At 37.1% G+C, this 57,090-nt stretch overlaps 1 protein-coding gene across 2 annotated transcripts; it reads left to right on the top strand.

Annotated features, from left to right (window-relative positions):
- The first annotated feature begins 4,559 nt into the window (after window positions 1-4,559).
- LOC128552230 (zinc finger protein 583-like) lies at window positions 4,560-43,491 on the top strand. Of its 2 annotated transcripts, XM_053533261.1 has the most exons (7): window positions 4,560-6,824; window positions 9,477-9,552; window positions 15,895-16,101; window positions 22,510-22,692; window positions 36,396-36,509; window positions 37,407-37,498; window positions 43,355-43,491. In XM_053533261.1, exons 1-7 carry the CDS (start codon window positions 4,572-4,574, stop codon window positions 43,433-43,435), a joined length of 3,006 nt encoding a protein of 1,001 aa, XP_053389236.1. In that variant the 5' UTR covers window positions 4,560-4,571; the 3' UTR covers window positions 43,436-43,491. The 2 variants fall into 2 exon arrangements, with proteins under 2 accessions (XP_053389236.1, XP_053389235.1); XM_053533260.1 differs by lacking the exon at window positions 43,355-43,491 and having other exon boundaries at window positions 37,407-42,182.
- The last annotated feature ends 13,599 nt before the right edge of the window (window positions 43,492-57,090 follow it).

Genomic DNA, 57,090 nt, shown 5'->3' with positions numbered 1-57,090 from the left:
AATCAAGTAAAATTCTCTTTAGGGATGCTTGTCAGACTTGTGGTCAACATTAAAATAAATTTAGGTGAAATATAGTCATTATCTTCTGCTGAAGGTGGAGGGATATAAATTTGGCATTGTCTGTCTGCTGTTCATCCTTCCATGCATGTGTGATTCTGTCCGTCCAAAAATGAAATTGCTTAAAATAATTCCAAAAGTATTTACCGGTAACTAGAATCACCAAACCTCACATAATTATTAATTAGTGCATGACCTTTGTTCACATAAAATATATATTACCACTCCCCCTTTACCTAGTAAAAGTTTTTCCCCTTAAATAATAGGGAATTTTTACTGTATCTTATTGATATTTTGTCAGTATCACTTCAATAACTTCAGAGTCATTGTCTTCAATTGTTTTACAACCCATAAATTCCCAATTCATTGATATGTACGCTGATATCTCTATAGCTGCTTATGGGAATGAATTGAAACTTCACATACTTATTGACTGTGATAAACTTTCTTACATTGCACAGGTTAAATTCATAAAATTATGCCGCTTTTTCAACCTTGCAATTTTTGGTTAAGGGGACGCATACTTTGAAATTAGAAAAAAGTGGGTGGGGTATTATAAAATTTACCTGCAAGAAAGTACAAGGTTTTGGTAAATGAAATGAATACTGTTTCAACTGTTATAAGTACACAAAGGATTGCTCACTAAAATAAAAATGAGAAAAACTGAAACAAGAAAGTTATTGTTGAATTACATAAGACTTCTTGTGTACATTCAAAGTAAACAATTAAGACTTTTTGGTGCGAAAATAATAGTGCTTCACTTTGTCCAAACATTTATCAATGTCCTACAGATTCTAATTTAAAGAAAGAATGTGAAATAAGTTCACTGTCTTGCTTTTCATTTGGCATATGTGAGCTAAAACACATTATTTAGTTTGTTTACAAAGTAGTGCATAAGAAAAGATATGGTGGTCAAGGAATGCCACATTACAAAACTAAAAGAGTATATTCCCCTTAATACATTAAACATTTATCATTACAGAAGTCTAGTGGCTTACAATAAAGGCCTAGAAATGTAGCCATTATTAATTTTTAACTTGGTATTCATGAATTGCAATGCACTTAAATATCAAAACACATTCAACAAACTTTTGAAAATGTACTGTCTTAAAAATCCCTAAAATAAGGTATGAAATTTGGTTGAGAGGTCCAATCAATGTGTATATGTGCAAAAGCAACATTCTAATCTTGTTCACAAAAGTTACTAACACACAGCAGGAATGTCAATGATCAAAACTGGACGAATATACAATTATCCTCATTTTAATGTCATTTATAATTTGTCCTTGAATTCTCCACCATACTTTTCATAACTCTGTTTGCACGAGTTGCACGAGAATGCTGTCATTCACGTAAAAAAATGGGGTCAAATAAGTTGTAAATGCAATATCATGTAAACGTAGTTAATGGATTATGCAGTTCAAGATAAACTTTATCTCATAACGTAACGAACATGTATAATGTTGTAACAACAATTTTACCTACACTGATTTAAGTAGCAGTCGGTTTATAAGTGACTTTATTGATTCATTTTGTGTTTTGTTATTGTTGTCAAAAGTATAACGGAAGTGCCTCACAGCTGAAGCGGAAACCAGTTTGATGCGCAAAGTAGTCCACTGTAAGTAATATTTTTTGACAAATGTCCACAGAAATTAATAATTTTCTAATATTAAAGACGAATATCTGAATAGGATTCATTATTTGATAACAAATTATAATCATCGACATGTTTTTTTAAAAATCGTACACGTGCTGACACCTAAGTTGTCTCCCGTTGTTTATTAGAGTTACCTTTCGTCCGGCACAGTAATACATTTGCAGTGAATCGCCGAGAAGTCGTGGGAAAATTAAAAACCATGTAAACAAACTAAAATTAACCACCTTTTCAAGATGATTTTCAAGTGATCGACATTATGCATTTAACCCGCCTGACCTGTGTAGCATCTTAGATATCTGTTCTAAGGTATTCATTGTGTAGAATGTCCTGTTATGTCCTTGCAATGTTAATTCCACTCTGATTTTTTTGTTTACATTTTTTGTCAATGAGAAATATGGCGTCCATCCCGATATGAACTGACGTGGCGTTAAATTTTTACATGTTTAAGCAAACCTGGTGTGTTAGAAAGAAAATCTCATCCCTTCAACATTATTTGGAACACTGTTATTGTAAAAAACCTGTTTTTTCCTTATACAAAAGCTTAATATTTTGTGTTGAATGTACTTTCACAAACACCTCTGTTTTCCTATTACATTCATAGTACCACATCCTTATCCACAAAATACTGAATATTACAGGTGTCCATCAGTATTATATCAGTTTAGGAATATGTTTTTTATTTTCCCACTATCGATTTCTTGAATATGCACCCCTTCCGCATTGCTGTATGAACTGTGAATGTAGCAATATGCGTCCCCTTAAGTTCTTGTATGTGAGCTGGTATTTCTGTACCCACTAATGAGAATGGATTAAAACTTCACACACTTGCTCACTTTGATGATATGGCATGCAGTGCACAGGTTCCATAATTCTGTTTTGCCCATTTTTATGCCCCTGAAGGGAGGCATATTTAAGTTTTCAACTGTCCGTTCGTTCGTTCGTTAGTCACAACGTTAACTTTTTGCATGAAAGCACTTTACTCATGAACCACTGCACCCAGGACCTTCAAACTTCACGTGCTGATAGTACTCATTGAGTACACGACCCCTACTGACTTTGGGGTCACTAGGTCAAAGGTCAAGGTCACAGGGGTCAACCTTAACTTTTTGCATGAAGGCACTTGACTCGCGAACCACTTCACCCAGGACCTTCAAACTTCAGATGCTGATAGTACTCATTGATAACACATCCCCTACTGACTTTGGGGTCACCAGGTCAAAGGTCAAGGTCACAGGGGCCAACGTTAACTTTTTGCATGTAGGCGCTTTACTCCCGAATCACTTCACCCAGGACCTTCAAACTTCACATGCTGATAGTACTCATTGAGTACACGACCCCTACTGATTTTAGGGTTACCGGGTCAAAGGTCAAGGTCACAGGGGCCAACATTAACTTTTTGCATGAAGGCTTTTTACTCGCAAACCACTGCACCCAGAACCTTCAAACTTCACATGCTGATAGTACTTTTTGAGTACACGACCCTTACTAACTTTGGGATCACCAGTCAAAGGTCAGGGTCACAGGGGCCAGTGTTAACTTTTTGCATGAAGGCACTTTACTCGCCAACCACTGAACCCAGGACCTTCAAACTTCACATGCTAATAGTACTTATTAAGTACATGACCCCTTTTGACTTCGGGGTCACCAGGTCAAAGGTCAAGGTCACCAGGTCAAATGTCAAGGCGCTGCGGGGGCATTAGTCACTATTAGTGACAGCTCTTGTTCAACTTCTGTATTCATTCGATTGGCAAGATAATTGAATAGTCAAGTGTTTCATCTGAAAACAATTACATTTAAAAAAAAAAAATAGCTGTATAAAAAATCTGTCATATATGCTTCGAAAAGTTTTTGTTTCAGGCCATACAATAAGCAGGAAAAGTGGACAAAAAGACAATATTTTTAACATGACTCAGACTGATTTAAGGCTATATTAGCTCTTCATTCACCCTTACCCTTCTAAATTTCTTTAATGAACTGGTCCATCTTTCAATTTGGACAGTTCCATTAACTGTTAAAAGGGGTGCTTACCAAAAAGATACTGACTTAATGGCAAACAATGCAGATCATGATCTACACTGTTCGCAAAGGTCGTGTCCATGATAAGGGCAAACTGCTGCACCATCAAAACTTAAAAGCCAAAGTGTGACCTAAAATTGTGTCTGTGTAATTTAAAATTTGCAAACATTTCATTTAAAGTAAAATTAATGAATAAGTACTTTGAAGTTTATTTGCAGTTTCATTAAAATGAATATGTTAAAGATTGAACCCCAGCTGAAAGAAAAATCCACACATTTTCATAACAATGTATGATATACTGCAAGATCATTAAGTCATGGGTGAATCATTTTCGTGGTTGAGTAAATCCAAGAAATTAAATACCAACAATCATTCTAGCATAAAACTGCTGTTCTTGTCACTTTAGAGGGCTTTTAAAACACCTCTTTATATATGCACATTCTGTGGCAAAGCATAAATGTATAATGGCCCCAAAACGGATAATTCAAATGGAAATGACGTCAACATGAAATAACAACTCAGACATTCCCACGCATTTCAAGTAAATCTAATGACGTTGAGGGACAGTGTATTCATTGACTAGCTTTTTACACGTTTTATGCTAGAATAGCATTAACGCATGCTCATTTTGTGTTATAACATTGTCAGAATCCCTTGGGATACGTTATCCATAAAATTAAACTTCCCATTTGTTTTATGTTCAGAAATTTGGAAATCCAGAAATTCATATCACCATGAAAAACCTGTTTTTGCCTAAACCATGAAACTTCTTGCCAACAAAATGAAACGAATTCACAGTATCTAATTCTTTATCCTTTTGATTAGGTATAACCAAGCAACAATGGGTAGAAGAAAGAGAAATATGCCAACACCTCAGCATGCGAAAAAGGAGAAGCTGGAGCTATTGCCATTTATATGTGGACTGTGCCCATCGAAGTTTACACATATTGATAAATTTTGCCAGCATTTTCTGGCACACAATGATATAGTTACTGATGAATATTTTCACCTTTGTGATCTTGGGTCATATAATCATTTGGAGTCAGGCTACTGTCCATTTGAATGTGATGCTTGTAAACACGTTTTTCCAACAATATGCCAACTTCATAATCATTTCTGCAATATTGCAGAAGTCGGAAGTTATCGTATAGATTTAAAGAATCGCACAGGAATTCCAGATTCACGGCAGTGCAGGACTTCAACTGCTGTAAAACATACATTGGGAAAAAAACATCTTGGTAAATGTGTTGTTGTATTGGAAGACTGTGTCAACATGCTTGATAATTTTAAAGTGATTGAAACACTGCCTACAGATGGAGATTTAAGCAGAAAATGTCTAGAAAATTCTAGATTTGAAATTAAAAATGATGTAAGAAAAGAAAATGTAGAAAGAAAAGGTAAAAACAAAACTCGTTTAAAAAGGCCAACAAGGTCATCTAAGAGGCGAATGCAAGAAACAAGTAATGAGTTTGATGAAGATGATAAAAATAACCAGGATTATTCAGAAACATGCAAGAAGCCCATCGAGCAGACACTTGACAGTATTGAGTTGGTTAAAGATGAGCAAAACTTTACTGAACATGTATCACATACCGGTAGTGATGGTGCTAGTGACAATGACTTTGAAACTGAGATTGATGTGAAAGGTGTTCTAGGTGGAGATGAAGCAGCAGATGAGGGTTCAGAAGTAAAAGATGCGCTAGATGATCAGAAACTTGTAATTAGTGATACAGTTGATACTAAACTAGAAATTGTACATATTTCAGAAGTCTCTAAAGATGAAATAGAAGCAAGGGGATATAAACAGGTGAAACAGAAGAAGAAAAAGCTTCAAGAATGGAGAGTAAACCCAAATTATGTAAGGAAGAGACAGATAGGAGTTGGCCGTTTTAGTAAATGTGAAATATGTTTGTGTAGAGTACTGAAAGAAAACTTTCAAAAACATCTTTTATCTCACATGATCAGTGGTGGGAATAAGGAAAATGCAGCTGAAGTTAGCAAACAAAGTGAAATGGGTATGTGTGATGAAAATAGTTTACATAATTCAGTAAGAACACACAAAAGAAGAAAAGCAGCAAAGTTAAGTTTCAAAGAATATAGAGATAGTGATATTGAATTAGAGGACAATGAAGAGACAGAAGTATCTCAAGAATTTTGGTCTTCTTCAGAAGAAGAGACTGTTGATGAAGAATGTCATTGTGATGAGGAAGAGTCTTTTTTACAGGCGGACCAAAAGGCTGAAGAAGATGCAGAAAATGATTGTCATGAGAATAGTAGAAAAAGTCTTTCCTACACAGCTGATTCAAAGAGGAAAACACCAGAGCTAGCCGATGTGTTTAAAAACATTTCTAAGGCTGCAAGAAATGGTCAAAGAGTTATTGAATTTAGACATATGGATCTTACATTCAAGTTGACACCTCAGAAGCTTTCGCTGTTCTGTAGCTGGTGTGGAGATAGAGTGGAGGGAAGTGAATACTTAGATCACATTGGAAAGTGTGATCCAGAATCTGCAGCAGCTTTCAATGAGGATTTTTTCAAACAGTTCAGGGAAGTCATTCTAAGAAGTAAAGAAGTGAAATTTAAGAAGAAATCAACAAATATTAGAACAAAGGATAAATGCATTCATTCTCAAAGTGGTACCTCTGCTAAGCAACCAAACAAATCAAGAATCGGAAGTAACAATGCTGCAGGTGCCAAAGATATAGATTACGACTGGGACAAAGAGCCTGAAAGAAAGAAGAGAATTAGAAAGTTTAGAATTAGATATCAGCAGTGTCATATATGTGGAATATGGATGAGGTATTATAGTTTAGAAAAACATATAAAATTACACAGCACAGAGGCAGGCAAAAAAAAATACAGCCCAGAAAATTTAATGAAGTGTAAAACATGCAAAAGAATATGCCATATTAGTACATTTGCTATACATAAATGCTTTGTGCCTGGGATGCCTAATTACAGAGAAGAGATGGAAGAAATGGAAGACACTAAGGAAGACAATGAATCTGAGAAAGAAAAAAAACCAAAGAAACAGTTAACAGACAAAGCTATATGCACCAACTGTGGAGAGCTGATTTCAAGAGCTAGAATTAAGGTACATTTTCATACATCTTATATGTCTGAAGTACATGTACAAAATTGCATGCTGTCATCATTTTTATGCTTATATGAGTATTACTGCTATGTTATTTTATTTTCTGCATGTAAGTGTATGAATGATTTTCAGAACAGAAAAAATTATGTCTTTAGACCCATAATGCATTGACTTTTTGGAGGGTTATCTCAGAGTAAAACATATTCTACAACCCCTATCCAAAAAGCAGTAGAATTTACCACAGAAAGTCTATTCTGCATTGAATCTAACAAGATCTAACTAGCCGATGACCCCTATGGTGTATATGATTGTGATGGTTGATAAACATAAATGTGTTGGTGTTTAATTTATTAAGAGGAAAGTGGAAAGAAGATTTTACCAGAAAATTCATCCCTTCGAAGGGAAAGGCAATTGCTTTTCTAGCACTTGTGCTGTCTAGGTCTTTTTAAATCTTCTTCCTCTTCTTCTTGGTGTTCACTTGTTGAATAATTTAAGGGAGTGAATGAATTTTCAGTATGGCCTTAAAAATTATGAAAACTTGAATATTTGGTCAAATTGACAGCCATTTTTCTTTCCATGGCAATTTCAAACAAAATGGCAGATTTACTATATATTTAAGTATTATTTGGACTGTATTTTCGTAATTTCTCTATTTTTCCATACAAGAAAGAATTATTCTTTCCATTGTAATCTCAAGAAATAGTAGAAGATAATCTATAAGAAAGATTATTTGAGCCGTGCCATGAGAAAACCAACATAATGGCCTTGCGACCAGCATGGATCCAGACCAGCCTGCGCATCCGCACAGTCTGGTCAGGATCTATGCTGTTCGCTTTCAAAGCCTATTGCAGTTGGAGAAAACATCAGCGAACAGCATGGATCCTGACCAGACTGCGCGTATGCGCAGGCTGGTCTGGATCCATGCTGGTCACAAACCCACTATGTTGGTTTTCTCATGGCACGGCTCATTTAATGAATAAATAATTCAACAGTGTGTAAATGGCTGCCCCTGTGCCTGTAGGTCAAGGTCAAAAATGGAGCTCATGTTTCATGCACAGAGCATTACTTAATAACTATACAAGGTATTGTCTTCGAACTTCGCATATAAATAGATGAGATAGTGTGCAGAGATAACAGTGATGAGATAATGTGCAGAGTGCATGAATCAGGTCATTAAGTCAAAGTTCAAGGTCACAAACTGAGCTCAAAGGTCAAATCTGTCTTGTCACATTATTGTTTGGAGCATAACTTAATAGCCATTCAAGGTATTAACTTTAATCTGGGTGATGGGAGGATGTGCAGAGCACATGAACTTGGTCGGTAGGTCAAAGATCAAGGTCACAAATTGAGTTCAAAGTCAAAATCAATGTGTCCTTTTCATTTTGTGTCTCCAGATCACAACTTTAAAACTGTTCAAGATATTTAAACATTTAAACTTGTTGGACTATAGGTTGGTGGTAATGAGATGATATGCAGAGTGCAGGAAGATGCATTACTCAACCCCACCCATCACTGCCCCCACCACCCCCACCCCCACAAAAAAAAATAATCTTTAGCTATTTATGCCTTAGTACAGTATAAATGTCTGCCTGGAAGCTTTTTTTAACGAAAAACTATAACTATATGATGCTTGATATTGAACATAGATGTACATGTACAATTTATATTTAGTACAGTTACATACATTTGATTAGGATTTTCTAAATTTGAAGTAAAGATCTGAAGACAAAATACTTTATTTAAAATTGGCAGTTGGATATCCTTTATTTCAGATAAGCCTGCTCGCAGGGTCACGAGTTTGATCCTCGGGTGAAGAGTATTTTCTCCGTGATGATTTGATAAAAGACATGTGCTCCACCACTGATTCATGTGGGGAAGTTGGCAGTTTCTTGTGGAGAACAGGTTTGTACTGTTACAGAATCCAGGAACACTGGTTAGGTAAACTGCCCCCCCCCCCCCCCCTTACATAACTGAAATACTGTTGAAAAACAGCGTTAAACCCAAAACAAAACAAACAAGGAATCTGTAAAACCAAATGATGTTCCCAGATGCATGTGCTTGTCCCAATATGGGAAATAACCTATTAGAAACAAAAAAAAATGGAAATAGTCAAAAGAAGAAAATTGAATAAAGGGAGGTAATTAAAATACTAGGTAAGGTAGAGTTATGTTTCTTTGACACTGCACTTCCCGTCAATGGCCTCTATCATTTTGTGAAGTTTCAATGAAACGACATTAATACTTTTCAAGTAATGCTCCGGATAAGCCTTATTTTGTATAATAAAGGGAGATAATTCTACTAGGTAAGATAGAGTTATGATTCTTTGACACTGCACTTTGTCTAAATGGCCTCTATGATTATTTGAAATTTCAATCAAATGCCATTAATACTTTTCAAGTTATACTCCAGACAAAAGTTTGACAGACAGACGGAAGGACGGACAAAGCAGCAACTATATGCTTGGGGAGCATAAAAATTAATTAAAGGTTTGTCAGTAAAATTAAATTCACAATGAAACATAAAACTACTGTTGTGTTATACACCAATGATATTATTTGTATTTTAATGACATTTTTTAATATTGAAAATACAGTCTTCATTCTAACTCGTGTTGCTCACGTAATGCATAACTATGCATTTTGTTATTTTCAGACACATATGGCCCTGAAGCATTCAGACGAGACACCATTTGAATGTGAAGAGTGTGGTGAAAAATTCAAAATTAAAGGTACAACAAAATGATTCAGTTAGCGCACTTATCATGCTGGACATGACTGATTCTGCCTTTGCGACCAGTGCAGATCATGATCAGCCTGCATATCCATGTAGTGTGATCAAGAACTGCACTGTTTGCCATTCAGTCAGTATCATTTTGGTAAGCACCCCTCTTAACAGCTAATGGTACTGTCCAAATCGAAGATGGACAAGTTCATTATAGAAATTTAGCAGGGTAAGGGTTAGCTTAAAATATATATACTATGAAGTCATTTTTAGCTCGACTATTCATAGAATAGTAGAGCTATTGGACTCGCCCATGCGTCGGCGTCTGCGTCGGCGTCTGCGTCCTGATTTGGTTAAGTTTTTGTATGTAAGCTGGTATCTCAGCAACCACTTGTGGGAATGGATTGAAACTTCACACACTTATTCACTGTGATAAACTGACTTACAATGCACAGGTTCCATAACTCTATTTTGCTTTTTTACAAAATTATGCCCCTTTTTTGACTTAGAAATTTTTGGTTAAGGTTTTGTATGTAAGCTGGTATCTCAGTAACCATTTGTGGGAATGGATTGAAACTTCACACACTTATTAACTGTGATAAACTGACTTACATTGCACAGGTTCCATAACTCTATTTTGCTTTTTTACAAAATTATGCCCCTTTTTCGACTTAGAATTTTTTAGTTAAGGTTTTGTATGTAAGCTGGTATCTCAGTATCCACTAATGGGAAAGGATTGAAACTTCACACACTTGTTCACTGTCATGATATGACATGCAGTGCAAAGGGTCAATAACTCAACTTCGCATTTTACAAAATTATGCCCCTTTTTCAACTTAGGAGTTTTTGGTTAAATTCTTATATGTAAGCTGGTATCTCAGTACCCACTTACGGGAATGGATTGAAACTTCATACACTTGTCCACTGTCATGAGCTGATAAGCACTATGCAGGTTCCATAACCCTATTTTGCTTTTTTTTACTAAATTATGCCCCTTTTTCAACTTTCTTACTCATTCAATCGACAAGGCTGTTGAATAGTCGAGCTTTGCTGTCCTCCGACAGCTCTTGTTAGTCTACTGGTGAAATGGTGGTTTTCCTGTCAGTCAGTCTGTCAGTCACAGAAAATGGGTTCTTTTCATAACTTAAAAAGTACAAGGTTTGGTTTTTTTCATGAGATTTGGTGCATGGATAGATGGCTGTATGGAGATTATGCATGTCGTTCATTTTTTTTGCTATTGCAATTGTAAAAACTAGAAATTTTATCATGAAACTTTGTATACGAGTAGATAGTGGTATGGAGAATCTGAATGTCCTTTAATGTCCGTTATTGTTTCCTTAGAACAGTACTGCGAAAGTCATTATTAGACAAAAATCACTTTAATCACTGCCAAGATCTTTGCCTTTAAGTGAAAGATTTTTCATCAAAATCCTTTTAAGTAGATTTATTTTGCTGGACACAATTGATTCTTCCTTTGCGACCAGTGTAGATCATGATCTGCAATGTTCACCATTCAGAGAGTATCTTAATGGCAAGCTCCCCTTTTAACAGTTAATGGTACTGTCCAAATCGAATGATGGACAAGTTCATTATAGAAATTTAGCAGAATAAGGGTTAAGAAGATTTATTTTGACAGTTATTCTAAGGACCAGAATTTAACAAGACTATAGTAGTTAGGTCACAACATGGAATCAAGGCCACATTTATAGACAATATATGAGCCGCGCCATGAGAAAACCAACATAGTGGGTTTGCGACCAGCATGGATCCAGACCAGCCTGCGCATCCGCGCAGTCTGGTTAGGATCCATGCTGTTCACAAACAGTTTCTCCAATTCCAATAGGCTTTAAAAGCGAACAGCATGGATCCATGCATCCGTGCAGTCTGGTCTGGATCCATGCTGGTCTCAAACCCACTATGTTGGTTTTCTCATGGCACGGCTCATATGTAAAAGCCTACAAAATATTGCGTAGCAATAATCCATACTTAAGGTGGGTCGATACCTTATTCATCAAATATGACATTCCTTCCGATTTTGATGAAACTTGGTCCAACTTAAGCGCTATGGTTCCTTTTTTGTTTTTCAGTCGTCTTGGCAACAATAAATAATCAGTGATGACGTCACGAACGTTGCAACGTAGGGCGCCAAAATACCCAAAATCCGCTGTAATAGTTCTTCTAAAATATCTAATCAAGATTTAAAATAAGCGAAATTTCACAATATGATACTTTATCTAATTCACATATGGACTAGTGTGTTTTTAAGTGGTATCGCACCACATTATTACGGACATTTATAATTTTATTGAGCAACCCATTTCCTTCTGATATAAGATTTTGACAAAAAATCGGCAAATATACGCAAAAATGACATCTTTAAAAAACTACAGGCCCATTAAAAGTCTGATTTTCAGCACAAGCGATCAATTTGCAAATGAAATTTCAAATAAAAAAGGGAACTTTACGTTTTCAGATTTTCACAATATTGTGTTGAAGACAAACTGTCCTTCCGAGTTTTTGACGTAAAACTCAACGTTTTATCGACTTTGCTTATTGTTTGTGCTTTGTACGTTTGCATTATATCTTAGGTCCATTTCAACTGCATTCATGAGCCAACAACTTTGATAAATTGTTATGCATCAGTCTTTCTAATATTGACGCACTACCAGCTATCTGGGTTTCACGCAAGGACATTTTCCTTCCTTTTTAACTACAAGTCGCTACTTCACTGATCGCGATACACGGAAGGTAATTTTGACATCACCGATCTAAGAAATATGATCTTTCCTTTTATTTATGTTCATTTAATATTTGTTTTTTTGTCTCGTTCCCGCTGAATTTGCAGTCAGCGCCCTTAATCCCGCCCTTTATTCACACGTGTATTTTGTCTGGCACGTTGCGCTTATGAGTATCTTAGTAATAGCTGTTTCGCATACGCACCAAAAACTGAACCGGGGAAAAAGAAATAGAATGTAGCTAAATGACATCGAGGCAGGCCGAAACGAAAACATGCGTAAATTGAGTATTATTTTCTTGCATTTGCATGTAAATCACTTTTCCCTAATATTACTCGAATTTTTACATGCTGCACGACTACTTAAAACAGGCGTACAGATTCACTGTATAATTCCACACAAAATCATATGTTGATAAATCAATGCTACCGATTTCATTATCCAATGCCGACGGAATTGTTATATCGTCATAATCCATATTAAGGACATATCTACCTCGGGTATTTTGATATATTTGTGAAGCACTAGCCGATTTGAAAACCTTTTTTCCACAGCAAAATGTGTAAATCTCTAAGAAAACCAACAGTATAATATTCCCAGCAGTCATTCTCATTTACAATTATGTGTAGTCACTATGTTGCATACAACTATATTTGTTACAGAGTTATGCAAATGTTTTCTCTTCTAATACGTGGCTTAATATGTATTTGAACTATATTTTTTTCAGTTAAATCGCTTATGCATCACTACAAAGTTAAACTGTAAAAGATCGCGAACATCGGTTGCTTTAAAATACCTGCATGCTTATCTGATTTGCAATATGAACTTATCTTCTGTTAGTTTCCAGTCATATTACGCCCCACTCCCCCACCCAGATTAATGTAAATAATAGACAGACCTATCATAAATAAGTGCATTTTTGCAGTTAGAAATATTAATGACAAAGCCAGCATCGTAAAAAGAAAACTTTTTAAAAAACTATATTACGCTGAAGTAAAACAAAAATGTGACATGCGAAATATTTCACACCTTTTCCTAAATATAACCAGTCTTATATTATTTCCATTATAGGTTAAACAGTATGTAGACAAAAATCACAAGATACTTTCACGTTTAGCCATTTAAAGGCACCGACCTCCAGATTTTCGCTTGAAGTTCAGTCATGTTTTGACCATTAGATTCTAATGATTAGAACACAATTTTTTTTTCTAATCTGTCTTAAACTACCAAATCAAGAGAGTAGTTTTAAAACCTTAGGAAACATAACAATAATTTTTGATATCTATGTTTTTTCTTTTTTGTTGTCGTAAGATCTAGAGGTCAATGCCTTTAAAAGAAGTTTACTAAAACATGTACAGCGTGAAATCATTAAGAAATTTAAAGTTTCTTGTTTAACGTGGGTAGTCGACGAAAGTCCCCACCTGGGATGTCATATTTACCTTCCCAGCATCCAGTCTAGGCCGATACTGCTGGAAATATTACCAATTTAAGCATATCACCCAACACTGAACACTAGTCGGGATATCAGCCGCGACTGGGAATCAAACCCGGACCGCTGGCATTGTAGTCCAACCTGCTAGCCACTGCGCCACTGATTCTATTATTTGAAGAACATATGACTGAATTTCCATAAATTATGACTGTTCAAATAAATCACAAGTCTTGTCGGCGTCAGGGCATGAAGGCATGATACATGTATGTTTTAATGATACAACATGAGTCTACCGATACATGTACCATATTTCAGTAGAAACTTGCTAGATCACTATATACATTTTCGTACACTGTTCGGAAGATGTAAACACCAAGTTAATTCGGCTTGAATAAGCGTAAATATCGAGTCTTCTTGACAGACAGGGAAGCAGACGTTCCTTCTTTGTATTTTGACGGGAAAACAGCCTGTGCCTTCCAGGATGTTCCTTCGGTAATGACTGAATGCTTATAGAAAATTACGTTTTGGCATTATATTTCTGTGTCAACATTGTGTTGAAGCTTTTATGTTATTGTTAACAAAATGCTCTACAACCAAATAAAAATGCATGCTTAAGAGCTTGAATTTATATCGTGTCTGTTCGTCCGTCACAGACTCTTTTGATTTTTTTTATTCAGGTATTTAATATTATATTTATGGTTTCAAAAATAAGAAAGGATGTTAACGTTTAAACACTAACAGATATGTAATGACAATTGTTTCACTTGTTCAGGTGACTCACTTCTTGAAGTGCTGGCTTGGAAGCTGTAAACGAACATGTTTTACGAGTGAGCTTATAATAAATCAGATGGGTGGGGTTTAGACATTTTTCCATTCTAACAGCAAATTTTCAAAGCGGAATGAAGCAGTTTGATGACTCTTAGACGTTTTTGAGATGTAGAAAGGGAAAACGGTAAATTCCACAGAATGTCTCCATGTTTCGATTTTTGTACATTTAGTAATTGTAGGTGGTGGGAGTTAGTAGAAAATTCATAATTATAGGTAGTGGGGGTAGAGGAAAATCAAAAATCATGGGAAGTGGGGTTGGAGGAAAATAAAAAAGTATGGGTGGTGTTTTTTTCTTCTTTTTTTTTCAAAAAGTGCCTTCCGACCCTCCCATACAATTAATTTTAGAACTGTCCTTATAACAATCACTTACTTTTATCAACTATGCACCATATGATATCAAAGTTTACAATTAATTTACCCTTAGTTAAATATGCTTATTATGTGATCTCCTCGTAGAACGAAGAACAAACACATGTATAGATATCAAATTGCTATGGCGCGCTTTACGTTCATGGCATCTAACGTCAAAAACGTTGAGTTGTACGTCCAAAAATCGGAAGGACAGTTTGTTTTCAACAAAATATTGCGAAAAACTGAAAACATTAAGTTCCCTTTTTTATTAGATATTTCATTTGCAAATTGATCACTTGTGCCGAAATTCAGACTTTTAAAGGGTCTGTAGATTTCTAAAGATGTCATTTTCGCGTATATTTGCCGATTTTTAGTCAAAATTTATATCAGAAGGAACATGGAACTTTGCTTTATCAAATGATAAATGTTTGTTGTAATATGGTGCGATACCACTTCCAAACATGCTAGTCCTAATATAAATTAAATAAAGTGTCAAAATGTAAAGTTTCGTTGATTTTAAATCATAATTAGGCATTTTAGAGGACTCAAAACGGCAATATTTCGACATTTTGGCGCCCTTAGTTGTGACGTTCGTGACGTCATCACTGATAACGCATTGTTGCCAAGACGACGGAAAAATGGTTTAGAACCATAGTGCTACAGTTGGACCAAGTTTCATCAAAATCAGAGGGGATGTCATATTTGACGAATAAGGTATCGACTCACCTTAAATTAAAACTTTAGAAATTTTGTGAAAACTGGCTCCAGTTCTGCAGAATATGATATCTACAGCGCTTCATAAGTTGCAGGTTTCTTGGTTTTAGACGGACCAAAAAAAAAATAAGTATTGGTCAGAGAAATGAAAGAAAAAGGGAAAAAAATGAGTGGGAAATCTTAATATAGGACCACTGCCAGCAAGAAATTGTTGTTAATAACTCATGTTAAATTGAGCTACAAAACAACATTCTGTTGGCATAGTAACAAATTATGACTTATTTTGTAGAATACCTGAAGACACATATCAATGTGCAACATAGAGAGAAAACATTCCACTGTGACCAGTGTCCCTCATCATTTTCTGCTCCTTCTGTTTTACAACGGCACTATTTGACACACACAGGCGAGAAAAATTTTTTGTGTACGAAATGCAGCAAACAGTTTGCTACAAAAGATTTCTTGAAAAGACATGTTATGAGGGTCCATGAAAAAGGTAAATTTGTGATTTTAGATTATTTTAATGGTGCTGTTTAGATTGTATTGCAATAAACATAAATTTTCATGAAGCCCAACAAGATGAATACAAAGCTAGCTGTGATACAATATAGAGGTTGCAAACTGGATCCCTTCTTTAGGTAAGTTTTTTCCTTACAACAGTATGTCAAGAAACAAAGTGTTTGAAGCATATGTGCTGTCAGCCTTTAATCTTTTACTTGCTGGCGGCAAGTGATTTTGCAATTACAACCAATGTAGACCAAAATCAGCAGGCTGATCATGGTCTGCATTGTTTGCTGTTCAGTCTGTAAATTTTCAGTGAACACCTCTTTGAATAATAAGTGGTACTGCCCAGATTGAATGATGGACCAGTCCATTTTAGAAATGTAGCAGTGTAAAGGTTAAGTTGGGTTTATGGAATTGTTAGTAAGCTATATGCTTGGAGCAAGTTTGTAAACAAAATCCATGGACAGTGAGTAGGTTACAGTTGTTGCCATGAAATATCATCAAACCTTGCCAGCTAGATTGTGCACCAAACAAAGTTATAAGAATGGTAAATATGAATGAGTCACCACAAAAATAGAAATATGACCACTTTTAGCTCACCTGAGCACAAAGTGTTGTGATCCAGTCCCCAGAGGTGCATTGTCAAAAATTTTACTGTTTAAACTCTTGCAGTCAATTTTTCTCAAATCTTAACCCTAATCATGCTGGACACAATTGATCCTGCCTTTGCAACCAGAGTAGGTCATGATCATCCTGCAAATCCATGCAGTCTGATCATGATCTGCATGTTTCGCCATCAAGTCAGTATCTTTTAGGTAAGCACCCCTTTAAACAGTCAATGGTACTGCCCAAATTGAAAGATGGACAAGTTCATTATAGAAATTTAGCATGGTAAGGGTTAATGAAACTTGTTGAGAATGTTTCTCTCAGCTCTTGCATGAGAATGAAACTGGGTCTGCTGAGTCTAAAACTAGGTCACTAGTTCAAATCATACATCAAATTGTTAACAACACCGCCTCGATAGCCTAGTGGTAGAGCGTCCGCTTCGAGTGCCGGAGGTCGTGGGTTCGATCCCCGGCCGCGTCATACCAAAGACGTAAAAAAGGGTACTAGTAGCTTCCTCACTTGGCGCTCAGCATTAAGAGGATAGTGCTAGGACTGGTCAGCCCGGTGTCAGTATAATGTGACTGGGTGGGGTATATTCCAGTGAGGCAGCACTATAAAGTTGGGCATTGTGCTCACTGCTACAAGTAGACACCGTCGTTTATATGACTGAAGAATTGTTGAAAAAGACGTTAAACCCAAATACACACACACACACACAAATTGTTAACAAGAGACTATAGTTTCTACCATATCTGAATAAAAACAGTCTATGAAATCTAGGTCAGATTTGAAACTGAGTTACCTTAGATAAAAAGCTAGATCATTGGGTCAAATCATACAAACACATTGTTAACACTCTAGAGGCCATATTTTCTACTTGATCATCATTATATAGTTGTCAGAATGGTTGTTCCTATCAAATTAGAACAAGTTCAAAACCAGATTGCCATGAAGTCCAAAACTAGGTCACTAGTTTAAATCATAGAATAACCTTATGAACACTAAACTTTAAAGCCCTCATTTTTTACATGAGCATCATAAAACTTTGTCAGAATATTTGCCTGTATGAAATCTACATGTAGGACAAATTAAAAAATTGATTTATACTGAAGTTCAAAAACAGAGTACCAGACCAATGCAAAGAATGATCTTGTTAAAACTCTAGAGGCCATATTTTGTTCTTGATCATCATGAATGGTTGTCAGAATATTTGTCTCTGTGATATCAAGGTCAAGTTCAAAACTAGTTTAACTTAGGTTTTAAAGTAGGTCATAAGGTTAGCACATAGGAAAGCCTTGTTTTCACTCTAGAGCCAACATTTTCTGCTTGATCATCATATATTGTTGTCAGAATGTTTATAATTTAGGTCAGTTGAGATAATCCACCAGATCTGAATAAGAGCATACAGTGAAACCTGTCAAAACTGGAAACCCCTCCAAATTCAACAAATTCAGCTGTCCTGAAATTTTGCAATCCTATTTCATTAGAAAAATACACCTTTGAACCAGAACCCTTCTATTTTTTTCAACTGAACAATTTTTTCAAGACCAAACCTCTATTTAATTACAACAATTTACCCCAAAAACCAAACTATGAAACAGTTTTAAAAGCAGTCAGAATTTGGCATGCCTTGTATCATGATTACCCAGAATTTACTCGACCCACCCGCTTAGCTCAGTAGGTAGAGCATTGGTTTATCGCGGATCGCAGGGTTGTGAGTTCAATCCTCGGGCAGGGTGTATGTTCTCCGTGACTATTTGATAAACAACATTGTGTCTGAAATCATTAGTCCTCCACCTCTGATGATTCATGTAGGGAAGTTGGCAGTTACTTGCAGAGAACAGGTTTGTACTGGTACAGAATCCAGGAACACTGGTTAGATGACCTGCCTGGCGTTACATGACTGAAATACTGTTGAAAAACCATGTTAAACCCAAAAACAAACAGAATTTACTCTGTTTGCTAGCATATGTCCCTCTAAACTTTAATAATGTTGTTTTATAGAGAAACTAAAAAAGATCAGGACCCAAAATGAATCAGGTTCCAACTATTTATGTAATGTAGCACAAATTCCACTGACAGAACCCCTCTTAACTGAAAATGCCTCCAAACTGAACTTTTACTCTGGCCTACAGGCCGTTCCGTTTAGAGGGGTTCAGCTGTATTAAGTACCACATATACATTTTTAGGGCATATTGCCTCCTCAGAGCAAATGTGGTGGTTGACCTTATACACAGAAAGAACAAAGAAGACCCTCATTTACTGCAATAGGGAAATTGCAATTCTTTTGGATGTTAGTCGCACATTCAATCCCCGGGCAAGGCATATGTTTTCCAGGACAGTTTGATAAAAGAAGTTGTGTCTGAAACCATAGTTTGATAGAAGACATTGTGTCTGAAACCATAGTTTGATAGAAAACATTGTGTCTGAAACCGTAGTTTGATAGAAGACCTTGTGTCTGAAATCATAGTTTGATAGAAAACATTGTGTCTGAAACCCTAGTTTGATAGAAGACCTTGTGTCTGAAATCATAGTTTGATAGAAAACATTGTGTTTGAAATCATAGTTTGATAAATGACATTATGTCTGAAATCATAGTTTGATAGAAGACATTGTGTCTGAAACCATAGTTTGATAGAAGACCTTGTGTCTGAAACCATAGTTTGATAGAAGACATTGTGTCTGAAACCATAGTTTGATAGAAGACCTTGTGTCTGAAATCATAGTTTGATAGAAAACATTGTGTCTGAAATCATAGTTTGATAAAAGACATTATGTCTGAAATCATAGTTTGATAGAAAACATTGTGTCTGAAATCATAGTTTGATAAAAGACAGAAATCATAGTTTGATAAAAGACATTATGTCTGAAATCATAGTTTGATAGAAGACATCGTGTCTGAAACCATAGTTTGATAGAAAACATTGTGTCTGAAATCATAGTTTAATAGAAGACATTGTATCTGAAACCATAGTTTGATAGAAAACATTGTGTTGGAAGTCATTCATCCCCCACCTCTGATTTATATGGCAAAGTTGGTATTTACTTATGGAGAACATGTTAGTACTGGTACTGAACCTAGAAACACTAACTAGGTTAACTGCCGGCTGTTTACAGAAATGAAAATTACAGCAGTTGAAAAACAGCTCTGAACCCAGAACAAATGAACATCTGACCTTTTATTGTGTTTAGGTGACAGTATATCAGTTTACAGTGACAGCTCTTGTATGCGTTATTATGCCCCACTTCGAAGAAGGAGGGGTATATTGTTTTGCAGATGTCGGTCGGTCGGTCTGTCGGTCGGTCGGAATGTAGACCAATCCGTTTCCGGATGATAACTCAAAAACGCTTGGGCCTAGGATCATGAAAGTTGTTAGGGAGGTTGGTCATCACCAGCAGATGACCCCTATTGATTTTGAGGTCTGTATGTCAAAGGTCAAGGTCACATTGACCCTGAATAGTAAAACGGTTTCCGGATGATAACTCAAGAATACTTGGGCCTAGGGTCATGAAAGTTGATAGGGAGGTTGGCAATGACCAGCAGATAACCCCTATTGATTTTGAGGTTGGTATGTTAAAGGTCAAGGTCACAGTGACCCTGAACAGTAGAACGGTTTCCGGATGATAACTCAAGAATGCTTGGGCCTAGGGTCACGAAAGTTCATAGGGAGGTTGGTCATGACCAGCAGATGCCCCTTATTGATTTTGAGGTCAGTATGTCAAAGGTCAAGGTCACAGTGACCAGGAACAGTAAAATGGTTTCCAGGCAATAACTCAAGAACACTTGGGCCTAGTGTCAGGAAAATTGATATTTAGGTTGGCCATGACCAGCAGATGACCCCTATTGATTTTGAGGTCATTAGGTCAGAGGTCAAGGTCACATTGGCCAGGAACAGTTAAAATGGTTTCTGATCTTCTTGTCCAAAACCATAGGGCCTAGGGCTTTGATATTTGGTATGTAGCAAAATCTAGTGGTCCTCTACCAAGATTGTTCAGATTATTTCCCTGGGGTCAAATATGGCCCCACCCCGGGGTCACATGGTTTATATAGACTTATATAGGAAAAAACTTTGAAAAACCTCTTGTCCAAAACCACAGGGCCTAGTGCTTTGATATTTTGTATATGACATCATCTAGTGGTCCTCTACTAAGATTGTTCAAATTTTTCCCCTAGGGTCAAATATGGCTCCGCCCTGGGGTCACATGGTTTACATAGACTTATATAGGGAAAAACTTTGAAAATCTTCTTGTCCAAACCACAAAGACTATGGCTTTGATATTTTGTAATGTATCATCATTTAGTGGTTCTCTACCAAGTTTGTTCAAATTATCCCTCTAGGGTCAAATATGGCCCCGCCCCAGGGGTCCTATGGTTCATATAGGCTTATATAGGGAAAAACTTACATCATTCAAATTTGGACCACATGTATAGTTTTGAGTGGCAAGATGAATCTTGACATGAGTTGACCTTGATCTTGACCTAGTGACCTACTTTCACATTTCTGTAGCTATAGCCTTCAAATTTGGACCACATGCATAGGTTTGTGTACCGAAAAAAACTTTGACCTTGTTATTGACCTAGTGACCTACTTTCACATTTTTGAAGGTACAGGCTTCAAATTTGGACCACATGCATAGTTTTTTGTTCCAAAATAAAATTTGACCTTGATTTTTACCTATTACCTACTTTCACATTTCTCAAGCTACAGCCTTCATATTTGAACCACAAGCATAGTTTTGTGTACTGAAATGAACTTTGATCTTGAAATTGACCTAGTGACCTACTTTCATATTTCTGAAGGTACAGGCTTCAAATTTGGACCACTTGCATAGTTTTGTGTTCCGAAATAAAATTTGACCTTGATTTTGACCTAGTGACCTACTTTCACATTTCTCAAGCTACAGCCTTCAAATTTGAACAAATGCATAGTTTTGTGTACCGAAATGAACTTTGATCTTGAGATTGACATAGTGACCTACTTTCACATTTCTGAAGGTGCAGGCTTCAAATTTGGACCGCATGCATATTTTTGTGTTCTGAATTGAAATTTGACATTTATTTTTAACTATTACCTACTTTCACATTTCTCAGGCTACAGCCTTCAAATTTGAAGCACATGCATAGTTCTGTCTACCGAAATGAACTTTGACCTTGAAATTGATCTAGTGACCTGCTTTCACATTTCTCAAGCCACAGCTTTCAAATTTGGACCACATACACATTGTTTTGTACCAAAATGAAATTTGACATTGAATTTTACCTTGAGCAAGTCTTGAACTTTGGAACATTCAAAAATGGCTCAGTGCATGGCGCCAAGATCACTCTGTAATCTCTTGTTAGGTTAATAGGTTAAAGGTCAAGGTCAGATTAAACCAGAATAGTAGAACTTTTGTTTACGGTGAGCATATAATTTCTGTTCCTTGTGCAATTACTGAATGCATCAAGGGAGGCATTTCGTGTTCGACGAGCTCTTGTTTTTAAATTTAAATTTGGTTTGTATTTTGTTATTACTGTAAAGCATTATTACATGTTTCAAAGAACATAAGTTATCATGAAACAAGATTTGAGCCGTGCCTTGAGAAAACCAACATAGTGGGTTTGCATCCGCGCAGTCTGGTCAGGATCCATGCTGTTCGCTTTCAAAGTCTATTGGAAGTAGAGAAACTGTTAGCGAACAGCATGGATCCTGACCAGACTGCACAAATGCGCAGGCTGGTCTGGATCCATGCTGGTCGCAAACCCATTATGTTGGTTTTATCATGAAACAAGATTTCTTTTTCTCTGTCATTTCAGGTGAACTTCCTTTTCACTGCCAACATTGTACAAGGCGATTCCAAACAGAGGCAAGTTTAGAATATCATGTGAAGTTCTCGCACCTTAAATCTGTAGAGAAAATATGGTTATGCTGTTGGCCTGAATGTACCTACAAATCACACAGCGCCCAGCTGCTGAGACGGCATATGTGTATTCATACAGGTGTGTAAACATGATATGAATATTTGAAAAATATTTTTGTTAAGCCACAAGAGCACAAAGAGCTCCTAGTGAGCTTTTAGGATTGTTTGATGTTTGCCATCTGTCTGTTGTCTCAACGAGTTCCTTAAAGGTCACTGAGCCAATTACAGGAATGTTCCTTGTGTGTGCCCTTTATGATCTCTGCAAAGCTAGGTCATCTATAATAAATTCTGGTTGCAATGGGAACCGAAAGGAGAAACCACTGGCCTGATTTTGAAATTCTTTCACATAAATGTTCCTTGGGTAAACCTCTACCAAATAACCCTTCAGAAAATTCTGTTTTAATGACAAACATTGCATCTAGGGCCGAAGCTAGATTTTCCAGTATGGCTATATGGTTGACCAAATTTTGTCAGTTTTTATACCCCCACAAAAAGTTGGGGGGTATATAGGAGTGAGTTTGTCACTCTGTCGGTTTTCATGGTTTCCGGACAATAACTCATGAAAGGCTTGACAGATTTAAATAAATTTTGGTACACATGTGTAACATTATAAAACACAGGTCAAGTTTGACTTTGCCTACAAACCACCATTTTTAGCTCACCTGTCACAAAGTGACAAGGTGAGCTTTTGTGATCGTGTGGCATCCGTCGTCTGTGCGTCCTTGCGTAAACTTTTGCTTGTGACCACTCTAGAGGTCACATTTTTCATGGGATCTTTCTTAAAGTTGTTCAGAATGTTTATCTTGATGATATCTAGGTCAGGTTCGAAACTGGGTCAACTGCGGTCAAAAACTAGGTCAGTAGATCTAGAAATAGAAAAACCCTTTTGACCTCTCTAGAGGCCATATTTTTCAATGGATTTTAATGAAAGTTAGTCAGTTTGTTCACCTTGATGATATCTAGATCAAGTTCAAAACTGGGTCACGTGCCATCAAAAACTAGGTCGGTAGGTCAAATAATAAAAAAACCTTGTGACCTCTCTAGAGGCCATATTTTTCATGGGATCTGTATGAAAGTTGGTCTGAATGTTCATCTTGATGATATCTAGGCCAAGTTCGAAACTGGGTCACTTGCGTTCCAAAACTAGGTCAGTAGGTCAAGAAAATAACAAACCTTGTCACCTCTCTAGAGGCCATACTTTTCAATGGATCTTCATGAAAGTTTGTCTGAATGTTCACCTTGATGATATCTAGTTCAAGTTCGAAACTGGGTCACATGCGGTCAAAAACTAGGTCAGTAGGTTAAATAATATAAAGCCTTGTGACCTCTCTAGAGGCCATACTTTTCAATGGATCTGTATGAAAGTTTGTCTGATCGTCCATCTTGATGATATCTAGATCAAGTTCGAAACTCGGTCACGTGCGATCAAAAACTAGGTCAGTAGGTCTAAAAATAGACAAACCTTGTGACCTCTCAAGAGGCCATACTTTTCAATGGATTTTAATGAAAGTTAGTCAGTTTGTTCATCTTGATGATATCTAGATCAAGTTCAAAACTGGGTCACGTGCCATCAAAAACTAGGTCGGTAGGTCAAATAATAAAAAAACCTTGTGACCTCTCTAGAGGCCATATTTTTCATGGGATCTGTATGAAAGTTGGTCTGAATGTTCATCTTGATGATATCTAGGCCAAGTTCGAAACTGGGTCACTTGCGTTCCAAAACTAGGTCAGTAGGTCAAGAAAATAAAAAACCTTGTGACCTCTCTAGAGGCCATACTTTTCAGTGGATCTTCATGAAAGTTTGTCTGAATGTTCACCTTGATGATATCTAGTTCAAGTTCGAAACTGGGTCACATGCGGTCAAAAACTAGGTCAGTAGGTTAAATAATATAAAAACTTGTGACCTCTCTAGAGGCCATACTTTTCAATGGATCTGTATGAAAGTTGGTCTGGTCGTCCATCTTGATGATATCTAGATCAAGTTCGAAATTCGGTCACGTGCGATCAAAAACTAGGTCAGTAGGTCTAAAAATAGACAAACCTTGTGACCTCTCAAGAGGCCATACTTTTCAATGAATCTTCATGAAAATTAGTCAGAATGTTCAACTTGATGATATCTAGGTCAAGTTTAAAACTGGGTCACGTGCCATCAAAAACTAGGTCAGTAGGTCAAATAATATAAAAACCTTTTGACCTCTCTAGAGGCTATATTTTTCATGGGATCTGTATGAAAGTTGGTCTGATGGTCCATCTTGATGATATCTAGGTCAAGTTCAAAACTGGGTCAACTGCGGTCAAAAACTAGGTCAGTAGATCTAAAAATAGAAAAACCCTTTTGACCTCTCTAGAGGCCATATTTTTCAATGGATTTTCATGAAAATTGGTTTGAATGTTCACCTTGATGATATCTAGTTAAAATTTGAAAGTGGGTCACGTGCGATCAAAATATAGGTCATTAGGTCAAATAATAAAAAAACCTTGTGCCCTCTCTAGAGGCCAAATTTATCATGAGATTTTCATGAAAATTGGTGAGAATGTTCATCTTGATGATATCTAGATCAAGTTCAAAAGTGAGTCAATGCTTTCAAAAACTAGGTCATTAGGTCAAATAACAGAAAAACATTATGACCTGTCTAGAGGCCATATTTTTCAATGGATCTTCATGAAAATTGATCAGAATTTTTATCTTGATGATATCTAGGTCAAGTTCATAAGTGGGTCACATGAGCTCAAAAACTAGGTCACTGTCAAACAATAGAAAAAACGACGTCATACTCAGTTTAAAACTGGGTCACGTGGGGACAGGTGAGCGATTCAGGACCATCATGGTCCTCTTGTTTGACATAGTTATGGCCTGCCTACAAACCACCATTTTTGTCGAGCCCGCTTGCAGATGCAAAGACGTAGTTGTCCAAATGGCTGTTCAGTGTATGTGCGTGCGTCCATCCGGATTTGTTTGTCCGGACCATAACTTTGACATGCATGGAGCAATCTTGTTTATATTTGGTATGAATGTTAACCTCAGTGAGACGGAGTGTCATGCGCAAACCCAAGGGTCCTGTCTCAAAGGTCAAGGTCACACAGGTCAAAGGTCAAATTCAAAAATGACTGTCCGGAGCATTTCTTCTTCATGCACGGAGGGATTTTGATGTAACTTGGCACAATTATTCACCATCATGAGACGGAGTGTCATGGGCAAGAACCAGATCCCTAGGTCTAAGTTCAAGGTCACACTTAGAGGTCCAAAGTCAGATACAAGAATGACTTTGTCTGGAGCATTTCTTTATTATGCATAGAGGGATTTAAATGTAACTTGGCACAATTGTTCGTCATCATGAGACGGAGTGTCTTGCGCAAGATCCTAGAATTACTTCCCTTTGTTGTTACTATAAATAGCTTATATTCGTAACTTTTTTATTACTGATCATACGGAAAAGTCAAGACCACTTTCCTGTAGTACAACATGCATGTTACATCCAATTTTCAGGTGAATTTTGACCTATCTCTACTGGTGAGGATTTTTGTGTGGACTTTTTTTTTAGCTCACCTGTCACATAGTGACAAGGTGAGCTTTTGTGATCACCCTTCGTCCGTCGTCCGTCGTGTGTGCGTCCGTCCGTGCGTCCGTCAACAATTTCTTGTCTGCACGATAGTGGTTTCATTTATGATTTTATTTTAACCAAACTTACACACAACTTGTATCACCATAAGATCTCGGTTCCTTTCTTGAACTGGCTAGATCCCATTATGGGTTCCAGAGTTATGGCCCCTGAAAGGGCCAAAATCAGCTATTTTGACCTTGTCTGCACAATAGCAGCTTTATTTATGATTTGATTTTTACCAAACTGGCACACAACTTGTATCACCATAAGATCTTGGTTCCTTTCTTGAACTGGCCAGATTCCTTTATGGGTTCCAGAGTTATGGCCCCTTAAAGGACCAGAATTAGCTATTTTGCCCTTGTCTGCACAATAGCAGCTTCATTTATGATTTGAATTTAATCAAACTTGCACAAAACTTGTGTTCCTTTATTGAACCGACCAGATCCCCTAATGGGTTCCAGAGTTATGGGCCCTGAAGGGGCCAAAATTAGCTATTTTGACCTTGTCTGCACAATAGCAACTTCATTTATGATTTGATTTTAACCAAACTTGCACACAACTTGTATCACCACAAGATCTTGGTTTCCATCTTAAACTGGACAGATTCCATCATGGGTTCCAGAGTTCTGGCCCCTTAAAGGTCCAAAATTGGCTATTTTGGCTTTTGCAGCCATAAAGAGACTTCATTTATGGTTTTATTTGATACAAACTTCCAAAATATCTTCAACAACAATGAATCTTGGATTCCCTGACAAATCAGATCCATTCGTAGTTTCCAGAGTTATTTTATATCTGATTACCTCCCCTGATTGTAGTCAAAATGGATTTATATCAGTAAGTACTTACAGGACTTATTTGAAATTTCATTATTGTCATTAGTTGGACCGAGGCAATCAGGGTATATAACTATGGACTGATTTTATGTCAAATTACCTCCCTTTATTTTTGAATTTAAAATGGGTATATCTCCGTAACTAATGAAGATACTGATTTATGTTAACAGATTTATTTGGCAGATCCTTCTTTTGTTATCTTACAATAATTTTCTTTTGAATTACTTCCCTTTTACGTTACTATAAATAGCCTATTTTTAGTAACTTTTTTATTATTGGCCGTAGGGAAGAACTGAGACCACTTTTCTGTGGTACAACATGGATGGTACCTCCAATTTTTAGGTGTTTTTTGACATATCTGTACCTTGTAAGAATTTTGTTTTTCTTTTTGGTTAAATTTCTTTCCTTTGTTGTTCCTGTCCTTTGGACTTAGATATTTTTTCTGAGGACCTTCTTGTCCTCAAGTGCAATGATAACAGGTGAGCGATATAGGGCCATCATGGCCCTCTTGTTTTTTTCAAGATTTACTTCCCTTAGTTGTTACTTAAATAACTTATTTTGTAACTTTTTGTAATCGCTTTTTTATTTGGCATAAATGTTTGCCTCAATGAGACGGGGAGTGTCATGTGCAACTCCCAGTCCTTCTGACAGCTAGCAAGCTCGACATGTTGCCCGTGGGCATCTAGTTATGGCCCCTTTCCAACTTAAAATTTGCCAAACTCATGGTTTCCAGACAATAACTCATGAAAGGCTTGACAGATTTAAATAATTTTCGGTACACAGGTGTAACATCATAAAATACAGGTTCGAAATTGGGCCTCTGTGGCCGAGTTGTTAAGGTCGCTGACTTCAAATCACTTGCTCCTCATCGATGTGGGTTCGAGCCTCACTCGGGGTGTTGAATTCTTCATGTTAGGAAGCCATCCAGCTGGCTTACGGAAGGTCGGTGGTTCTACCCAGGTGCCCGCTCGTGATGCACAGAGGGAGGGGCACCTAGGGTCTTCCTCCACCATTAAAGCTGGAAAGTCGCCATATGACCTATCAAGTAATTAGGGGTCACTTGACTTTGACCTTGACCAACTGACCTACTTTTTTGTTTTTAGCTCACTCATGGTGAGGTATTGTGATCACGCTGTGTCCATACGTGCTTGCGTCAAGTCGTCCGTCGTCAACATTTGTGTTTTAACGACATCTCCTCTAAAACCACTGAATGGATTTTGATGAAACGTGGCCATGATGTTCCTTGGGTCGTCCTCTACCAAAATTATTCAAACAGTTCCGCTTGGTTGCACTTAGGGGCTGCCAGAGCTAAAAATAGAAAAAACTTCAAACGACATCTCCTCCTAAACCGATAGTCCAATTTAGAAGTAATTTCACACAAATGGTCCTTATGCTACCCTCTACCAAGAATATTCAAATTATACCGATTCGTCAAAAAACATGGCCACCAGAGGGTGTGGTCACTTTTCCCTTGAAACTTTAAAAATCTTGTTTGAAACTGCTTGTCCGATTTTAGAATGATTTTACACAAATGGTCCTTGTGTAACTCTCTACCAAGATTGTCCAAATGTTTTTGATTCGTCAAAAAACATGTCCACCAGAGGGCGTGGTCACTTTTCCCTATATGTATATAGTGGAAACTTTAAAAATCTTCTTGTGTGAAACTGCTGGCCAGATTTTAGAATAATTTTACACAAATGGTCCTTGTGTGACCCTCTACCAAGATTATTCAAATTATACCGATTCGTCAAAAAACATGGCCACCAGAGGGTGTGGTCACTTTTCCCTATACCAGGTATGTATATAGTTGAAACTTTAAAAATCTTCTTGTGTGAAACTGCTAGCCTGATTTAAAAAAAATTGTACACAAATGGTTCTTGTGTGACCCTCTACCAAGATTTTTCAAACTATTTTGATTCGTCAACAAACATGGCCGCCAGAGGGCGTGGTCATTTTTCCCTGTGTATTTAGTGGAAACTTTAAAAATCTTTTTTTATGTGAAACTGCTGGCCCAATTTTAAAATAATGTTGCACAAATGGTTCTTGTGTGACCCTCTACCAAGATTGTTCAAATTTTTCTGATTCGTCAAAAACCATGGCTGCCAGGGGGTGTGGTTACTTTTCTTCTCTGAATCAATAATACAGCACACTTAACAAGTTGCAACATGTCCAGAACACTGCAGCTCGCGTAATCACTAAGACGCCCCGTCGCAATCATATAACACCGGTTCTGAAGGAGCTTCACTGGTTGCCAGTGAAATACAGGGTGCAGTACAAGGTTCTGACCCACACCTTTAAGGCGTTACACAATCAGTCCCCTGCCTATATTAGGGATATGCTAGAAGTGTATAAACCGGTCAGGACCCTAAGATCGCAAGACACGCTGTCACTGGTTATGCCAAAATCTAATACCATGATGTATGGCAATCGCAGCTTTTCGTGCACTGCTCCAAAGCTTTGGAACTCTCTTCCTGTCAAGATCAGGGAAGCTGACACGCTAGCTGCTTTCAAAAGCCTGCTCAAAACCCACTTCTTTGTACAATATTTTGTTAACTGACCGATACATTTATTTTTTTATCTTGTTTTTAGCTCGACTATTCATAGAATAGTGAGCTATTGCACTCGCCCATGCGTCGGCGTCGGCGTCCGCGTCCGCGTCCCGATTTTGGTTAAGGTTTTGTATGTAAGCTGGCATCTCAGTAACCACTTGTGGGAATGGATTGAAACTTCACACACTTATTCACTGTGACAAACTGACTTACATTGCACAGGTTCCATAACTCTATTTTGCTTTTTTACAAAATTATGCCCCTTTTTCGACTTAGAAATTTTTGGTTAAGGTTTTGTATGTAAGCTGGTAACTCAGTAACCACTTGTGGGAATGGATTGAAACTTCACACACTTATTCACTGTGATGAACTGATCTACATTGCACAGGTTCCATAACTCTATTTTGCTTTTTTACAAAATTATGCCCCTTTTTCGACTTAGAAATTTTTGGTTAAGGTTTTGTATGTAAGCTGGTATCTCAGTACTTACTAATGGGAATGGATTGAAACTTCACATACTTGTTCACTATCATGATCTGACATGCACTAAGCAAGTCCCATAACTCTACTCTCTTTTTTTTCAAATTATGCCCCTTTTTCGACTTAGCAGTTTTTGGTTAAATTTTTGTATGTAATCTGATATCTCAGTATCCACTAATTGGAATGGATTGAAACTTCACACACTTGTTCACTGTCATGATCTAACATGCACTGTGAAGGTCCCATAACTCTACTTGGCATTTTTACAAAATTATGCCCCTTTGACTTAGCAGTTTTTTGTTAAGTTTTTGTATGTAAGCTGGTATCTCAGTATCCACAAATTGGAAAGGATTGAAACTTCACACACTTGTTCACTGTCATGATATGACATGCAGTACAGAGGTTCAATACCTCTACTTTGCATTTTACAAAGTTATGCCCCTTTTTCAACTTTTGTATTCATTCAATTGACAAGGCTGTTGAATAGTCGAGCGTTGCTGTCCTCCGACAGCTCTTGTTTTAAATTATACTTGTTTTCATTCATGATTTTTTGTTAATGTGGAATGCATTATCTTTGTATACGTATTTGTTTGTATTTTTGCAATTTATTCTGTAAAGCACTTTTGAACGTGTACAAGTGCATGAAAAGAGTGCTATATAAATGTGGTATAATAATAATAATAGCTAGAGCCTTGATATTTGGCTTGATATATCAGATTTGTAATGTCTACAATATATGTTCAAATTATTGCCCTAGGTTCAAAAGTGTGTGTGACATGTATATAATATAGGCTAACATAGAAGAAACCTAACTCTGTACTTTTCAAAACACCCTTGAAGCCATGTACACAGGTGAGCGCTTTAGGGTCAGTGACCCTCTTGTTTAAGATACAGCCTGGAAATTTGGAGTACATGTACAGTTTTGCACACTGGTCTTATAATTGACTTTCAGTGACCATGAATGTGACCTACTGACCTACTTTTTAGCTCACCAGTCACAAAGTGACAAGGTGAGCTGTTGTGATCGCGCAGCCTCCGGCTTCCGTCCGTCCATATATGCGTCGGTCCATCCGTAAAATTTTGCTTGTAACCACTCTAGAGGTCACATTTCTCATGGGATCTTTATGAAAGTTGGTCAGAATGTTCATCTTGATGATATCTAGGTCAAATTCGAAACTGAGTCACATGCAGTCCAAAACTAGGTCAGTAGGTCTAAAAATAGAAAAACCTTGTGACCTCCCTAGAGGCCATATTTTTCAATGGATCTTCATGAAAATTGGTCAGAATGTTCACCTGGATGATATCTAGGTTAAGTTCGAAACTGGGTCATGTGCGGTCAAAAACTAGGTCAGTAAGTCTAAAAATAGAGAAACCTTGTGACCTCTCTAGAGGCCATATGTTTCATGGGATCTGTATGAAAGTTGATGAGAATGTTCATCTTGATTATATCTAGGTCAAGTTCAAAACTGGGTCTCATGCAGTTAAAAACTAGGTCAGTAGGTCTAAAAATAAAAAAAACCTTGTGACCTCTAGAGGCCATAATTTTCATGAGATCTTCATGAAAGTTGGTGAGAATGTTCACATTGGTGATATCTAGGTCAAGTTCGAAACTGGATCACGTGTGGTTAAAAAACTAGGTCAGCAGGTCTGAAAATAGAGAAATCTTGTCACCTCTTTAGAGGCCATACTTTTCATGAGATCTTCATGAAAATTGATGAGAATGTTCACCTTGATGATATCTAGGTCAAATTTGAAACTAGGTCACATGCCTTTAAAAACTAGTCCTTGTGACCTCCCCATTTTTCAATGGATCTTCATGAAAATTGGTGAGTATGTTCACCTTGATGATATCTAGGTAAAGTTTGAAACTGGGTCACTTGCGTTCAAAAACTAGGCCAGTAGGTCTAAAAATAGAGAAACCTTGTCACCTCTTTAGAGGCCATACTTTTCATGAGATCTTCATGAAAATTGATGAGAATGTTTGCCTTGATGATATCTAGGTCAAGATCGAAACTGGGTCACATGCCTTTAAAAACTAGGTCATTAGGTCAGATAATAGAAAAACCTTGTGACCTCTCTATAGAGGCCATATTTTTAAATGGATCTTCATGAAAAAATGGTCAGAATTTTTATCTTGATGATATCTAGGTCAGGTTCAAAACTGGGTCACATGAGCTCAAAAACTAGGTCACTATGTCAAATAATAGAAAAAATGATGTCATACTCAGTTCAAAACTTGGTCATGTGGGGACAGGTGAGCGATTCAGGACCATCATGGTCCTCTTGTTTAATATTTTAGCATCAGTTTGACATTTGAAACATGTTACTCAGGTGAGCGATCCAGGGGCATCATGACCCTCTTATTCACATAGTTATCAACCATGGCCACGACAAATTTTTTAAGCTTGTGCAGGCACTTTCTTTTAAACTAATGGCCAGATTTTCATGAAATCTCTCCATGGCCACGACTAATTTTTTACGCTTGTCTGGGCGTCTAAACAAAACATTTACATTAATTGTATAATAACTGAAATTGTTGTCTAATTATAACTCTAGGCTCTTTCACAAACACTCGTTTCAGTTTTTTCACCTTCAACTTCAACAACTATTCACAATGTGAATATTTGCACAGTGTGAACATATGCATCATGTGAACATTTGCACAGTGTGAACGTATGCACCATGTGAACATTTGCACAGTGTGCACGTATGCACCATGTGAACATTTGCTCAGAGTGAACGTATGCACCATGTAACATTTGCACAGTGTGAATGTATGCACCGTGTGAACATTTGCACAGTGTGAACATATGCACCATGTGAACATTTGCACAGTGTGAATGTATGCACCGTGTGAACATTTGCACAGTGTGAACATATGCACCATGTGAACATTTGCACAGTGTGAACATATGCATCATGTGAACATTTGCACAGTGTGAACTTATGCACCATGTGAGCATTTGCACAGTGTGAACATATGCACCATGTGAACATTTTCACAGCACAATGTCAACATATGCACCATGTGAACATTTGCACAGTGTCAGCATATGCATCATGTGAACATTTGCACAGTGTGAACATATGCACCATGTGAACATTTGCACAGTGTGAACATATGCATCATGTGAACATTTGCACAGTGTGAACTTATGCACCATGTGAGCATTTGCACAGTGTGAACATATGCACCATGTGAACATTTTCACAGCACAATGTCAACATATGCACCATGTGAACATTTGCACAGTGTCAGCATATGCATCATGTGAACATTTGCACAGTGTGAACATATGCACCATGTGAACATTTGCACAGTGTGCACATATGCATCATGTAGACATTCGCTCAGGGTGAACATATGCACCATGTGAACATTTTCACAGAGTGAACATAAGCACCATGTGTGCATTTGCACAGTGTGAACATAAGCACCATGTGAACATTTGCACAGTGTGAACATATGCACCATGTGAACATTTGCACAATGTAAACATATGCACCATGTGAACATTTGCACATTGTGAACATATGCAGAAACAATATTTGTTTTAGACATGATTGTTGATCAAAGGTCAAGGTTACTATTTGAAGGTCAAGTAAAATTACTTTTTCACAGGTAGGGGACTTCTATATTGCCACTGCAGTTTTGTTCACTTGTTCTTTTTATTTTCTTGAAGTAAATATGTGAATATCTTGTGGAAAATAGGTTTACGACAGAGTGAAAATTTAGAAAATATCAAAATTGATCTGAAGTAGCTGAATTTTATTTGAAACAAGGAACAATTCCTTTTATTGGTATGTAGCCTTAATAATACTTTCTACTATGTTAATTATTATACGCCCAAAGGGACGTATTATGTTATGACGCTGGTGTCCGTCTGTCCGTCCGTCTGTCCGTTAGCAATTTCGTGTCCGCTCTGTAACTCAGAGGAAACTTTACACAAATGTTCACCACACCGAGACGATGTGCAGAGCACATGTTTTGGATGTCTCGCTTCAAGGTCAAGGTCACACATAGGAGTCAAAGGTCATATCAGTCTGTTTCGTGTCCGCTCTGTAACTCTTGAACCCCTTGAAGGATTTCAGAGAAACTTGACGTAAATGTTCACCACACCAAGACGATGTGCAGAGCGCATGTTCCGGATGACTTGCTTCAAGGTCAAGGTCACACTTAGGGGTCAAAAGTCATATCAGTTTGTTTCGTGTCCGCTCTGTAACTCTTGAACTGCTGGAAGGATTTCAAAGTAACTTGGAAGAAATGTTCACCACATTGTAATGATGTGCAGAGCGCATGTTCCAGATGACTCGCTTCAAGGTCAAGGTCACACTTAAGGGTCAAAGGTCATATATGACTGCTTTTTATACGCCCGTTTGAAAAACGGGACGTATTATGGGAACGCCCCTGGCGGGCGGGCGGGCGGGTTGGCGGGCGGGCGGCGTCCACAGACCTTGTCCGGAGCATATCTTCTACATGCATGAAGGGATTTTGATGAAACTTGGCACAGTTGTTCACCATCATGAGACGGAGTGTCATGCGCAAGAACCAGGTCCCTAGGTCTAAGGTCAAGGTCACACTTAGAGGTCAAAGGTCAAATTCAAGAATGACTTTGTCCGGAGCATATCTTCTTCATGCATAGAGGGATTTTGATGAAAGTTGGCACAATTGTTCATCATCATGAGAAGGAGTGTCATGCGCAAGAACCAGGTCCCTAGGTCTAAGGTCAAGGTCACACTTAGAGGTCAAAGGATACAAGAATGAAAACTTTGTCCGGAGCATTTCTTCTTCATGCATAGAGGGATTTTGATATAACTTGGCACAAATGTTCACCACCATGAGGCGGAGTGTCATGCGCAAGAACCAGGTCTCTAGGTCTAAGGTCAAGGTCACACTTAGAGGTCAAAGGATACAAGAATGAAAACCTTGTCCGGAGCATTTCTTCTTCATGCATAGAGGGATTTTGATATAACTTGGCACAAATGTATACCACCACGAGACGTAGTGTCATGCGCAAGAACCAGGTCCCTAGGTCTAAGGTCAAGGTCACACTTAGAGGCCAAAGGTCAGATACAAGAATGACTTTGTCCGAAGCATTTCTTCTTCATGCATGGAGGGATTTTGATGTAACTTGATACAATTATACACCATCATGAGACGAAGTGTCATGCGCAGTTCCCTTCTTTAGAATTACTTCCCTTTGTTGTTACTATAAATAGCTTATATTGTAACTTTTTCATTACTAGTCGTAGGGACAAATCGAGACCACTTTTCTGTAGTACAACATGCATGCTACATCCAATTTTGAGGTGTATTTTGACCAGTCTCTACCTGGTAAAGATTTTTGTGAGGACTTACAATTTTTTTTTTGATTTTTTTTTTTTTTTTTTTTTTTTTTTAAGATTAACTTCCCTTAGTTGTTACATAAATAACTTATATTGTAACTTTTTTATAATTGACCGTAGGGAAAAACCAAGACCACTTTTCTGTGGTACAACATAGATGTTACTTTCCAATTTTAGGTGTATTTTAAGGTATCTCTACCTGGTAAGGAGTTTTTTTGTGGACTTCGAAAACAAAACACTTAGTTATTACTAAACAGCCACAAAATTAAAATTCCATTTGCAAATACAGGTGCTAGAGTAAAGAAATTTGCTGTGACGGGCGTATATTGTGACATTCTTGCACTCTTGTTCTATATTGCTCTGCATTGCAGTGCTCTTGTTTTTATTTGGCAGATCTCTTTTTTTTGTACTTACAAAATATTTTTTTTTTAATTACTTCCCTTTTATGTTACTATAAATAGCTTATATTGAAACTTTTTATTATTGGCCGTAGGGAAAAACCGAGACCACTTTTCTATGGTATAACATGGATAGTACCTCCAATTTTAAGGTGTATTTTTACATACCTGTACCTGATAAGGATTTTTTGTAGACTTTGAATATTTTTTTGTGGATTTAGATTTGTTTTTTGAAGTTTTTCTTTTGTTGTTCCAGTCCTTTGGGGCTACAACAGTCAAGTTGTTAAAATTTTGCTCCCATCCTATGATGTAAGCCTTCGGGTGTATATTGCCCCGCTTTGCGCGCTCTTGTTATTCAAACCTTTCACAATATTAGATAAAACAATTATCAGAAGCAGGATTAAGCAAAAAATTAATGTATTTTATGTTCATAACAAAAAAACGTAGCCACAATATAAACAAAGGTATTATGAGACTTTAATAAAATCACAGTATCTGATTAAGTTTCAGTGCTTAAAGATCTCAATTCTTGATCAGTTTTCTTTGTAAGTTCTACCTGCTGTTTATATTTCAGGTGAAAAGCCATTGGCTTGCAGTCTGTGTGAGGACAGGTTTGTTCAGAAACAAGAAATGAAAGCCCATTTGAAGAAGAAGCATAACTTCATTGTTGTACCCCAAGTTAAGGAATGTAAGCAGTTTCTATTATCTTGAATTAATTCAGGAGAGGAATGATTTTCTGTTTATTCGCAGTGAGTTTTTATTAAGATTGGATGTGAAGTACTGTGAAATCATTTAAGAAATAACTCCTAGCAAAACTGTGTTTTAACATTTATTTATACACGATGGGCGGTTATATGTTGGGCGCAATGCAGAACTGCTGTTATTTCACATTTATTTTTCAGTTATCAAGTAGGGGGTTCAATGGCTGAGTGTTTAGTGTTACTGACTTTCAATCACTTTTCCTATCAGTTACTTGTGGTTCGAAACCTTGCTCGGGGTTTGGATTTGTTTCATGTGAGGTAGCCATGGTTCTACCCAGGTGTCTTCCTGTACCTGCAATAATGACCAGTGGGACTAGGCTTTTCCTCTACCACACAAAGCAGGAAAAGTCGCTTTATGACTTTACATTGTATCAGAGTGGCTTAAAACCCAACTGAATGAATAAATAAGTACTGCAAAATCATTAATTTTCATGGTACACTCTCGTGTATTTTCTGGTTGCATCAATTAACAAAATTTAAATCTAATGAGCAAAAAAAAATGTACCTCAAAATTTGAAATCCTCAAATTCTTAATTCCATGAAATACAGTAAAACTTTGTTAGCCTGAACTTGATGGGACAAGCAAAATTTGTTTGAGCTATCGGTAGTTCGAGCCATTGAAAAATATACATTATATAGATATTATTCTGGGATGGTACCTGGCACTGAGTTCCAACAAAGGGTGGTGTACAAATTATCCGAGTTCCAGCAAACAAATGTAACTGTTTTAGCCAAAACCACAAAATTTCTTGGGCAGAAATGAAGTGATTCCACAGTTTATCATGTAATCAAATAATTTAATTCTTGTTTATTGTTTTCAACAGGGTATCGCCTTTCTGAAACTTACAGGAATTTCACTTACATTGTTAATCCAGAAGCTAAAAAATCAGAGCAGCGGAAGAGCATAAGTTTTCAGGTGTGTAGTGCTTCTGTTAATTCAAATTTATACAAAATACCAGCAGTTTCTTCTCCAGTATTAACAGGTGTTGCTTCTAATAGTGATGTCAAATGTCAGACTGTGTATGATGGGAATGCAGCAGGTTCATTTGAACAAAGTGTTGTAGGAATTGGTGATAAAGAAGAATGTATGTCGGGAAGTAGAAAGAAACCACCTCAGTGAAAACGAACAATGGTGCAGCTGATTTTAATGAAGCCATGAAAGAACAGTATCTGTCAGAAGCAGATGACAGCTACACTTGTTTATAGACTCTGATGTTGGGAGTTTAAGCCAAGGTTATTGATGCCGTTAATGCAGATAGCTTAAAATGTAAATGATAATTAAACGATTGATAAAATGTATAGATAATATGTCATAATCAAATTGTATTTTTAACTCACCAGTGGTGAGCTTTTCGGATCATTGGATAACTGTCATTTGTCAGTCTGTCTGTATGTCAGTCATATGCCTGACGTCCACAAAGAACATCTCCTAAGCTACAATATTTCAATATTTATTAAACTTTACTTCATGGGAATGATTTGTGGGTGATCTCCTTTCAGATTCGTACAAATCTAGGTCATTCATACTGAATTCTGGTTGCCATGGCAACTAGAAAAAATCTTTAAAAAGTCTGCTTCTCAAAAAGTGCTTGCTATATTGTGAAATATTTCCTCAGAAATATTCATTTGGTGACTCTTTACCAAAGTCATTATGTAATGATAAAAAGCATGGCATCCAGTGGGGTTAGTTTTCTCGATATGGCTGTATGGAAAACTTTGAGCATTGTCTTTTCTGAATCTGCTGGTTAGATTCAAAAGAATTTCACACAACTGTTTAACAAGTTCCTTCAAGGTCCCTCTCACCCCTCTCACCCCTATCTCGATGAAATGTCCCTCCACCATACCCCCTATGTTTTTATAGTCTCTTTGTGTCCTGTGTCATCATTCATCTTCCCGCCTCCCACAAAACACACACACACACAAACGTTACCCACCCATATTTATTTATTGGAAACTTTTTTTATCAGAAAACACTGGCACTACTTCAAAATAAATTTCACATATATTTTCCTGGTGTGACCATCTACTTAAATGTTTAAGCAAGCTGTGTAACTCAGGTGAGTGATCGAGGGCCAACATGAGCCGCTTGTTTCAATGCTTATGTTGTTTATGGATATTTTGTTTCATGTTGCTCTAGATTTTGTAAAATGTTTTCTGTAATGTTGGTAGTTAAAAGAGCCTCATTAGCCTAGTGGAAGAGCGCCTGCTTCGAATGCAGGAGGTTGTGTGTTCGATTCCTGGCCGAATACTTAAAAATGGTACTAGTAGCATCCTGGCTTGGCACTCAGCATTAAAAGGATGGTGCTAGGACTGGTCATCCCCGTATCAGTATAAATTGACTGGGTGGGGTATCGTATCACATGTCTACTGTGTGATATTCCAGTGAGGAAGTACTATGAAGTTGGGCATTGTGCTCACTGCTACAAATAGATACCATTGTTTATATGACTGAAAAGTTGTTGAAAAATACATTAAAACACACACACGCATGCATGCACACACAAGTTATATGATATATTTACTAGTAATTTTACCATTTTGGCACATACTTAGCATGAACATTTTTGTATCAAAGTCTTTAAAATTGTTGAAAAAGACATGAAACCACACACAAATAAATTATATGATATATTTACTAGTAATTCTACCATTTTGGCATTAAGATGACCACTATTTATAGCAACACGCTCACAGTTTACTTAATATACTGATGAAAGTTTTAGATAATAAAAGGAGTGAAAATGGGTATTACATAGTTGCAAAAGCACGTGAAAAGTTTTAAATTTTTAAACAGTCAAAATTATTGCCAGAACACCACTTTTGAACTTTGAAGTGATACTGTTTAAAAATTCAAGTGTCAGTACCTTGTAATTGAGTGCAGTTTTTAGCTCAACTATTGGAAGAATAGGTAGAGCTATTGGACTCATCCGTGCATCGGCGTCCCGATTTGGTTAAGTTTTTGTGTATTGGCTGGTATCTCAGTAACCACTTATGGGAATGGATTGAAACTTCGCACACTAATTCACTGTGAACAGACTTACACTGCACATGTTCCACAACTTTACTTTTTTACAAAATGATGCGTCTTTTTTCTACATTTATTTTAAGCTTGACAGGTTAAGCTTTTGTGATCGCATTTTGTCCGTCCGTCCGTTCACAATTTCTTGTGAACACTATAAGAGACCACACTTTGCAGTCAATTTTAATCAAACTTGCACACAACCTGTATATGCATAACATCTCTCTTCCTTTCGAAAACTGGACAGATCCCATCATGGGTTCCAGAGTTAGGCACTTAAAAGGACAAAATTTGCAATTTTGGCTTGTGAACATTATATGAGTCCACATTTTGCAATGGATTTTAATCAAACTTGCATACAACTTGTATTGGCGTAATATCCTTTTGAAAACTGGCCAGATCCTTTAATGGGTTCCAGAGTTATGGCCCCTTAAAGGGCCAAATTTGCTATTTTCGCTTTTGCAGCAATATTTAGACTTCCTTTATGGTTTAATTTGATACAAACTTGCAAAATATCTTTAGCAACAATATATCTTGGATTCCATGATGAATACTTTAGATCCAATAATAGGTTTCAGAGTTACGGCCCCTGATTGACCCCTGAAAGAGCCAAAATTTATTAATTTTTACCTTGTGAACACGATTATAGACGTGGCGTTTTATGATTTTAATCACACTTACACAAAACTTAAGTCACAATAAGATCTGATTTCTTTTTGAAAACCGGCTAGATTCCATCACTGGTTCTAGAGTAACTGCCCCTGAATGGGGCAAAATTTTCTATTTTGGCCCTTTCAGCCATATAGAGGTTTCATTTATGCTTGATTTGATACAAACTTGCAAAGAGATCTCTAAGCCAAGTTGAAACTGGGTCAAAAACTAGGTCACCAGGTCAAATCAAAGGAAGAGCTTGTTAACACCTTAGAGGTCACATTTATGACCCTATCTTCATGAAACTTGGTCAGCATGTTTATCTTGATGATTCCTAGACCACCTTTGAAACAAAGTCATGTGGGGTAAAAAAACTAGGATACCCTGTCAAATCAATGGAAAAGCTTGTTACCACACTTGAGGCCACATTTATTACCCTATCTTCATCAAACTTTGTCAAAATGTTTATCTTGATGATTGATTCCTAGGCCAATTTTAACAGGTGAGCGATATTGGGTCATCATGACCCTCCTGTTTTCAGTTGACAAAGCTGTTTAATAGTTGAGCGTTGCTGTCCTCACACTATGTACCCGGATAATCTTGGCTCTGTCCAGCGACCCTGAGTCTGTGCCAACATGGCAGATGTAAAGCAGATACAACTTTGTTTTCTATATAATTTCGATGTATAAAGGTATGTTTCAGTTGTTATATCTGTCTTAATTCATCAAGTGTATATTTATTACAAAATGTATCATGTTGAATATATTGACCCTTGTGTTTTCAGATGGAATACTGACAAACAAGGCAAAATATACATGAACATTTTTATGAAAAATCTTTAAAAAATACTTATATGCTTTTATTGCCCCAACTTTTTATTGCCCCAACTTTTTTGTTGTTTGTAAGCAAAAATGTACTGCTTTATAAGATCCACTGCATATTGACACAATGCACGTTCAGATGTGCTGACAGCTAGAAAAAGGGGTAAAAACCTAACTTCAAGTTGATAATAACCAAACTCAGTTTACACAAGGAATGGATAAAAACCTAACTTTCTCGAAATCGTACATTTGGTGTAATTCTGACCAGAAGTTACAGAAGAGAACATTTTGAAGTAAAAAACGTTTACAACGGATGCATAATGCTGGACCATCTGGCAATACTAATAGCTCACTCTGCACCTTTGGTTCAGTATTACTAGTAGCTCACTCTGCACCTTTGGTTCAGTATACTAATAGCTCACTCTGCACTGGTGAGCTAAAAATTTAAGTAACTGTCCAATGAAAACCTAAATTCATAAGTATCTGATGACTACTGGCATGAAAAATGTACCTACCTTCCAATGAAAATGTAACAATGGTTTTATTTTGCAGACTATAGAACAGAGGTCAGATACAAGTAGCACTAGAAAGCTCATTTTTCCTTGAAAAGATCAGATACTTGAAGGCCACTTCTTTAACAAGTACATGTACTTATTTCAAATTTTCCATAAAGTGCATCTGTAGTGAAAATAGGAAATTTACTCAGATTCCCCACATATCAGTTAAAAAATATGAAACTTGACTAAGATTGTGAAACCCCTTAACTAATGTATTGTTTTATAAGAAGATTAATAGAATTTTCTTCTTGTTCACAAGCACATACAGTAATTGTGGTCTAAAGTAAAACCCACGAAAAGGAACATTGAAAAGCTAATTAAATTCCTTGAAAAACCGTAAAAAACTGTTTTCTGATGTGTTGTTTTTCCACCACTATAGCCATTAATCTTCGCCGTACTAACAACATACCGGTAATTAAGAAACAGTAGTTTGTCATTTTATAAAATCGTTGTTTGGAATTCAGATGCAGAAGAATTAGTGCAGCCCCAATGATATAATGATGCGCTTCTAAACGACAAACAATGATCGCTGTCTGAGATATATTATTTCGATTCTAACACGTATTTAAGAATTATTTTGTACATCCTTAACGACATCCACCAAATATTTGCCTGTTTCCTACAAGTTTCTTTTCCAGTGCGCTTTCTATGCCGTTTGACGCTATGGCATAATAATTATGACATTAGAAAATGAATTGTTGCATAATGACACACAATTTTCAGCCATCTTTTTTAAATAGGAAATTCCTAACAAGACTTGATTCATTTTCCTATTAAACAAAGAAGGCTGAAAATTGTGTGCTATTATGCAAAAATTTATTATTCAGACATAACAGTGTTTACGTCATATGGCAAACAGCAGAGCGGCGCGCTGGAAAAGAAGCCAGCAGAAAACAGGCAAATATTTGATGAATTTCGTCAAGGATGTACTTAAAATCCATGGTTATGTGTAGGAATTGAAATGATTTATCTCATTTAGTGATTTGCTCTTGAATAAAATCATTGTCGTTCAGATGGGTATTATTCTATCGCTCTCGCTGCGCCCTTGTAATATAATTCCTTCGCATCTGAACTCCACTGATTTTATTCAACGACATAAATCACAAGATGAGATATATTATTTCTTAAACAAATCGGGTCATGTAAGAATCTTTTTTTTTCAACCGGAATTTGCACCAAGTCAGTTAAAAAACAATGCAGAAAAGCACTTTTATATATCTTAAGGGGATACTCATTTGAGCCGTGCCATGAGAAAACCAACATAGTTGCTTTGCGACCAGCATGGATCCAGACCAGCCTGCGCATCCATGCAGTCTGGTCAGGATCCATGCTGTTCACTTTCAAAGCCTATTGCAATCAGAGAAACTGTTAGCGAACAGCATGGATCTTGACCAGACTGCGCGGATGCGCAGGCTGGTCTGGATCCATGCTGGTCGCAAAGCCACTATGTTGGTTTTCCCATGGCACGGCTCATTTGGAATGTCTTGTGAATCAAATTCACTTTTTTGCAAAAATAATTATGTTTAGATTCATACTAATATTTTCTTTAGCCACCAGAAATTAAGGAACCATTCATGCTTTAAGAACGAGTTCTGGTGCCCTTACTACAAACAATAAAATTAAAACAATAAAAAATATTCTGTAACTTCAATGAGCTCAACAAAACACTTTCTAGCGCAACTATTTTTCTGGAGTTAATTGTTACGATGTACATGTACTTCCAGGATACTAGCAATAACCAATATGAAGAAGTGGAAAATGACCATGACAGAATTAAAAAGTTTGCTTTCCAGTGCGAGTTTTAAAAGGCTCTGCTGTTTTATAGTTTACAACTACAATACAATAAAAAAGTGACTATTTACTTACTTTCGTTTCTCTCTGTCCAGGTCCTGTAAGAATTCTAATTGTTTCAATCACCTGGCACTAATTAATGTGAATATGTTGAAATTAGTCATACTAGATCCCTATTTTGACATATATATTGAGGATTCATCTTGTAAGCCCATATGTTGGTAACAAACCTTTGATACATATTGTGTATCAACTGTGATGTGTGCTTCGTTTAGGATCTCTGAGTGAACTGAAAAAGTAGGCAGTTAATTTCGAGTGTATCTACTTGGGTTTTTTATCATTCAATGAAAACTGAAGTTATCTGAAACAATGATTTACATTCCTTTCAGGATACTTAGTATAAAATCAGCTTCACACTTTCTCCTTATTAGGAAGCTGTGGTTGACAAAACAAAATCCCCACCCTCCCTCAAAGTCACCCACTCGAAGAACTGATGTATTTTCCTATGAAGGCATGTTCATTATCTGTCTATCTCTAGTACAGAGAGTAGGAAAGTCACCGTCAAGTGCTTAATGTAACTTTATTTTCCTGACATTTTTAAGGAACAATACTTAGTAAATTGCGTCAAGTCAAGGAAAATATATGCCGCCAAGTTTTCAGTCTCAAGGAATGAATATTCAGTCCGAAACTGTATTTCGGAAATTTTATTCAAGTCATGTTAAAATATGGCCACTAGGTTTTTCTATAGGGATATATACGGTGTACTTAACGTCTGCATAAGACGCGGGCGAGAATGTTGGTCTCGGTCACAAACATTTCCGCGGGCTTCTGCAGACGTTAATATACAAAACAAATGTGTATTGCCGCTATTCATGCATAAAATCATGACATGGGGACTTCGTATGTATTATTTTCATATAATGATGGCCTTACAATCCCAGTACAATTTTTAGTTACCATTCTATTGTTCTTGGAAACGGTAAACATGTTTTAGGTATCCATAACCGGGGCTCACAAATCAATAACACTACCAAATCAATAACACTACCAAAAGCATGCATTTAAACGATTGTTGTTTTTTTTGTTAATACAAAGATGACTATACCCATAATTTTGCACATTAAAAATTCGGTAGAGGAACACAATTTTAAGAATAATATTTTTAGCTCACCTGTCATGAAGTGACAAGGTGAGCTATTGTGACCGCTTGATGTCCGTCGTCCGTTAACAATTTCTAAAAAAAAATCTTCTTGAAAACCACAGGGCGGAATTACACCAAACTTCACTGGAATGATCCTTGGTTGGTCCCCTTCAGAATTGTTCAAAGAATGTAATTCTGTGCAACCAAAAGGAAATTTTTTAAAAATCTTCTTGTCCAAAACCACAAAGCCTCGGGCTTGAATATTTGGTATGTAGCATCATCTAGTGGGTCTCTACCAAGATTGTTCAAATTATCCCCCTAGCGTCAAATATGGCCCGGCCCCGGGGGTCACATGGTTTATATAGACTTATATGGGGAAAAACTTTGAAAATCTTCCTGTCCAAAACCATAAGGCCTAGGGCTTTGATATTTAGTATGTAGCATCATCTAGTGGGCCTCTACAAAGATTGTTCAAATTATCCCCCTAGGGTCAAATATGGCCCCGCCCCGAGGGTCACATGGTTTATATAGACAAATATAGGGGAAAATTTTGAAAATCTTCTTGTCCAAGACCATAAGGCTTAGGGCTTTAATATTTATTATGTAGCATCATATAGTGGGCCTCTACCAAGATTCTTCAAATGATCCCCCTAGGATGAAATATGGCCCCCAGGGGGGTCACATGGTTCATGTAGACTTGTATAGGAAAAAAAACTTTAAAAATCTTCTTGTCTGAAACCACAAGACCTAGGCTTTTGATACTTGGTATGTAGCATTGCCTTGTGGTCCAAATAATTCCCCTGGGGTGAAAGGAGGCCCTGCCACGGGGTTCCCTAGTTTTATATAGACATATAGGAAAAAAACTTTAAAAATCTTTTTGCCTGAAACTGCAAGGCCTATGCTTTTGATATTTGGTATGTTGCATTGCCTAGTGGACTACTACCAAAATTGTTCCAATTATGCCCCTGGGGTGAAAGAGGCCCTGCCCTGGGGGTCCGCAGTTTTACATAGACTTATACAGGAAAAAACTTTAAAAATCTTTTTGCCTGAAAGTTCAAGGCTTATGCCTTTGAAATTTTGTATGTATCATTGCCTTGTTGATCTCTAACAAGTTTGTTTGAATTAGGCCCCTGGGGTGAAAAGAGGTCCCGCCCCAGGGGTCACTTGATACATTAGTTATATAGGAAAAAATACTTCAAAAATTATCAGATCATATTTCCTAGACTGTTTAATTATAATTACCTGATGACCCAAAGTGATAAGGGTCACCCAACTGTGACCTTGACCCACTGACCTACTTTCTTGTTTTTTAAGATACAGCCTTGAAATTTGGATGACATGTACAGTTTTGCACACTTATTTTAGAACTGACTTTCAGTGACCATGAATATGACCTGTTTAGGCTTTCTTGTTTTTGAAGCTTTAGCAAAGAAATTTGTTCAAGCAAGCAACTTAACTCAGGTGAGCGATATAGGGCCATCATGACCCTCTTGTTACATTCGAGTTATTTTGAATACGAACACTTATTTATTGTGCGCAAGAGTACAACAAGCTTTCAAGATTTATAAGAATTATGTGAGAAAGTAAATAAAAACGTACCGGCTGATACTTCCCAGAATCATTGCTATGGCAACACTACATGCAGCCACAGGAAAACACTGCAGCAATTACAAGGCAGAGACTGAAGCACTCATGAAGGCCGTCTCAATGGTTGAAGACTCGGTAGAAGAAAGCTCCTCAGTCGTCTTTCTCACAGATGCACTGTCTGTCATGGAAGCTCTGATCAACAATAAAGCTCCGCAGCTAGCCAGGAGAATGCAGAGCCTGAGTATAACCTGCAAAGTAGCACTTCAGTGGATTCCATCCCATTGTGACTTGCAGGCAATGATGAAGAGGCAGACAAACTGGCTAAGCTAGGAATTCGGTCAGAACAACCAACATAACCTGTGAGTTACAAGGAGAGTCACCATCATCAAGGCACTAACGAGACCAAGGATGGAGGAAGATGCTTTTCATCTCCTTGATCGGTCTGAACAAGTGATGATGGTCAGGCTCCGCTCAGGGCACAACAAGCTCAATGCTCACATGTACAAGAAATACAGGCTGACATCATCGCCAACTTGTCCATATGGTGAAGAAGATCAGACTGCGGAGCATATACTTCAGAGATGTAAAAGGCATGAGCAGGAGCGAGCTGCGACTTGGCCGATAGATACCTCAATTCACCAGAAACTGTATGGAGGCATTGAGGATCTGCGGCAAACCACAAGTTTCATCGAGGCTACTGGTCTGACAGTGTAGTCGCGAACGACAAGAAGAAGAAGATTGCTATGGTTCGCACAAGTTGCACGCGATTCAATACATTCACGGTTATCGGAGATCAGAAGAGAATAGTCAATCGGTGAGGCCAATAAGCACAAGGGCAGGGTAGTACGTTTGGGATTGTTAACTAATGCAGCAAAACATACTGTGGATTAGGTTGCACCTTTTATGCTACAAGAAGAGGTTTTCGAAGAGTCAAGATGCAGATACCAGATGTCAGTCTGCGCAATACGTCCCTGGCAAAGCATTTCAAAAATTAGAATCGTGTATTAACAGCACATGAATTGCATTGTTTTAACACGATTTTTCTCCAGTGGTTCGTGAGATTTGTTATCTGTATTCTTTCGTTTAGGAACACCAAAGTCTAAGTGCTGCAACACTATTTTCATGTCTTCATTAAAATGATTTTGGAGATCGACATAATCAATCTTCATTTCCTCAAAATATGGTTAAATATGCCTATTCAAATGGTTGATATCTTTATCTAAAAATTAAATGCAAATATTTTTTTACATATAAATGGTGGATCTTTAAGCAGTTTAACAACACCACAATTATGTCTGTAGAGTGAGTGAGTTGGGTTTTACGGCGAATCGACACAAAACGGTCGTATATCGCCGAATATCTCTGTAGAGAGTAGACAAAGTTCCCGATAGCTCCCGGACCATCATTATATTGATACAGCGTCTTTCGGACAGAAGTTTCTGGAAAAATTCCCAGCACGTTCTGATGTAAGCATGTGTCATAGGTCTCTTTATTCTATTGATATTACCAGTATAGACTTGTGAACTAGAGCTTAAAGCACACGTTTTGTATTGCCATGGTCGAAAGTATTTTACAGTATTTCTATAAGAAGATGAATATGTTATATAGTCTGAAGGCTCATTAGAAAAGCTTCATTGTCATATTTATAATAATTGAGCCGCACCATAAAAAAACCACCATAATGCATTTGCGACAAGCATGGATCCAGACCAGCCTGCACATCCACGCAGTCTGGTCAGGATCCATACTGTTCGCTTTCAAAGCCTAGCAATTAGAGAAACCGTTTGCGAACATCATGCATCCTGACCAGACTGCGCGAATGCGCAGGCTGGTCTGGATCCATGCTGGTCTCAAATGCACTATGTTGGTTTTCTCACGGTGCGGCTCATATTTAGCATTGGAATCAAGTTGCATTTTTTTCTCTTTTCTAAATGTTTGACATTGAGCCATTACAAGCTTTCCACGTTGTCTCGCCGAAGGGTTTGGTTCATCAACCTGTGAATAATCTGCAAAATAAGAGATGTTTTAGAATCATTCCCTTGGTTAGAAAAACATAGTGCTTCTTGTATACATTTTCACACTGGTTAGGCAAAACGATAGTCCTCGCGTTGTTACGTCAGACCGAGCGTATTTGAGCGCCAAGGCTCGAGAAAAAATGGCGAATTCAGATCACGATATTCAGGTGAGGCACAGTTTTTCCTTTGTATTTTCCATCATATGCACAATTTACTTAAATGACTAGTCTTACGGAATATCCAAACCATCTCCCCTTTCGTGGAAATATTCTATATTACTAGAAACAGAATAGTTTCGGAGTAAAACGCGACAAAGTTTAGCGGATGATGTTCAAGTGACGATGAAACATGTAAAATTGTTCACATTTTGTCCTCTGATTATCAATATCAACGTTATCCAGCCATCTTCTGGTACCTGAAGACACTGTGTACATCTATAATGTTGCTACCGAACTTATTTTTTGACGAATGTTGTCTTTATGCCGTTTAAACGCACTTTTTAAAATGCAACGTTAGGGGGTACCGATCGCAATACACCGTTTGTGTTCGAGAACCACTATCGTAAATGAGTTTTACCAACAATAAGTATCAGTACTTACAGTTTAACGCCAAAGTATGAATTCTCTTTTCATCTACTGTATTTCTGTAGACAGACATTATATTATACTAACTTAACTAATGCTGGAATTACTTTAAGATGTCATTTAGAATGTTGGTCATAGTAAGGGGCAAACAAAACGAACTATGAACCACTGATGTACATATACATATTGTCACTAGTTAACCTATATATTGAAATCAAGTCACTGTGAATACCGTAAAGAACTGCGGAAGACCCATGCAGAAAAAATGTGACGATAAAGTGGAATGTATTTCACTTTTTCAGAGGATTCTACATGAGGACATCACGAGCACCTGTTTATCCAGTCGTTGAAATCATCAATGTAGAAAACTCCGCAGAAGAGAAAGAAAACGAAACTGAAAGAATGTCGATGCGACCAACATGAAGGCATATCGTAACTGGAACCAAAATTCACGCTCAGTCGATTTACTCTGCTAAATTTCTAAGATGGACTAATTCATCTTTTAGTTAGGGCAGTACCATTAACTGTTAAAATGGATGCATGCCAAAATGATACTAACTAAATGGCGAACAGTGAAGATCATGATCAGACTGCATGGATATTCAGGCTGGTCATGATCTGCAATGGTCGCAAAGGCAGTGCATGATAAGGATTAACAGTTATATTTATCTAAAAAAAAACACTTTCATCTGATTCATATATAATGTATATTGAGAACAAGTGTAACCTATGGTTCAAAGCAGAACCTTTCGGAAATAGCATATACAAGTTGTTTTGAGCCAAAGAATTTATACACATATTTGGAAAGAACTGTAGACGTTTAAAATAGGTATGAAATTTTAAACAGAGATGGCGTTTTTTCAGGAACCATTTCTTTGATAGACTTGAACGAAAAAGGGCAAAGCCTCACAGGAAGCCAGGGACAGTAAACAGAGATCTAGATGGACCTCCGAAAGGAACCCAGCCCATGAGAAGGGAGTTTTTTTTAAGTGTGACGAGTATAAATTAATCCACTGATGAGATCAGGAATACCAGTGGCACTTTGATTATTTTTTGTGAAGTCCATTCTCCAACCTTTTATCGTTTTCATTTATGATAGAACAACACACATATTTCACACGTTAAATTTAAGAACTATTTAGTATCTGCTTTACAATGAAATAAACTATCAAAATAGCATGTTTTGTTGTTTTTATGGTTGTTTAACACACATCATTTAAGCTATATAACCACTAGTTTCGTTCATGGGGGCGAAGCAAAACACAGTGTCAATTTGTTTGCAGTTTTTCTGTATTTCTGTTATGTAATGATGGGCAAATATACACCCGGGGAGCAAACCCTGGATCCCACCAACCGTAGATTTGCGCTCATCGTATCCGAGCTTTAAAAGCGGCACTTGTCAACACACAGGCAATTACATACTACGCTAATCATGACAAAAGTAGATCTTTAACCAATGTCATGCAGCGCCGAGGTAAATTAAATATGTTCTGAGATGACGTTTGTAGAATATGGTCAGTGAAATGAGTCTGCTAATTTTATTACTCGTGAACAGATTCGAGTCTGCTATTATTGTGCTTTGCTGCATTCTGGGCTTCTTAAGGATCTTTCAGATTTTATTGTACCTGTACGCGTGCGTGTAGTATGTCCCCATACAAAAATAATTAGCGCCAGCTTAACATCACAGACAGATTTTAATTGAACTGCTTGCTTCACGTGAATTAAAGTGACTTTAAAGTGACTAAAACTTTGCAAACCTGTAGAATTCGAAATATTGAACCAAATTGTGTTATAATTGTAACATTTTCGAATTTAGAAACTCTTGGCGCTTATTGATCCTATACATACCTGCAAACGTATGAAATTACAATTCATTTATCAGTAAATACAATGAAATATAAGACAGTTCTTAGTAAAATTTATTTCAAAATCAAATAGTATAAAAAATCACTGGAATGGTTAATCACGGATTCATCACTGATGAATCAATATTTAAACATAATAATAAAGTAGAATCATTTATCAAATATGTGAGCACTATTATCAGTTATGACATGAATATCACAGAACAATCTAAAATACCATTATTGGCATAAAAAAGCACAGATGTATTGCCTTAAATAGCTATCTAATATCAATCTTAAATTGATATCCCTGAGCACTTGACTAGAACCGAATAAATGCTCCACCCTTGACCAGATCATTCCGTGGTAGGGCTAATTAAAATAACCTTAAATCAGTTAAACAACCGTGGTGTACATGACTATTACATACTGAAGAAAAAACTTACGGAAAAATGAATTTCGTTCCACGAGAAATTTGACAATTAGAAAATGTCCGTTATCAGCGTATTAATGTTTTACTTTAAAGTGTTTTGTACTGTACAATTTTGACGATTCGGCTCGTTTGCAGAACTTATTGATTACGTTCGTTAATAAAAACGCATGTGTATGTGATAAAAATGAAAATGTTACCCTGACCTTACCTTAAACAAAAATAAGAATTAATTGCAAGATAATGTACCTACCTTCCAATGAAAATGTAACAATGGTTTTATTTTGCAGACTATAGAACAGAGGTCAGATACAAGTAGCACTAGAAAGCTCATTTTTCCTTGAAAAGATCAGATACTTGAAGGCCACTTCTTTAACAAGTACATGTACTTATTTCAAATTTTCCATAAAGTGCATCTGTAGTGAAAATAGGAAATTTACTCAGATTCCCCACATATCAGTTAAAAAATATGAAACTTGACTAAGATTGTGAAACCCCTTAACTAATGTATTGTTTTATAAGAAGATTAATAGAATTTTCTTCTTGTTCACAAGCACATACAGTAATTGTGGTCTAAAGTAAAACCCACGAAAAGGAACATTGAAAAGCTAATTAAATTCCTTGAAAAACCGTAAAAACTGTTTTCTGATGTGTTGTTTTTCCACCACTATAGCCATTAATCTTCGCCGTACTAACAACATACCGGTAATTAAGAAACAGTAGTTTGTCATTTTATAAAATCGTTGTTTGGAATTCAGATGCAGAAGAATTAGTGCAGCCCCAATGATATAATGATGCGCTTCTAAACGACAAACAATGATCGCTGTCTGAGATATATTATTTCGATTCTAACACGTATTTAAGAATTATTTTGTACATCCTTAACGACATCCACCAAATATTTGCCTGTTTCCTACAAGTTTCTTTTCCAGTGCGCTTCTATGCCGTTTGACGCTATGGCATAATAATTATGACATTAGAAAATGAATTGTTGCATAATGACACACAATTTTCAGCCATCTTTTTTAAATAGGAAATTCCTAACACGACTTGATTCATTTTCCTATTAAACAAAGAAGGCTGAAAATTGTGTGCTATTATGCAAAAATTTATTATTCAGACATAACAGTGTTTACGTCATATGGCAAACAGCAGAGCGGCGCGCTGGAAAAGAAGCCAGCAGAAAACAGGCAAATATTTGATGAATTTCGTCAAGGATGTACTTAAAATCCATGGTTATGTGTAGGAATTGAAATGATTTATCTCATTTAGTGATTTGCTCTTGAATAAAATCATTGTCGTTCAGATGGGTATTATTCTATCGCTCTCGCTGCGCCCTTGTAATATAATTCCTTCGCATCTGAACTCCACTGATTTTATTCAACGACATAAATCACAAGATGAGATATATTATTTCTTAAACAAATCGGGTCATGTAAGAATCTTTTTTTTTCAACCGGAATTTGCACCAAGTCAGTTAAAAACAATGCAGAAAAGCACTTTTATATATCTTAAGGGGATACTCATTTGAGCCGTGCCATGAGAAAACCAACATAGTTGCTTTGCGACCAGCATGGATCCAGACCAGCCTGCGCATCCATGCAGTCTGGTCAGGATCCATGCTGTTCACTTTCAAAGCCTATTGCAATCAGAGAAACTGTTAGCGAACAGCATGGATCTTGACCAGACTGCGCGGATGCGCAGGCTGGTCTGGATCCATGCTGGTCGCAAAGCCACTATGTTGGTTTTCCCATGGCACGGCTCATTTGGAATGTCTTGTGAATCAAATTCACTTTTTTGCAAAAATAATTATGTTTAGATTCATACTAATATTTTCTTTAGCCACCAGAAATTAAGGAACCATTCATGCTTTAAGAACGAGTTCTGGTGCCCTTACTACAAACAATAAAATTAAAACAATAAAAAATATTCTGTAACTTCAATGAGCTCAACAAAACACTTTCTAGCGCAACTATTTTTCTGGAGTTAATTGTTACGATGTACATGTACTTCCAGGATACTAGCAATAACCAATATGAAGAAGTGGAAAATGACCATGACAGAATTAAAAAGTTTGCTTTCCAGTGCGAGTTTTAAAAGGCTCTGCTGTTTTATAGTTTACAACTACAATACAATAAAAAAGTGACTATTTACTTACTTTCGTTTTCTCTGTCCAGGTCCTGTAAGAATTCTAATTGTTTCAATCACCTGGCACTAATTAATGTGAATATGTTGAAATTAGTCATACTAGATCCCTATTTTGACATATATATTGAGGATTCATCTTGTAAGCCCATATGTTGGTAACAAACCTTTGATACATATTGTGTATCAACTGTGATGTGTGCTTCGTTTAGGATCTCTGAGTGAACTGAAAAAGTAGGCAGTTAATTTCGAGTGTATCTACTTGGGTTTTTTATCATTTCAATGAAAACTGAAGTTATCTGAAACAATGATTTACATTCCTTTTCAGGATACTTAGTATAAAATCAGCTTCACACTTTCTCCTTATTAGGAAGCTGTGGTTGACAAAACAAAATCCCCACCCTCCTCCAAAGTCACCCACTCGAAGAACTGATGTATTTTCCTATGAAGGCATGTTCATTATCTGTCTATCTCTAGTACAGAGAGTAGGAAAGTCACCGTCAAGTGCTTAATGTAACTTTATTTTCCTGACATTTTTAAGGAACAATACTTAGTAAATTGCGTCAAGTCAAGGAAAATATATGCCGCCAAGTTTTCAGTCTCAAGGAATGAATATTCAGTCCGAAACTGTATTTCGGAAATTTTATTCAAGTCATGTTAAAATATGGCCACTAGGTTTTTCTATAGGGATAATATACGGTGTACTTAACGTCTGCATAAGACCGCGGGCGAGAATGTTGGTCTCGGTCACAAACATTTCCGCGGGCTTCTGCAGACGTTAATATACAAAACAAATGTGTATTGCCGCTATTCATGCATAAAATCATGACATGGGGACTTCGTATGTATTATTTTCATATAATGATGGCCTTACAATCCCAGTACAATTTTTAGTTACCATTCTATTGTTCTTGGAAACGGTAAACATGTTTTAGGTATCCATAACCGGGGCTCACAAATCAATAACACTACCAAATCAATAACACTACCAAAAGCATGCATTTAAACGATTGTTGTTTTTTTTGTTAATACAAAGATGACTATACCCATAATTTTGCACATTAAAAAATTCGGTAGAGGAACACAATTTTAAGAATAATATTTTTAGCTCACCTGTCATGAAGTGACAAGGTGAGCTATTGTGACCGCTTGATGTCCGTCGTCCGTTAACAATTTCTAAAAAAAAATCTTCTTGAAAACCACAGGGCGGAATTACACCAAACTTCACTGGAATGATCCTTGGTTGGTCCCCTTCAGAATTGTTCAAAGAATGTAATTCTGTGCAACCAAAAGGAAATTTTTAAAATCTTCTTGTCCAAAACCACAAAGCCTCGGGCTTGAATATTTGGTATGTAGCATCATCTAGTGGGTCTCTACCAAGATTGTTCAAATTATCCCCCTAGCGTCAAATATGGCCCGGCCCCGGGGTCACATGGTTTATATAGACTTATATGGGGAAAAACTTTGAAAATCTTCCTGTCCAAAACCATAAGGCCTAGGGCTTTGATATTTAGTATGTAGCATCATCTAGTGGGCCTCTACAAAGATTGTTCAAATTATCCCCCTAGGGTCAAATATGGCCCCGCCCCGAGGGTCACATGGTTTATATAGACAAATATAGGGGAAAATTTTGAAAATCTTCTTGTCCAAGACCATAAGGCTTAGGGCTTTAATATTTATTATGTAGCATCATATAGTGGGCCTCTACCAAGATTCTTCAATGATCCCCCTAGGATGAAATATGGCCCCCAGGGGGTCACATGGTTCATGTAGACTTGTATAGGAAAAAAAACTTTAAAAATCTTCTTGTCTGAAACCACAAGACCTAGGCTTTTGATACTTGGTATGTAGCATTGCCTTGTGGTCCAAATAATTCCCCTGGGGTGAAAGGAGGCCCTGCCACGGGGTTCCCTAGTTTTATATAGACATATAGGAAAAAAACTTTAAAAATCTTTTTGCCTGAAACTGCAAGGCCTATGCTTTTGATATTTGGTATGTTGCATTGCCTAGTGGACTACTACCAAAATTGTTCCAATTATGCCCCTGGGGTGAAAGAGGCCCTGCCCTGGGGGTCCGCAGTTTTACATAGACTTATACAGGAAAAAACTTTAAAAATCTTTTTGCCTGAAAGTTCAAGGCTTATGCCTTTGAAATTTTGTATGTATCATTGCCTTGTTGATCTCTAACAAGTTTGTTTGAATTAGGCCCCTGGGGTGAAAAGAGGTCCCGCCCCAGGGGTCACTTGATACATTAGTTATATAGGAAAAAATACTTCAAAATTATCAGATCATATTTCCTATACTGTTTAATTATAATTACCTGATGACCCAAAATGATAAGGGTCAGCCGACTGTGACCTTGAACCACTGACCTACTTTCTTGTTTTTTTAAGATATAGCCTTGAAATTTGGAAAACATGCACAGTTTCGCACACTTATTTTAGAACTGACTTTCAGTGACCATGAATATGACCTGTTTAGGCTTTCTTGTTTTTGAAGCTTTAGCAAAGAAATTTGTTCAAGCAAGCAACTTAACTCAGGTGAGCGATATAGGGCCATCATGACCCTCTTGTTACATTCGAGTTATTTTGAATACGAACACTTATTTATTGTGCGCAAGAGTACAACAAGCTTTCAAGATTTATAAGAATTATGTGAGAAAGTAAATAAAAACGTACCGGCTGATACTTCCCAGAATCATTGCTATGGCAACACTACATGCAGCCACAGGAAAACACTGCAGCAATTACAAGGCAGAGACTGAAGCACTCATGAAGGCCGTCTCAATGGTTGAAGACTCGGTAGAAGAAAGCTCCTCAGTCGTCTTTCTCACAGATGCACTGTCTGTCATGGAAGCTCTGATCAACAATAAAGCTCCGCAGCTAGCCAGGAGAATGCAGAGCCTGAGTATAACCTGCAAAGTAGCACTTCAGTGGATTCCATCCCATTGTGACTTGCAGGCAATGATGAAGAGGCAGACAAACTGGCTAAGCTAGGAATTCGGTCAGAACAACCAACATAACCTGTGAGTTACAAGGAGAGTCACCATCATCAAGCACTAACGAGACCAAGGATGGAGGAAGATGCTTTTCATCTCCTTGATCGGTCTGAACAAGTGATGATGGTCAGGCCCGCTCAGGGCACAACAAGCTCAATGCTCACATGTACAAGAAATACAGGCTGACATCATCGCCAACTTGTCCATATGGTGAAGAAGATCAGACTGCGGAGCATATACTTCAGAGATGTAAAAGGCATGAGCAGGAGCGAGCTGCGACTTGGCCGATAGATACCTCAATTCACCAGAAACTGTATGGAGGCATTGAGGATCTGCGGCAAACCACAAGTTTCATCGAGGCTACTGGTCTGACAGTGTAGTCGCGAACGACAAGAAGAAGAAGATTGCTATGGTTCGCACAAGTTGCACGCGATTCAATACATTCACGGTTATCGGAGATCAGAAGAGAATAGTCAATCGGTGAGGCCAATAAGCACAAGGGCAGGGTAGTACGTTTGGGATTGTTAACTAATGCAGCAAAACATACTGTGGATTAGGTTGCACCTTTTATGCTACAAGAAGAGGTTTTCGAAGAGTCAAGATGCAGATACCAGATGTCAGTCTGCGCAATACGTCCCTGGCAAAGCATTTCAAAAATTAGAATCGTGTATTAACAGCACATGAATTGCATTGTTTTAACACGATTTTTCTCCAGTGGTTCGTGAGATTTGTTATCTGTATTCTTTCGTTTAGGAACACCAAAGTCTAAGTGCTGCAACACTATTTTCATGTCTTCATTAAAATGATTTTGGAGATCGACATAATCAATCTTCATTTCCTCAAAATATGGTTAAATATGCCTATTCAAATGGTTGATGTCTTTATCTAAAAATTAAATGCAAATATTTTTTTACATATAAATGGTG

Source organism: Mercenaria mercenaria, unplaced genomic scaffold (assembly GCF_021730395.1).
Source record: "Mercenaria mercenaria strain notata unplaced genomic scaffold, MADL_Memer_1 contig_2186, whole genome shotgun sequence".
Lineage (NCBI taxonomy): Eukaryota > Metazoa > Mollusca > Bivalvia > Venerida > Veneridae > Mercenaria > Mercenaria mercenaria.
The sequence above is the reverse complement of the archived record's forward strand: the minus strand, read 5'-3'. Positions and strand labels throughout refer to the sequence as shown.

Coding starts and splice junctions, on each gene's coding strand:
- LOC128552230 (XM_053533260.1), top strand. CDS start 4,572: ATGGGTAGAAGAAAGAGAAATATGCCAACACCTCAGCATGCGAAAAAG. Junction 6,825..9,476: donor TTTCAAGAGCTAGAATTAAG/GTACATTTTCAT, acceptor TGTTATTTTCAG/ACACATATGGCCCTGAAGCA. Junction 36,510..37,406: donor TGTACCCCAAGTTAAGGAAT/GTAAGCAGTTTC, acceptor TGTTTTCAACAG/GGTATCGCCTTTCTGAAACT.